This window comes from Leopardus geoffroyi, chromosome D1 (assembly GCF_018350155.1).
Source record: "Leopardus geoffroyi isolate Oge1 chromosome D1, O.geoffroyi_Oge1_pat1.0, whole genome shotgun sequence".
Taxonomy (NCBI): domain Eukaryota; kingdom Metazoa; phylum Chordata; class Mammalia; order Carnivora; family Felidae; genus Leopardus; species Leopardus geoffroyi.
The window spans coordinates 104,213,012-104,269,812 of NC_059329.1; the positions used below are offsets into that span (position 1 = coordinate 104,213,012).

The window sequence follows — 56,801 nt, forward strand, 5'->3', positions numbered from 1 at the left end:
GGATTTTGTGTCTCCCCCTCTCTGCCCCTCCCCTGCTTGTGCTCTCTTTCTCCCCCTCTCTCAAAGAATAAATAGATATTAAAAAAAAAAAAAGTTAAAAAAAATCCACATGGTAGTTTCTCAAAGGTCACAACGTTAATATATTTAAAACAGAGTTGGGCAAAGAAGAAAAGTGTCCGTTGCCTTCAGCTCCCTGCTTTGAAGTCACACAGTGGACTTCACTGCCCTCCAGACACAGATGGTAGATGGCATCCAGTTCTCTGTATCAAATTCAAAAGTCATGTCTTGGCCTTTCTAATGATGGACAGGGCAATTTCAGTGCAAGCCAGCTGGCTGACACTTAGATGAAAGCAGATCCTTTTTTTAATATTATTTTTATTTATTTTGAGAGAGAGATAGAGAGCAAGTGGGGGAGGTGCAGAGAGAGAGGAAAAGACAGAATTCCAAGCAGGCTCTGAGTTGTCAGCATAGAGCTTGATGCGGGGCTCAAACTCATGAACCATGAGAGCATGCATGACCAGAGCCAAAGTCAACTGAGCCACCCTGGTGCTCCGAAAGATCTTTCTGGAGATGGAGCTGGGATCCTTCTTGATCCAGGTTAGTTTGGAAACAAATGCACTTTAGTGTAAATCTGGAAGCTTCCTGGGAAATAGAGCTTGGATTTATCAAAACTGGTTCTTGGATCCCACAATTGGCAAACCATCTAAATTACCGAGCTACGTTAATACCTGACCACATTTTTCAGGGTAACTACCCTGCTCTCACGTGACTTTTTCAGACCCCTCGCGCATTCATCTGCTACAAAGTCAAATGCTTTGTCTCTAAAGTCAAGCACAAGTAGATCAGACGCTTTTGCCCTCTGTAACTTATTTTCTCACTAGAAATAGAAAGCTACTACTATTTTTAGTTTAGAGAATAATCGCCCTTTTGGTTATAATAGCAATACATGCTCAATGAAGACAATTTGGAAAATATGGAAAAAGGAACAATTATTCCCACCCCCCAATCCCCCACAGTCCTCCCCTTAAAGGTCACCATTGCTAATTTGTCACCTTTGATGGCATTGTTTTTCCTACTTTTTCCCTCCATAGTGATTGCCACATACATACATATACAGAACCTATTTTATGGTTAACATTTGTATTCTTAGTATTTTCCCATGTTAATTAACTAAACTCTCCCAAAGCAATTTTTCCTTAGAAATATTTCTCCTAAGAATATAAGCAATGTGTTTTCTCTATGGAAATTTGGAAAATACTGAAAAGCAAAAATAAGTTTCCCATATTCCCACCACCTAAGAAAAAATTTTTAATGCTTATTTTTGAGACAGAGAGAGAGAGAGAGAGAGACAGAGACAGAGCGTGAGTGGGGGAGGGGCAGAGAGCAAGGGAGACAGAATCTGAAGGAGGCTCCAGGCTCTGAGCTGTCAGCACAGAACCCAATGCGGGGCTCAAACCCATGAACCACGAGATCATGACCTGAGTCAAAGTCAGACACTTAACCTACTGAGTCACCCAGGAGCCCCTGTATTCCCACTACCTAGAGACAGACACCAGTAACCTTTCAGAACATACCCTCCCCTCCCGTTATCTTTTTTTCATTATATATACAGCTCCTCTAAAAAATAATTTGATTTGGGGGGCCAGGGTGGCTCAGTCAGTTGAGCATCTAACTCTTGGTTTGGGCTCAGTTCATGATCCCAGGGTCATGAGTTCAAGTCCCAAGTTGGGCTCTAAGCTAAGCGCAGAGCCTGCTTAAGATTCTCACTCTCTCTCCCTCTGCCCTTCCCCTGCTTGCATGGTCTCTCTGAAATAATAAAAAAAATCTTTAAAAAAAAGAACTGGGTTTTGGGATGAGCACTGGGTATTGTATGGAAACCAATTTGACAATAAATTTCATATATTGAAAACATAAAAAATAATAAAAAGAACTGGGGAGGGGCACCTGTGTGGCTCAGTCAGTTAAGCCTGGGTGGCTCAATTGGTTGAGTATCTGACTTCGGCTCAGGTCATGATCTCACAGCTGTGGGTTCAAGCCCTACGTCGGGCTCTGTGCTGACAGCTCAGAGCCTGGAGCCTGCTTCAGATTCTGTGTCTCCCTCCCTCTCTGGCCCTCCGCCGCTCACACTCTGTCTCTCTCTCTCTCTCAAAAAGTAAATAAACAAACAAAAAGAGACCTGGGGTGGGGGGCGGCAGGTGGCATCTGGGTGGCTCAGTCAGTTAAATGTCTGACTTCAGCTCAGGTCATGATCTCGTAGCTTGCGAGTTCGAGCCCTGCATCAGGCTGTATGCTGACAGCTCAGAGTCTGGATCCTGCTTCAGATTCTGTGTTTCCCTCTCTCTCTGCCCCTCCCCCACTCACATGCTGTCTCTCAAAAGTAAATATTAAAAAAAAAAAAAAAAAAAAAGAGCTACCTGGGTGGCTCAATTGGTCGAGTGTCCGACTTCAGCTCAGGTGATGATCTCACAGTTCACGAGTTCAAGCCCCACATCAGGCTCAATGCTGTCAGTGGAGTCTGCTGGAGATCCTCTGTCCCCCTCTCTCTCTGCCCTTCCCCGCTCATGCTCTCTCTCAAAAATAACAATAAAAAAATGAATTAAAAATTGCGTTCAAAGCATATATATTGTTTTCCCATATCTTTCCGTGATTAAATATTCTGCTTTTCTAATTGTCCGTGACACATGGATGATTATTTACCTAACCATCATTGTGAGACTGGATGTTTAAGTTATTTCTAATTTTTTTATTATAAATAATGCGTTAGTACCATTCCTTTGGAATCTTTCCTTAGATTTCTAGAGCCCAGTGAATTAGTCAGAGGCTATGAATACTTCTGAAGCTCTTCACATTGCCAAAGCACTTCTAGAAATGTAGTTTAGCCTACCAGTATGGGTGGCTGCCTCAAATTCTCACTAGCATTATTTTTAAAGATTTTGCTACCTTGATAGGTAAAAAAGTATTTTGTTATGTCTCTATGACAAGTGGAGGTGAACTTAATATTACTTGCATTTTCTTTTGTAAAAATTATTTTTTAAATTTTTATTTTTCAGAGAGAGACAGAGCATGGGTGGGGGAGGGGCAGAGAGAGAGGGAGGCAGGGAATCCCAAGCAGGCTCCAGGCTCTGAGCTGTCGGCACAGAGCCCGACTGCGGGCCTTGAACTCACGAACCATGAGATCATGACCTGAGCCGAAGTCAGACGCTTTACTGACTGGGCCACCCACGCGCCCCTTCTTTTGTAAAAATTATTGTTCACAAGTGTGTGATCTATTACTTAACATGTTTTGTTTACTTTTGAGAGAGTGCAAGCAGGGGAGGGACAGAGAGGGGGAACAGAAGATCTGAAGTGGGCTCCGTGCTGACAAGCTGACAGCAGCAAGCCGGGCATGGGGCTCAAACTCACCAACCGCAAGATCATGACCTGAGTTAAGGTCCATCGCTCAATTGACTGAGTCACCCAGGTGCTCCCAGGGTCTTCTTTTCCTTACAGGATTACATGCACCGATGTCAGCTTTTAGCTCTGTGCCCCATTGTCGTAAATTATTTCAGTGCATCATGTAATCTGATTATTGTTGACATACATTAACACGGAGGTTAAGACCTGCTTTTACTGGTTACTCTTGAGTCTTAAAAATGACTTTCTAAGCACCTAGAACAATCTCTCTCACATACACTACGACTTAAAAGTCAGGAGTTACTGTAAGCTATTGTTCCATTCATAAAGTAGGAGCACATTTCTTAAACTCAGTCTTTCTCCCAAGAAATGCCATGTATTTTCTGGAGAAGAGCCCGCATCTCTGACTGGGGACTGTAATCTGGAGAGGAACAGGCAGCATACAAGCCTGAACTCCTTTCTTGGCTTTTCCACTAACTGCGGGGGCTCGGAGGCAAGTCCCTGCCACCTGGGAGCTTCAGCTGCGGGCACGTGGGCCACAAGCTCCCTCAAGCCTCCCTTCCTACATTCTGGGTTGTCTTCTGGAACGCGAGGGTGCCCAGCCTGTAACACCGCGGCACCATCAGATGAGGCCTCGACGTTCTCTTTGTAAGACGGGAGAGGAGGTGCTCCCGGGAAGACAGCCTTAGTCGGTCCCGGCAGCCAGAACATCCCGAGTCCCCTGCTCCGCGGCACACAGGCGACATCGGCTCAGGCAAACTCGTTCCCCTCGAGGAGCCTGTCTTGTCTGCTGGTCAGGAAACATTTTCATGCAAGTAGGTGCCCAACAAAGTTAAAGATCTCCCTCTTTATCCTTCATAATTGTTATCCTTTTAAATGTCTTTCTTGTTTGCTGAGGTCTTCCCCCCAAACGAAAGGTCTCTAGTTATTGCCGAACCAGGCAGCTAAGCGCAGAAGCATAGAGATGAAGAGAAAAATCATTTGCCTGGGAAGACGTGTGCAGCCGTCCAGACGGTGGTGGTTTTCAGCCTGGCGCTGCACGCACGCACGCACGCGCAGGCCGCCTCCCTGCAGGTCCTCGAGGCCTCTGCCTGGTTCTCCGACGGCTCCTGGAGCTGCACGTGCTTTTGCTACCAGTTCTCACACGAACACAACGGGGACTGGGACGATTCTGCTCTTGGTTTGGGCCAGAAATCGCTTGATCCTGAAAGTTTTGTGAGAAGATACAGTGAGGGAGAGTCTAGCGCTCACACCACGAGGAGGGGAGAGAGGGGTGACAGTGGAGTCTCTCATCTGGGGCATGTTAGGGTAAAAAGAACATCCGAGCCTGAAGTAATTAACACAGACTTACTACAAAGAATCGTCGACTCTTCTCCGTCTCTGCTGAGCAGGCGAACTGTGCGATGGAAGAGCTAACGGCCGCGGCAGCTTTAGGCCAAACTTGGCTACACGGAGCCTCCGGAAGTCACTGGACGCAGACGGGCTGGTGTGCCTGCTGGTGTGCCTACTATAGCGCAGAACCTTGGCTTGTAGTGAAAGGGTGCGCGGGGGAGGACTCAAAGCACCTAGGTTTTTCAAGGTAAGTTACCACGTATACATAAGCTCTTTGCTCTGTGTCCCTTACAACATTTAACAGGGAAAATCCTCACCGGTCCCCAACACCGAAAGCTTTGCCAGTCCATCTCAATGGGCCGGAGACACAGGTGATATCATACAAATTCAGACAAGAAGTAACACGAAGCAGAAATGCAGGCACACGGTTTTTCAAGTATACAATTTGTTTTTATTTACAATACCCTATAAAAATGTAAATTTAGAAACTTTAATTTTTATTAATTAGAACCAAACAAAAAAGAGAAAGCACAGAAAGGAAGAAATAATAGTCAAGTATTCACTTGATCAGTTGTGAGGGGAAGGGAGGAGAGGCGCATGGTGGAAACAGTCAGTAGGTGAGGGCAGAGGGAAGCTAGGTCATGTCACCGCGGAGCAGCTGGTGGGGCCGGGGCTATGGAACGGGGACAGACAGATGGAGAGTGAGGACAGCCGGTTACAACGGAGGGCTTTCTGGTTGTACAATACATGTATGTGCAAAATGTTGATTCTCTTTAAATATCATAACCTGTCCCCTCACTAACATTTGAAAAGGTGAGAAGAGCAAAAAGTGTATCAGGACAGTCATGAGAAACAGACTCTGATTTAACTGCCTTGAGGGCTGAGATCACTCGGGATCAAACCCCTCATCCTGTGTGGCTGCTGCGCAGGACAGGGACAGGTGCAAAGGACCGCGGGGGGCTGTCCCTGCCGGGACGCAGAGCCAGGCCCCTGGCTGCCTGGGAGCGGGGGCCTGGAGGTGAAGGGGGAAGGACAGCAGGTGTGTCCGTGGCGTGGAGGAGCCCGCAGAGCAAAGCAAGCCGAACTCCGCTTCCGTGGCTACCGCTGGAGGTTGCTACCCCCGACACCAAATCAGAATGGGGGCGAGGGAAGTAAAAGCATGGCTTACTGAAATTGTCTTAGGAAGACAGAGCGAGTGTGCAAACGCTATGCTGCGGAAGCAGGCTCTCGTCCGGTTCATCAGGGGCAACCCTGCAGGTCGTAGAGGGGACAGGCCCTGGGGCACTGCCGTTGTAGCCGGAAAAGGGCTTAACCGTGTACGTTTTCACTGAGGTGGACAGACACCGAGGAAGTACAGCGGGGACGAGAGACAGGACTTCTCAGCCTAGAGCTGGGTGTCAGCCAATTAAGAGTTCTGATTTTATTAACGTGCTGCATACCCTGCGTTTATATTAAGACAAGTAGAACCCACCAAATTAATTACAGGATGGACTAGAAACAGATTAAAAATACATCGGCTGGTTTGTTTTTAGAGGAGGGACGTGTCAACTACGTATTTCTCAATCTAAAACTCTTTCTTTACGGATCCTCTGGAGACCACACGAACGCGTGCAGAGGGGGCGTGCGCGCATATATGTATATATTGGTTTCTACTTAATTGGTTCTCCTATAGTCGTATTAATATGGGGCAACGAAAGAAGACTTTGATAGGATGAGGGAAGGAACCCTCTGGCAGGCTACAGTCTACTGTGACCTGGAGCAGTGGTGGTGGGACAAAGGGAGAGATTATATTTGTGTCTCTAGGGCAAAGAAAATGCACAATTGAGAAGACTTGAGGGACAGCAGGACATGCAGAATTGTAACACAGAAGGTAAGAAGAAACCAGAAGAGTCACCCAGCCAAATTTCACAGAGCAGTGGGGAAATACCTGGCATTCAGAGACGACCCCTGCCAACAGGAATCAGTCCCACAAGACGCTTTGGGGAATAAGCTACCTTCCCTCCCTCATTTAAAAACACTCCATTGTGATGGCGGCAGTGCAGGTGGCAGCCAAAAGGAGGTACAGGACACATTTGGAGATCTTTTATCGTATCCCCTGAACTAGCCTATGGGTATAAAGAAAGAGAAAAAGGAAACTTGTGTAAATGAGTTAAAACAGAAGGCAATCTTTTGCATCAAAGTCACACCCTTGTTAGAATTCTCGTAACAGAACACCCACAACCTCTCTCTACCCTTAGTCAGCTCTGAGGGTGCTGCTGCTCCTGGTACGGGGCCCGGTCTCTGGCAGATGCTTAGAGATTTGATACGAGTCTCTACTGTCTTCCACTACATTCAGTCCTAGGCCCCTGACCTCCTCTCCTCGGGATTTCTAAAGTGCCAACTTTAGAAAGATGCGCAACTCTCCTGTTTCAAACTTACTGCAGCTTTGTTTCCAGCAAGTTCAGTTTCTGTCGGTCAACATAGCGAGAAAAGAGGGATACCAGGTTTGTCGGTATTGAGATTGGCTTGGCCAGGGCTGCTTGGGGAATCCGCAGAAGTTCTCGGGTCGCCATGAACATCACCTCTGTCCTGAAAGGTAACCCGGTGAGAACCGATAAGGACAGTATAAGAAAAGAATAAAAGATTATTCTGAAAAGACTGAAAGGAGAAACCCAACCCCGACTGACCACTGGTTGTTCTGTGTGGATTCTGTAGCAGGCTCTGAACTCTGTAGGTCTTCCCCACGGCTCAGGATGACGAGGAGCAGTGACAGGCCAAACTACAAGAGGAGACAGAGGGACTCAAAATCAGCACCGCATCCGTCCTCCACCACCACCGAAGGGATCCCAGTACTAGATGGGGAACGGCACCAGATCAAAAGGACCTCACCGCAGTGCTGCAAAACGGGGCAAACGTCAGACAACCGTGAACTGGGAGGCCGAGTCCTCCCGACTCTACTTCCGGCAGAGCAGCAACAGGCATGCTCCACGAGAGGGGAAGTCCCTCTCTGCTCGCCCACCCCACCGTGACAGGAGAAGCTAGTTTCCCTGCCACGGAAAATGTGCAGTTAGATTTTCTCCTGTTCGCTACAACGGAAACGGATTAAAAAAGAAAATCAACGACAAACTTGGATACAGAAAATTAAAGTTCACAGCAAACGTAAGGAAAAACACTACACAGATTACGAGATTTTGAACTAAGAAAAAAAGATGTTACGACTGGTGGGAAAATATACAAAGAAAGGTAACTGAAATGATCAGGATATGAAGGGATTTCCTTAAACCTCTGTAAAAACTTTCCTTAACAAAGGATACACCTACTGGACATATAAAGGCTTAGACGAGATGTTAAAAACAGAAAAAGGATACACGATACACCCATGTTTCTAATCTAACAACGTGCTTTGAGGTTAAAGATTTGTTTCATTAGATTGGTTTTATCCGGTGGATGTGTGGTCTGAGGAGGCACAGAAGGAAATACAAATGGGGACGAGTGGTACAAGGTTAAATGTAGAAGTCATAGCTATACTGGATCTGAAGGGAATCCCACCTTTCTGAGTTCACCTCACAGAGGACAACCTTTGTGTCACCGTCAGGAAAACGACACTGGGCTACACATATAACCTCTTGTCTGACTTCGTGGTTTTCTATCGCCTTTATCAACTTTACAACTCATAGACTGAATAAGGTGGAAGGCCTATAAGCTATCCCTCCAGAATCTCCATCTTCTGGCCCCCGAAGCACTGTCACCTCTCGGCCCCGGATGTACCGCCCTCAGTCACTTTTTGGCGGGTTTTCAGGTGCGAGGGAGATAGAGGCCTTGACACTACTTTCTCTCTCTGCCAGCACACGTGCCCACTGCGGAAAGGCATGACACTGAAGGTCACAGCGGTGCACTCATCTGAGTAACAGGACAGCCCTGGAATCGACCTCGTCACTTCCACTTCCAGGTCAGGAAATGGGCTCGGCAAAGCAAAATCATCTGTTTGGTGTCACAAGCTTAGAAAATGGCAGGCAAGGAATGGAAACCTGCTGAGAGCTCGCGTCTTCTCTCCTGTTATGCTTCCTTTGCACGTCTCTGGATCGTCAAACTGATGTAAATGAAATATGAAATGGGATGTCTTCTACTATTTAGTCTCACGACCGAGAGTGTGGATTACTGACCCAATACGTTCTCGTCCTCATGTGAGAACTCTGATTTTATCTGAGGTCACACCGCTGTGAACTGAGAGATGTTTTCCAGGCTTCTCTGCAGTGACGTGTGGCAGGTGAGTTGAACCTGGCCACTGAGGTTAAGCTGATGGTTAGAACTCCTGGAACAGGTCCAGACAAGGCAGACAGACGGCAGATATCCACCGTTTGGCCCCTCTGCACACACCTCTCTTCCTGATGCAAAGTGGAGCCTTGAATTCAACAACCGGCACGGAGCCTGAGGGTCACCAGCATGGCAGCCACTGCTAAGGCTGCAGAGAAGGCAAACCAAAGGAGCCTGTGTCCCTGAGGGCAACGTGGACACCACACGAGAGCTGTTCCACATGAGATACAGAAAACCCTATTTTGCTGAAACCTTCGTCCTTCCTAGCCTCTGTCACTAGGAGCTCAACGTAACTTCTGACTGAAAGAAGCCTTTCTTTTACAAGTTGCCACAGCTACAGCAGCCACTATTTGTATCTACAACTCAAATCTAGAAGGCTGGCAAAGTTCAGGGACACAGGAGGGCAAGAGCACCTTGTTCTGGAGCACAGCAGCGAGGTGAGGGTTAGAGGGCGCTGGCGCGGCCGCGCTCTGAGGTAGGTTCATTAGCTGTTGCAGAAGGCTGGTGACAGTCACTGATGGAAGGTGATAGAGCAGGAGGGAGAAGGGACTCAGTAAGCATGGCAGCACCTACAGAAAACAGAGAGAAGCATTACATCCTGGCCACTGGGGTGTCAGTGGGCGCGGACCGGATGGGGGTGCTCAGCTGTGCACTCAAACGGCCTCAGGCAAGTTGTAACAAAAAAGGGTTGACGAGTCTAGCAGGTACTGCTGGGTCTTAACAATGGATTCGGAGGTGTCTACTGAGAACTTTTTAAAACTCGATTTGCGCAGGAAACATGACTTGTGTGAACCAAGGGTGTAAAATCACTTCTCAAAGAGCAAGATTCATGAGAAGACATCAGTGTTTTAATTCACTCCACAAATACTGACTGAAATGCCTACGGTGTGTCTGGCTGCGTGGGTTAAAATGAAATGGTACACAGGACAGACCTTCAGGGAGCTAAGGCTCAGTGGGGAGTCACAAGTATACGGGCACTTTCATTATACCCTCAGAAGCACTGGGAGACAGGGAGATCCCGAGTCCTCAGAACTACCCAGAAGTACTTTCAGACTTCACTGGATCTTGTTTGACCTTTATAAAAGCTCAGTGAGGAAATGGAGAAATGATAATCCAATTTTCACAGATTAGACAAGCTAAATGAAAAGGGCCTTGGTATGAGAAAAAAAAAAGGTGGGGGGGGGCTCGGTGTTCAGAGTGACATAGCTAACAGAGAGAACCAGAATCCAAGGCCGTTGAGTCGTTCCCTCCGTTCCGCCCCAAGGCCCAGACTGGAAGGTGAGAATACAGTGCTACCAATAAAACTAGGTTCTAACACAGGTAAGGAAATCAAGGGTGCTCCCAGAACTCAGTGTCCACGGTATAAAAAATGATGGCTGGTGTTACTTCAGACGGCATTCAAGCGTGGCGTTCAAGAGTAGACTATCTGTGGGGCGCCTGGGTGGCTCAGTTGGTTGAGCATCTGACTTCAGCTCAGGTCACGATTTCACTGTCCGTGAGTCCGAGCCCCGCGTTGGGCTCTGTGCTGACAGCTCAGAGCCTGGAGCCTGCTTTGGATTCTGTGTCTCCCTCTCGCTCTGCCCCTCCCCCACTCACACTCTGTCTCAAAAATAAATAAAAACATTAAAAAAAAAAAAAAAGTAGACAATTTGTGATCTACTAGTCTAAATAAACACAGCTTTAACAACGAAAGCAGCTTTAATCATACATAAAAGTGAACAAGTGTATGATGATGTCTGTGTACCCATCACCCAGTTTCAACAATAAATCATCAGCATCCTGCCAGTCTATGTTTCTCCTAAATCATTTCATACGTAAATACTCTACTTTGGGTCTCTAACAAGACCTCTTGCTGTATTACGGCACCTAACAAAATTAAATCTCCTCCAAATTCAAATTTCTTCACTTGTCTCAAAAATGTCTTTTAGCAGTTGACTTATTCTAATCATGATTCCAACAAGACCCACAAATTGCATCTGGCTGGTAAGGCTTTTAAAATCTGTGAACAGGGGGCACCTTGGTAGCTCAGGAGGGTCTGACTATTGATTTTGGCTCAGGTCATGATCTCATGGGCTCTTGAGTTTGAGCCCTCAATCGGGCTCTGTGCCCCCTCCATTGCTTGTGTTCTCAAAAGAAGGAAAGGGAAAGAAAAGGAAAAGAAAAGAAAAAAGAAAAATCTGTGAATAGGTCCTTTGCCCACTGCCCGTCTCGTCTTGTTATTTAGTTGTTGAAGACACTGAGTTATCTGTCCCATAGTTTGGATTTGGCTACTTGTACCTCTGTGAGGTCACTTAACAGCTTCTACTAGCCTCTGTCTTTCCGATAAAAACCAATGGTTAGAATCAGAGGTTTGATTAAATCAGGTTTAAGTTCCCTGGAGGCGGGTGGGAAGACGAGGGCAAGAAAACTTGTGTGCCTTCTCCTGCATCATGTTAAGAAGCACAGTGTGTGGGCGCCCCCCCCCCGCCCCGCCCCTGCTTAGTGATCAGATGTCTGCTCCTGCCCCAACCACTGTAAAGTTTCCCATCCACCTGTTATCTAATGCCTTTTGCACCAGTAGGCACTGCTGTCCAGACTGACTGGCTATGTTGCTAGGGGTTGTAAAGCGGTGATCTTCTAATTTCATCATTTCTTTTGCATTTATTAGCTGAAATTCTTCTATGAAGAACCTTCTGTTATCAACTTTCTGGTTACCGTGATACTTGGTTGTGATGGAAAGGCAAGATAAAGGTTTGATTCTCTTTCAAAGTTTACCCATTCTCAGAATAATGAGTTCTAGATGGCCTAGCAATCTCTGAAGGTGATTAATATATTTTTTGGTATCATTATGAACTCAATGAATGAAAAATCTTTAATATATTTCAATCCATTGCCGTACTTTCGCTTTCTGATGCAAATTATCCCATTTTTGGCCTACAGGAGCCCCTTCGGTTTGGTTTGTGCAATTTTACATGGGACCCCAGTAAGCTTTTAGCTTCCTTACTTTCTGGCATGAGATATTCCAGGATTACCTTGTATATTTTGTGCTGCGGACCTGCTAGTTATTACTTCAAGAAATGGTATTTGGAAAAGTGGCCTACGACTCTAGTGCATATAGGTAAAAACTCCACCTCTGCAGTTAACCAAGTTTTCCTGCTCAGCAGGTACCTCCACTCAAGCAAGCATCTTTGAATTCCTAGCTCCCAGCACCTAGCTCTAGGTGCTGTATTTCTGGGACCTAAAATAGTGCCTGGTTCACAAAGGCGTTCAATATTTACTGAATGAATAAAGCTCTCCCAAACTTGTCTCCACTGATGAGTTCCTCTAAGACTGAGTGCCCGCCTCACGACCTAGAACAATCTATAAGCTGTCAAGGGAGCTGTTGCTTTAGTCTTGCTTTTTCGAAGATAAACCTCAACTCCTTAAACTTCACTCCATTTTTCCTTCTTGAAATCCTTAAAAAACTGTGTCTGTCTCATCCCACTTCACTGTTCTTGATGATGAAGGCTCCACTTGGCATTACTTTCTTCTATAGGTGCTACAACTTCACAAGGAATTTTTCAACTCAGAAGGAGTTATTATTATTACTTCAGGAGAAGTAATGTTCACTCTTTCATGCCATACCACTTATAGGGTATCCTGGCATCATGTTTTCTGTGGACCAACACCAGATTGTTCTTAATCAACTCACAGTCTATTGTAACAGGCTCACTCTCATAAATTCTAACATTCTGAACCTCACACTTGGTAATGATTTTCCTTTATGCTGCCTTTATCAATTTCTTGCTCTGAACTTAAGACTATTCTAAATATTGTTAATCTTTCGAGTGTTACGACAAGAACAAGAAAGAGCAATTCTTTCTTACCAACAGTTAGCTTCTAAACTTCAAAATCATGTTTCAAATTCCAGACTAGTTTAAATTTTTAATGTTCGTTCATTTTTTGAGTGAGAGAGACAGTGCGAGCGGGGGGAGGGGCAGAGAGAGAAGGAGACAATCTGAAGCAGGGTCCAGGCTCTGAGCCATCAGTACAGAGCATGACACAGGGCTTGAACCCATGAACCGCGAGATCATGACCTGAGCTGAAGTCGGATGCTTAACCGACTGAGCCACCCAAGTGCTGCAAATTCCAGCCTAGTTTAGATCGTGACAATTATTAGTTATAAGCACTGGCTTGATTCCTGTGGGATACCATTCAACTAAGGCTACAGGCGAACGTTCAGTCTTGATAACAGCCAATGAGTGATGCTTTATACCCAGCAAAGTAACCAAGACCGTAAGTGCAAACTTTCATGAGCATCAGATTTACCTGGGGACTCTCGTTATAGATACAAAAGCCCTGATCTTTCTTCTGTAAATTCTGGTTCAGCATGTTTGGAGTAGAGCTAAATTATCTGCTTCCTAAGAAATTCTGATACGCAACACAGTTTTGCAACTGCATCAAATAAAATGGGATTTTTTTTTTAATTTTTTATTTTCAATATATGAAATTTATTGTCAAATTGGTTTCCATACAACACCCAGTGCTCATCCCAAAAAGTGCCCTCCTCAATACCCATCACCCACCCTCCCCTACCTCCCACCCCCCATCAACCCTCAGTTTGTTCTCAGTTTTTAACAGTCTCTTATGCTTTGGCTCTCTTCCACTCTAACCTCTTTTTTTTTTTTTTTTCCTTCCCCTCCCCCATGGGTTTCTGTTAAGTTTCTCAGGATCCGCATAAGAGTGAAACCATATGGTATCTGTCTTTCTCTGTATGGCTTATAAAATGGGATTTTTTGCTTTCCTCAGTTTAGGAACTTGCTCTGTTGGGAGGAAAAAAATGGGATCAAGAATATAGGCCTGGAGTAAAGTTTTGCTTTAAATAATCAAATCCTACTGCCAAAGGTTAGACAAAACTACAGAAAAGGGGAGAGGAGAGGAGAAGCAATTTGGATTCTAGAGCTCTTATCAACTGTGAAGACCCAAAGGAAAGAAGTCCCACATGGGGGATCATCACCTCATCTTGGGCATCCTTCTTGATAAGGAAAGGGAGATTCCTGGCTGTTGTCATGAGAATGTCAGCTGCTTGCTCTGTGGAGAGGAAAGGAAGAATACGGGCAACCATTCTCTTCCCTTTTCGGATACACATGATCTGTACAAAGTGGTCATCACTTGGCCTGCAGAGGAAGGAAATGCTAACTTAGGTCAGCGAGAACAGTGCAAGATGCCCTTCTTCTCCGCTTACATGTTACTGAACAAATATACTGTACTCATTTTTACCCTACAATGACCTGTGCCACAAAACAGAATTACTTCTCCAACTCTCAACCAAATAATAAAAAGTAATTTTTCAAGTTTCACAAGCATAGAAAATCATCACTACACAAATGTATGTTAAAAAGATGTGGTCGAACTACAGGCATTAATTTCCTTTACGTTTATGTAACTTTACAAACAACATGATAATACAGCAAAATCTGAAAACCTACGTAAGCAAAAAGGATATAAAAGCATTCATTTCAGAGTTAATTTTATAAGTACTGTTATCATTTTTTAAGAACCTTTTTGCTGTATGTTTTTCATTAAAAAATGACTCCATAGAATTTATATGACTTTGTTACTTTTTTCACTCAACAAATTCTTGTGACATTTTTCCATGTCAATAAATATACTTCAGTTACATCGATTTGATGACTGCCTAACATTCCCAACTATGGACAAACCCACATTTATTCAACCAGTTGCTTGTCAACACAACTCCAGAAAAGGTGTGTTGAAAAGAAGGTACTTATTCTTATGTTCTGGTTTGTGTATGTCCTGGCTTAGAAGAATCATCAAGTCTCTTCAATGAGCAAAGGGAAATGGAGTTATCAGGACAGAGTCCTCTTGCATTCATCAAACACACACTTAGGGTTTATAAAACAGTTACTGTTAGCAAGATCCTGGGCAGAAGAGACAGATACAGAAAAATAGATATATTAAGGAGCTTAGTCCCCACTGGAAGACTGACTGCCTTCCATAGCATGTGCGTATTCTATGGAAATCCCAAGGAAGTATAAATATAAATGTCTATACTTTTCATCTCAGTAGAAAAGATAATACACAAAGATTACAAGCATGAACATGCTAAAATAAAGCATAAAGCAAGTACAATTCGTAGGCTCATAGAAACCAAACCATGTTCCCCACTACGTCTCCAGTGCCCAGCAGACAGTGAATAGACGGGTGTTGAATATATGAATCCAGAATAAAGAGATTTTCTTTTTCCTGGCTGGGAAGGATTATGAAATGCTTTATATGACATGGCATTTGAGTCAGGCTGGAAGGATACACTCTGAGCTTCCTGAGATGGTAAGGAAGGCCAGCCAAAATACAGAAATGTGGAAAGCTCAGGTCAGCCAAGTGAGGACTCCAGCTGGCCTCATGTGTCCCTCCAAGTGTACAAGTCTTACCTCTCTTGTCCAGGCAATTTCCCCCTTAGGTTGTCATACATGCAACAAATTTTGTGCTTTCTTTCATCCGCCAGGGCAGGTCGCTCTTCTTCTAGACTTAGGAGATACCGCCTTTCATAATCCTCCACATCAAGGAGTAAACTATAGGTCTGAGTGAAACACAAAGCAGGCCACAGCATGCTGGGTCAGGATCAGAGTATTAGATAAACAGTTTCACAGTTTAGGACCCCCACGTAAAGACAGAAGACTGAAAACGAATTGTAGTAAGACTGAGAGGAAAAAGGTGCTCTTTTAAATCCAGAAAAACACAGTGCAGTAACTTAAAGAATTCCTGTCTGCTGTCCCTCCTTTAGTTTTTTTTTTTAATTTTTTTTTTTTAACATTTATTTATTTTTGAGACAGAGAGAGAGAGACAGAGCATGAACGGGGGAGGGTCAGAGAGAGGGAGACACAGAATCTGAAACAGGCTCCAGGCTCTGAGCTGTTAGCACAGAGACCGACGCAGGGCTCGAACTCACGGACCGTGAAATCACGACCTGAGCCGAAGACGGCCGCTTAACCGACTGAGCCACCGAGGCGCCCCTCTGCTGTCCCTCCGTGACCTCTAACCCAGGAGGTATCCATAGTGAATGACTGCACACTTTGCCAATGTTACAGCAGCAAGAACGGCATTCTAACATAAATGATGTTTATCGTTGCTCCAAGTGATGCCCCATATTAATAAACACAGCAATCACTTTACTACTGGATACCAGGCACTGTGCTAGGCACTTTGCACGTACTCATTCACCAAATACTCTCCACAGCCCAGTGAGAGAGAGACTATTACCAGCTCCATTTTTATAGATGAAGAAAACGAGCACAGCACAGAAAGGTTAAGCAGCTTGCCTCAAGTCACAGGCTCAGCTAGAAATGGAGAAGATGTGAATCGCAGGCCGGTCATGCCATGGTGTTGCAACAGGGTGTTTACGCTTCACGACTTAATTGCCTACACGGTTCTACTTACTCTGTTCTTAGCATCTAGCCCAGTGCCCAGCACCCAGGGCGTACCCAGTAAATACGTGTGGACTGACTTAATTAACTACATTGATTCACAGGTGGAACCACATAATTTTTATTCCCATTTTCTTAGAAGGTGACCTAACTAAAACACTCAGTGGTTAACTGAACAAGTGTGAACAAATCCCGGTACTTCTGATTGTAGCAGTGTTCTTTCTGTGAGGTGCAGCACACTCTTTTCTAGTGCGCTCGGGTACACAGCAGGTGTGTAAGAAGAATATATTCATTAACTGCAATCACAGGACACCACTCCCTACTTTTCACTTCTCGCGAACACATCCATTTGAGAGTTCCGTATTTGAAACTAACGACAGCAACAGATTTTAAAACTTACTTTCTCAATTATGACCAGGGTTTTTCGTCTCTTGTCCCGAACCTGTTTTTCTTTCGTCTCCTAAAAAAAGACAAGACTATTCAGTGTGAACTGTTTACCTCTGTTAAAAATAACCTCCTAAGTGTGTACATATAGTTCCATTTGTGACAAAACCGTAAGAGAATCCTAACTCTTCCAAAGTTAATAATCTAAAACAACACTAACTGGACAAAGGTCACAGAACTGAATGAACTAACCCACACAAATGATTAAACTGAATTTACAGATGGGCAAAAGGTAATGGTAGGATACAGTAAAGATGAAGATAATCCCAGGAAAATCTTAAGAGCACATAGAAAATGGTAATCTTAAGAACTGCACTAGATAGCTGATGCTGTTTGCAGCCAGTTACCCAGGTTAAAGACTCCTGCCGCCCCCTGTCCTGCCTGGCTGCCTTAGAGGTGAAGGTGTTAGATCTCAGTCCCTGTGCAGGAAACCAGAAAGCCAGGACATGCCAGGTAGGACGCTCCTAGTTAGACAACAACCGACTCCATTATGCATGAGTCCATTCCACAATGACCTCCAGAACAGTAGTGACGACCCGCACAATTCTGCTGACACTTACGTCATCCTCACTCCGAGATGTCACAACAGCATCGATCATCTTTCGGGGATTATTCACACTAGAGACAGTGAGCTTTCCCAAAGAGCCCTCAAACTGCACTGCAAAGACAAAACATTTCCAAAAAGGAAGTCAGCGGTGCAGGTGGGCCGCTTCCAAAGACCTTTATGTTCTCTGGTCTTTCCTCACAGCCTAACAATTCGATACAAAAACCTACATATCTAACGTGATTTCTTATTAAAATCGATCTTTTCCCATTTTGGGGTTGTTAATAATAATGACACTCTGAAGTATTTCCCTTTTATTATATAGGGATACCAGAAATTATAACACATTTGAAAAAGTTACGGAATCTCAAGTCTTAAAGGATCTACAAGTGCATCTGCTGGACCACTCACGCCATGCTGCAGAAAAGGCTGCCCTCTGCACGTAAGGACAACAGTCCTTGATGAAGGAGTTTCGAACAGCCCTATATCCAGCCATCTACACGGATGTTTATATTTTATCGTATCAGCAGCATGTCAAATGTCTTCTAATACAGACCGAGGGATAGGGACTTACCTGGCTTATAGGCGTGCTCCAGTTTGGCCACCTGAGGGGTAATGAGCTTGGTACGCTCCTTTTTAGGGCCTTCACCTTGCACTTCTTCAGCAGCTGACAGTTTCTCCAGTTTTTCAAAGTAATTCTATCACACGAGAAGGTGATTTCAGTTGCAACATAAGCCCAGAGTATGGCTGCTCTTTACATAATTATGCCAGCGGCAGTTAACAACCTGAACTCTTTAGGTGTATTGATCTTTAATTTTTGCTAGACCGCTAGATGTTTCCTTCTCAAAAAGTCCCAGCCTTCAGAAAAGCCAATTATCAATGGAAATATCTTCAGACCTCCAATACCTTCTTTATAAAGTTTGATTTAACTTTATTTAGTTTTTAAATTTTTGAGAGAGAGAGGGAGGGAGAAAGCAGGGGAGAGTAGTAGAGGGGGAGAGAGAGAGATCTTAAGCAGGCTCCAAACTCAGTGCAGAGCCCCACGTAGGGCTTGTTCCCATGACTCTGGGATCATGAGCTGAAATCAAGAGTCAGACACTCAACCAACTGAGCTGCTCAGGCACCGCAGGCTGCCAAAATTCTTGTTTTTTACGTTTATTTATTTTTGAGAGAGAAAGGGAGGCAGAAAATCACAAGCAGGCTCCGTGCTGTCAGTGCAGAGCCCTGACATGGGGCTTAATCCCACGACCCTGGGATCATGACCTGAGCTGAAATCAAGAGCCTGACACTTAGGGACGCCTGGGTGGCTCAGTCGGTTGTGCATCCAACTTCAGCTCAGGTCACGACCTTGCAGTTTGTGGGTTCAAGCCCCACGTCAGGCTCTCTGTTGTCAGCACAGAGCCTGCTTTGGATCCTCTGTCTCCCTCTCTCTCTCAAATTAAACACTGGAAAAAAAGAAAAAGAGTCAGATGCTTAACCAACTAAGCCATCCAGGCGTCCAGACTGCCAATATCCTTAACTGAAAGAACTATTTCAAGACATTGGGTGTGACAGCCTCTGTAAGAAATTAAAAGCATATACAGGAACCTTTTAGTGAATAGTGAGAGGCTCTCCTGCTTGAAAAGAGGACAGAATATGTTTAGGTAGTTCCTAACCCCCTGAAAACTACCTCCAAAGAGAAATTTGTCAGTATTTAAGCCTACCAGACTTCCACGAGTGCCTTCGTCAGAGTGAGGGACTGGTCGGTCACTTACCTGGTAATAAAAATCGTCCAGGTAGGGGTCAGTGCTCTGTAGCTGCATCATCTGGATTTTAGAGACCCAGTCTTTCTCTCGCTGCAGCATGAGGTTGGCGTAGGGGTCCTTTCGGAGATGGTCCTGATGGCTGCTCCGGTGACTTCCTCTATCTCCCGCACCGTTAAGACTCCGATGCTGACTGAAAAACAAACATAGGGCTCATTCACTCCAAGTCAGGGCATTCCTTGGGTCTCATAACAATATGGGAACAAACCAGGCCAAGTTAAAAAAAAAAGATGCCACTTTGCTTTTGTTAAAAAAGGAGAACTGAGTCTTGCCGGAATCTGAGAAGAAAGAGCTACGCAACACACACTGAGGGAAGTAACGGAGATCGGAGTGCCTCACCATGTGCTAAGCCCTCTCACCTGTGGCCTTCTGCTTAAGCCCTACAAGAACCCTAACAAGTGGGGAGTTTTATTGTCTCCACTGAAGACAACAAACTGAGGCCAAGGAGATGTGAAACACAGGCCAACTGACTCCCGGTCTATAAACTTCTCTTTTAACTTGTTGAAAATCATGAAATACTTCAAATATAGAGAAAAGCCCACAATAAACATTCACTTATCCACCACCAAGACTTAGTGGGGAAAAAAAATTGCCCAAACTTGCATATATAGAAACCTTTTAGTGAATAGTGAGAGGCTCTCCTGGTTGAAAAGGGAACAGACTGTGCTTAGTTCTAACTAAGAAGCTCTATAGAGTTTTATGCAGGAACATTTAAGTAACATACTGTCACAACATTCAGTTGAAGGCCCTCTTGAACCCCGTCTGGACCCTAGTTTCCAGCTTCCCTCCCTTCCCAGAGGAACCACCATCCTGACGTGGTGAGAACTCTCCCTGAAACGTTTTTAAGACTTACTGCTTGTGTGTCCATCTTTAAATATTATATAGTATTATTCTCTGTGCCTTTAAGTTTTACATAAATGGTACTGGATAAGTTTCTTCTAATTCAACATCACCTTCTTCATATGTATCCATGTCGACAGCATACCCAGGTGTATACCAAAAAGAACTGCTAGGTTGTAGTGTATCCACATTTTCAACCTTATTATTTACTACCAAATTCTCTCACAAGAGGCTGTAAAACCAACATTCTTGCCAACAACGAGTGTTGAGACATTTCAAATTTTGCTTATCTGATGATGTAAAATGGTTATCTAATTTTAATCTGTATTTTCCTGATTATAAGTGGGCTTGAAATCTTTTCTTTGTTTTTGACTTTCAGGTGTCTGATACGATGTTCAACAGTTCCACGTGTTACTCTGTGCTCGTCACGACAAGTGCTCTCCTTAATCCCCATCCTCTACTTCCCCCAGCCCACCTCCCCTCTGGACACCACCAGTCTGTTTTCTAGAATTCTGAGTCTGTCTCTTTTTTTCCTCTGTTCGTTTGTTTTGTTTCTTAAATTCCACATATGAGCGAAATCATATCAGCTTTACTAAGGTATGACTGATACACAACTGTGCGTATTTAACGTCTATAATTTTGTACATTTGGACACGCACGAACCCTTTCGACACCATCACCACACGTGGGGTAACAGATGTATCCGATACCCACCAGGGTTTCTGGATCTCCCACTGTTTTTGTTGTTGTTGTTGTTTGGTGGCAAGACATTCCACATGAATGAGATCCACCCTCTTAACAAATCTCAAGCATGTAAAACCATACTGTTAACTACAGGCACTACAAGTTTCATATTTTCACACAGTCAAATGTATTGATCTTTTCCTTTAAGGTGTACCCTTTTCATGTCTTATTTTAAGAGCCTCTTTTTTTCCCCTGCTGAAAGTATCCTAGAACTTCTTTGAAAGTGAGAAGGAATTACACAAACAGAACCACAAAACTGAAGGTTAAAGAAACCTCAAAGTTATGTTTACTTTTCTTATTTTCTGTATATGAATGATCATAGAGCACCAGGTCTGTGAAGTCAGGACTCTGACATGTCCTGTTTTTCTTTTAATCCTCAAAACCTACCACAGTGTCTGCTCTACAGCCAGGGCTGCCTATATAAATACACAGTTATATTTGTGAGTGAAATTAAATTACAGGCAAAAACAGAGTGACTTGGTTTTACTGAAGACTGAAGTTAAGGCTAGCCATTATGTTTCAAAGTTACCTCTGAGCTGAGATTATAAACAAAAGGTAGTTAAGAGTATGGTAAGAACTTGGTAAGGAGTATAAAATGACTAAAAAAAAAAAAAAAAAAAAAAAAATCAGATCTAATGTGTTTCTGATGGGGATGCCTGGGTGGCTTGGTTGGTTAAGCGACCAATTTCGGCTCAGGTCACAATCTCATGGTTCCTGGGTTCCACCCCACATCGGGCTCCATGCTGGACGTGGACAGCCTGCTTGGGATTCTCCCTCCCTCCCTCCCTCTGTCCCTCCTCCACTCGTTCTAAAATTAATAAATAAACATAAAATTAGTAGCACTGTCAAAACTACAAGCTGAGTTAAAAAACCACAAAGGAGCAGGATGGGTACTTACTTTCTGTTCTGCTGCTGCCTCTGATGCAAGAGCCGACGGTGCTGGGGATGGAGGTGAGTTGTGTCTGGTCTAAACATCGGGGTCTGAGACCTGAGAAAAAAGGGAAAGGTTTCCAATTCTACTGTTCTGATGACTTGAAATTTTATTTTATTTTATTTTATTTTATTTAAAAAAAAATTTTTTTTTTCAACGTTTATTTATTTTTGGGACAGAGAGAGCAGAGCATGAACGGGGGAGGGGCAGAGAGAGAGGGAGACACAGAATCGGAAACAGGCTCCAGGCTCCGAGCCATCAGCCCAGAGCCCGACGCGGGGCTCGAACTCACGGACCGCGAGATCGTGACCTGGCTGAAGTCGGACGCTTAACCGACTGCGCCACCCAGGCGCCCCACTGATGACTTGAAATTTTAGAGAATGTTGTCAGTACAGGGTAACTTCATACATGTCCACCCAAGGGAATGTTCAAGTCTATTCTCAGATCTTTCAGAAGGAAAAGACAACTGTGTTTTTACATGTCTTCTACAGAGATTAATTCTCAACTCCTAAGAAGAGGATCATAAAATTTGAGTGAATTAGCAGTAAATAGTGTAACTATTTTTCTTCTCACTCCTGTTAACAGAAGTCTCTTAAAAGATTTAATGTGCTTATTTTCAAATCTTTGGGAGAGACATTGAAAATATACGTGATTAAGGAAGACACTTGTTGGAATGAGCACTGGATATTAAACACAGGGGATGAACCACTGGAATCTACTCCTGAAATCATTACTGCACTACATACTAACTTGGATGTAAACTAAAAAATAAATTAAATTAAAAAAATAAAATAGCCCCCTAGCATTCCACACCAAAAATAAACAAGCAAACAAATAATTGCTGCCAAAAAGAAAGAAAGAAAGAAAGAAAGAAAGAAAGAAAGAAAGAAAGAAAGAAAGAAAGAAAGAAAATATATGTGTGACCATCAATTTATGTCAACTTGGCTACAGGCTATGGTACCCAGCTGTTTTCTGGTCACACACTAATCTAGATGTTGCTATGAAAGTATTTTGTAGATGTGATTAATTAAGAATTAATCAACAGGGGGCGTCTGAGTGGCTTAGTTGGTTAAGCATCCGACTTGATTTCAGCTCCAATCACAATCTTGCAGTTCTGTGGGTCGAACCCCATGTTGGGCTCTGCACTGTCAGTGTGGAGCTGGCTTGGGTTTATCTCTCTCCTTCTCTCTCTTTCCCTACCCTGCTCACACATTCTCTCAAAATAGTTAAAAACCTTAATTAAGAAAAAAGATGACCTTTGAAAATGTGGATGGGCCTCCCCCAACCAGTTGAAGGCATTAAGAACAAAACTGGTATTTCCCAGACAAGAAGGAATTTGGCCTCAAGACTGGAACACAGAGGTCCTGCCTGAGTTTTTGTTTTTTAATTATATTTAAATCTAAGTTAAATCTAAGTTAGTGAACTGCCTGAGTTTCTAACCTGCCAGCCTGTCCTACAAATTTCAGACTCAACTGCAAATTCAACTCTTATGTGAATTTCCACTCTGCTGGCCTGCTCTATGGATTTCCTTAGCCATTCCTTAAAATAAATCTTTTCTTTATGAAGATATACACGTATATACATATATACATATATATATACACATGCGTATGTGTGTATATATATCTTAAAGATTGTTTCTCTGAGGAATCCTGATATGATACAGTATGTAATAAAACATAATTTCCCTAGAAGCAGGAACTTGAACCCCTGTTATAAAACCAGAGCAGAAGCGAGCAACCTAGCTAGCACTCAGATTAGCATCTGTATTGTATCTCTGTTCTTTAACATACGGTAATTCTTGTTAAGCCATAAGCACTTTGTGCGTATGTCCGAGTGTTTGTAAAATGGATATAAAGTGAGACCTGAGAGAGGTTAGAAGAAATAAAAGAGGTGATTAACCAGCAAGGTGCAAATATACACAGGAAGCATGTGACTTTAGGGAAATGCTAATTTGGAAGAATGCCTGGAGGCTGTCAAACATTTCTGTGTTTGGCAAGCTGAGGATACAGGAACATCTCAAAACCCACCCCTTGCAAACATCATGAGGCCTCTGTATTGTAACACTAAGCCTCAATGACTATGACAGATAAACAGTGGCCTGTGTTTGCACACCTTAGGTTTTGCAGGTGAGGCCCTGGGCCGGGGGAGTGCTGCTGGGGAGGCGGTGGGGCGGGGGGTGCAGCACTAAAGAAGGCACGGAAGCCCGGCGCTGGGGGCAGCACCTGCCCCACTCGCCCTTGCAGCAACTTGGGATTCATGGCGGCAAGCGGACTACCAACAAATCCAGGAACCCGTGCAAACTGGCTGGGAGACATCCGTCCAGGCGGCAGCTAGAAAGAGGGACAAGATCTCAGATTTAGTTCATCAGCAAGTCCTCTTGCTTTTACAAAAGTGAATATGATTTCCATCAATAACTTTGTTTGAATAAAGTGTAGGGAAAATTGGGAGGCAGTAGAGACTGATTAATGGCAAAGAGGGACATCATCTAGTGAATGTCAAGAAAGTAAGAGAGCTCTTCGTGAGCTGGGCTAATCATAGCCTTACCTGTGCTCCTCCCAGAAGCTGTGCTCTCTGGAGGGGGCTGAGGACAGGAGGAACACTAGGAGGGAAAGGGTGACCCAGCAGGGAAGAGTTCTAAGGGGGAAAAAAAAAGACAGTTATATGCTTTCTGCGAAACAGGTAAATCAATATAACAAAGAATTCGGTAGGAATGCTGAATAAACTTGGATATAAAAATGCTCAAACTGTATAGTCAAGCTACCCATGGAAGGAACACAAAAGAGAGCAATGCTAGAAATCAGAAAGCACGATGGGGCAGCTGGGTGGCTCAGCTGGTCAAGCATCCGACTTCAGCTGAGGTCATCATCTTGCAATACATGAGTTGGAACCCCAGGTGGGGCTCTGTGCTGACACTCAGAGCCTGGAGCCACTTCGGATTCTGTGTCTCCCTCTCTCTCTGCCCCTCCCCCACTCATGCTCTGTCTCTCTCAAAAATAAACAAACATTAGGGACGCCTGGGTGGCTCAGTCAGGTGAGCGTCCGACTTCAGCTCAGGTCATGATCTCACAGTTCATGGGCTAGAGCCCCGCATCAGGCTCTGTGCTGACCGCTTGCTCAGAGCCTAGAGCCTGCTTCAGATTCTGTGTCTCCTCTCTCTGCCCCTCCCCGGCTCACGCTTTTGTCTGTTTCTCAAAAATAAATAAATGTAAAAAAATTAAAATAAAAAAATAAACAAACATTAAAAATAAAAATAAAGGGGCGCCTGGTGGCTCAGTCGGTTGGGCATCCGACTTTGGCTCAGGTCATGATCTCACGGTCCGTGAGTTCGAGCCCTGCATCGGGCTCTCTGCTGACAGCTTAGAGCCTGGAGCCTGCTTTGGATTCTGTGAATTTGTGATTCTGCTTTGGACTCTGCTCCTCCCCTGCTCATGCTCTGTCTCAAAAAAAAAAAAAAAAAAAGAAAAAAAAAATTAAAAAAAATTTATAAAAAAAAAATAAAAATTAAAAATAAAAATAAAAGAAATCATGAAGCACGACACTCATGTAACTTGAAAAAGGAAGTGACTTTGAAAAAGGATAGGGACTGAAATAGCAGGCCAGGCCGAGTTTGGGCTTTCAAAGATACAAAAAAGTTCAGGTAGGAAACAACGCGATGAACCAGGTCTACTTACCTGGGGACTGTAAGATCTAGAAACTCAAGCACGGAGATTATGAAAAGCTTGCATTATTTAGGAGCTGCCTATATATGAGTAGCGCTCAGAAACTACATGCTGCGTGCTTTCACGAGATTGTAGAATGACATACCGGGACACTGCAGAGCTGGTTTGGGGACGCCCTCTCACTGTAGGGAGCAGGATAGCGCGGTGGCATCGGGGGCCGGACATGGACAGGCTTCGGACACAGGATCTATCAGGACAAACATATACACAACTACACTCAATGAAGTCAGTTTTTCCTCCACCTACACCCCCTCCCCTCAAGTACCGGTAGACACGCGAACTTAATGCAAAGCCCTACTTCTAATCAAATCGCTATGGCTGTGGGTTCACAGAAGAACCTTTGGTTACTTCCTCTCATAAACATCAAGCAACGTGCCACTTGCAACTGAAGAAGATTTAGCTAATTCTCCAGTTATCCCCACCCTTCCATGCTATCTGAGGGAGGTACCAGCAGATATTCTGACTTGCAAATTCTCTGCAAGAGGATATATTTTGGTAGCAGCGAGGGAGAAGGAATGATAAGAAAGCTGGAGGATTAACTAAGTCCTATTCTGAAGCCCCTGTGATATGGCCGCCATGCTCAGCTCTTTTGTGATACATTGTGACTCCACCGTTTCATAGGATACTGAGCCTAACTAGGCCATACCAACACCACCCTCCCCCCATACCTTCCAAATTGGCCTTCCTTTTCAGCTGCTGGTTTCAGGTGGAGGAAAGTCTATGGAACAGGACTGCACAGGCTCTAGGGAAAGCAGGGATATCTTAAAGGTAAAAAGGGATGTGGACAATGCTGTGTGTTCCCACTCCCCCCAGCTTTCAGTTACCTCTCTGCCAATGTTTTGGGCAGCCAGCAAAACACTCTGAAAAGGATATAGATGCTAAATGTGCTCAACTACCCTTTTTCTCCCCCACTTAATAGGCAGCAGCACCAGGAGCAGCACCAGGAAAGGGCATTAGGGAATGTGTCTCTTGTTTGTACTAACTTCTCCTCTAATTGGCTACTTCTCTTTCTACTCTAATGCCTACCCCAAACGTCCACCCTCCTCCCGGCATCGCCATTTTCCCAAATAATTTTGCCCAGATTCCCAATATCCTGGGCTGAGTGCCTGTTAATGAGAGGTACCTGTTGGCTGAAGCTGGGTACAGCCATCTGCTTAGGTGGGGTGCCTATGGGGACGGCTCTAACAGGAGGGCTCCCGATGACAGGTGATGTGGACCGCCGCGGCAAAGCACGCTCAGAAAGGTCCCGATCATCTTCTGGGCCCTGTGGGGGCCTCTGAGGCAGGGCATATTCTAATACAGACACTGTAGGCATTTCCTAATTAAGGAAATAGTTAAAAAAAAAAAAAAAAAAAAAAAAAAGAGCGCGAGAGAAGAGAAAATTAGCTCATGGCCAACTTAAAATGTTTTAATAATCCGTACAGATGCCAAAAACATCTTGAGAAATTATTTTTAAGTTTGATTTCTATTTCACATCCAGTAACATTCACTCTTTGGTATACAGTCAGTCCTCTGAATTTTGAGAAATGCACGGAGTCATGGATCTACCACAATCACAAAGCACAGTAGTTTTGTCACCCCCAAACTTCTGTTGTATTGTCCCTTAGTTGATCCCTCCCAACACCCCCAACCACTGGCAAACACTGATCTGTTCTCCATCCCCACAGTTTTGCCTAGAAATGACTGAAGTAATCGAATCGTAAACTAACAAATTTGAGTTCTAATGGCTCCCTTTCAACCTTTTCAAACTAAAGCACGGTAAAGTGAGCACAGCCACGGAGGCTGAGAAGTGTATGATCAACAGGGACAGCTCCGAGTGCTAGGTTGAGTAATCAGCATCATAACGGCACAGGACACACATCTGTACGTTGTTTCGGTAAGGAAAGGGTGACAACAGGAGCCAACCTGGAATCTGCAGATGCTAGGAATTTGTGTAAAGAGAAAACACTTAATACCTGAGTTAGCAGTGGTCCTCGGATTCGCCTCAGAACTTCAGATCCATCCCAGATGCTGGAATTGAGACTCCCTGGTTGGGGCTAACAAAAAAGGAAAACACATACACAAAGTCTGGAATGGTGTGGGCTTTCTGGGCATTTAACTGCTTTTGGTGAACAAGGTCCCAAGAGAGTCTCAACTGCTTGAGGATACGAAATCACAGCGTTCCAGAATATACATTATTCCCTACCTTCGACTGCTACGATCAGGAACTACGTTACCAATTTTTAAGGTACAGGTAAGTCTCTTGGGATGAAACAATATGGCAAAGCTCAATACTTCACCTCAATCACCAGTCTGCTATAGTTCTCAAATCACAGTAGCTTACTCACTTGCAGGACTGGCCTGGTCTGCACTGCCCTCATGATAGCTGGATCTTCTAGCTCATTCTCAATCACCATCTTACTGAGCCTTTCTGCCAGATTCTCCTCATGGTCACCCAGCAAGTCCATCTCATCCCTTTCTCCATTGCCCGTTTGTTCATTAACTGCCGCTGGGAGCTTCTCTTCCAGTTCAGCCAGGCGCTCATGTGCTTCCTGCCAGTCATCATCTAGAAGGAAATCGTTAGAAGAAACACAGTTCATATTGGGACTAAAAAGTTTCATGAAATTCTTCTGGGAACCAAATGCACAATCCTAACTTCAGAAGACAGTAAGTGTCCATTTAGAGACACGAACTACGGTTTAAACTGAGAGGTACATGAGAGTGGGCTTTTCACTAAGGACAAATAACATCATACCAGCAACCAAGTTCGAGCACTTAGAGTAATAGTTGAATACGTTATCAATGGCATCCAAACTCTATTCCGAAAACAATTTCTAAACTGGTGATAGGGATGTACATGACATCCTGCTGGTTTTGACATTCTATGACGTTTTGGGCAAAAAAGGAAAGTTAAAACTCACTGCATTAGCCTATGCTTTCTTTTAGGTTATAACTGCCATCCTCTTCAACGTTTATTTATTTTTGGGACAGAGAGAGACAGAGCATGAACGGGGGAGGGGCAGAGAGAGAGGGAGACACAGAATTGGAAACAGGCTCCAGGCTCTGAGCCATCAGCCCAGAGCCTGACGCGGGGCTCGAGCTCACAGACCGCGAGATCGTGACCTGGCTGAAGTCGGACACTTAACCGACTGCGCCACCCAGGCGCCCCTGCCATCCTCTTTACAAGCTCTCAAATCCATTCATTTTGTTCAATTAATATTTACTGAGCACCTATTAATGCGGTTAAGTACAGTTTTAGGCACATGGGACAGATCAGTGTATAAAACAAAGACCCAGCCCTCCTGCAGCACTCCTTCAGGGAGGGAAGAGACAGAACAGACAATAAATGTATCGATTAAGTACATTCAACACTATATCAGAAAATGAAGCCCTGTAGGAGTGTAGAGGAAAAGCAGCAGTTTGAAAACATTAAAGAGGGTAGTCACAGGTACCTGTCATTCTTAGAGTGACGTCTGAGCAAAGATTCAAGAGTAAGGTAGTTAGCCATATGGATAGCTGGGAGAAGAGTGTTCCAGACAGAGGGACAGTCCGTAGGAAGGACTTAAGATGACTGATGATTCTGAGAGACAGCAAGGACTGTGTTTGGATTAGAATGATCAAGGGGAAAGAGCTGAGGGGAAAAAAATGAGGCCAGATAGGCAGCAGGAGGGAGCTCCTTCTGGGCCTTTTGGGCCACTCTGACTGAAAGGGGGGAGGGGGGACCCTGGAGGTTTTGATGTGGCTTGACTTTTTGAAAGAAATACTCTGGCTGCTGTACTGAGAACACATTGGGGATTTGGGGGGTGGGCGGGGAAAGGAGCGGAAATATTGGAAGCCTGGAGGCCTGCCAGGTGACTACTGCACACGTCAGGGCAAAGGTGATGGTGACTTGGACCTGGGTCCCGTCCTCTTCCATTTTAACAATGTCTCTGCTGTTCCTGGACACTATACAGTCTGTGGCACTGGCACTAGGTTTTCTTCTCCTTTTGTGCTGACACAGCATTATTTTTGAGTCCTGCTCAGCACAGACACAAATTTTCAGAACCCTTCACCAGCTTCTCTATAAACTAGACCGTTTCCATCACTCGGTCTCCAATGCTCCTCAACCTCATCCCTCCGTTCTGCTTCCACCGTAAAAGCTCCATTCACTATTATGCTCTTTTCAGTATTAAAATTCAGGTTATCTTTCCCCTCCTCATGGAAGCTTTCCCTAAACAATCTTTTCGTTTTAATGCTGCCTTCACCTCATCTAAACATGGAAGACTTTCAAACACAAAAAACTCACGTATTCATAAATATCTTCTTACTTTAGTTTTTGTTTTTATGTCCCATAAAATTCAACAGAAAGGGTAACAGGTAATTCTCTTTATAACTAACATTAGAAACACAGGATTCTGCAAGTGTCCTCCATGGCAATCCTTCCACATGACTTTTCTTGACACCTCATTAAAAGAAAGAGGGAAGGAAGAACTAAAGGCACTATAACAAGAAAAAACAAAGGTACCTGATATACAATAAGGGTATAGTAAATAGTAGCCACTTAAAAAAAGATTTAGTTAGATTTACTGATAATTTTCTGAGGGGCTCATGTTAAAATTATCTTTTTTCCCCCTCTGCTTACAAAGAAAATACATGTTTATTAAAAAATTTAAACATTGGGGCGCCTGGGTCATTGGGATGCCTAGATGGCTCAGTCAGTTAAGCGTCTGACTTCGGCTCAGGTCATGATGTTGCGGTCTATGAGTTCGAGCCTCGCATCGGGATCTGGGTTGACAATTCAGAGCCTGGAGCCTGCTTCAGATTCTGTGTCTCCCCCTCTCTCTGCCCCTCCCCACTCACGCTCTGTCTCTCTCTCTCTCAAAAATGAATAAAGATGTAAAGTAAATAAATAATTGAAACATCACACAAATCTGTTACTTTTATAGAGTTCCCCAGAACTCTATAGGTACGTTAAGTTTTTTAGATGCAAACTATAAAGTTTAACTTGTTTCTTTGTATTTTTTTATTAAAAATTTGTTTTAATGTTTATTTATTTTTGAGACAGAGACAGAGAGAGAGAGAGAGACAGAGCATGAGCAGGGGAGGGGCAGAGAGAGAGGGAGACTCAGAATCCAAAGCAGGCTCCAAGCACTAAGCTGTCAGCACAGAGACCAACAGGGGGCCCAAACTCACAAGCCATGAGATCACGACCGGGGCCAAAGTTGGATGCTTAACGGACTGAGCCACCCAGGTGCCCCTTGTTTCTTTGTATTTAAGCAATACATCCTGTACAGCTTTTCATGCACACACACATGTATATGACTACTGATAATATTAGCTCATTCTTTTTAACACCTGTATAAGATTCTGTTCTATTGATATACTAATTTAATTGATTGCTTGCTGATGGAAATTTGGATTATTTGCAAATTTTCAATGTAACGATTAACACTGTAATGAGTGTTACACAGATCTTAATATCTTAGTATATGTGCTGCTGAAGGGGGCACCACAGATCTTAACATCTTACGCAAATATTTACTAAGTAGGCAGCAAAGTCCCTTGTAAGGTCAGATTATAAACATTTAAAATTTGCTATTTTTATTACATAACAATGCATCACCTAACACTAGTGATGCAAAAAGCAAGGGAAGGGAGACTTTCAGATGTACAATTTGGTATGATCAGAACCACTGTCTAGTCTTCGAGCACTGTGGTATATCTGCATGTACTATTTGTGGTAAAGAAAAAAATTCACTTTAGATGAAAATTATAGTATTATCAGTTACCCAGAAAAATATTCTTAAAGATGAATGTAATTAAAAATCAGTTGCGACATTAATATTTGTGTCATCTTTGCTAAGGAAGAGTAAGCTGAGCAAGTTTTTAAAGGATTGTTTTTTGCAATGTTACTAACTCGGGGATGCCAAAAGATGAGGACTCTATACAATCCTCAGTTGGGGGATTTTTTTTAACATTTATCTCCCCAGTTTAAGAAGCTAATTTGTTAGCAGACAGATCCTAATGCAGAAGAATTCTAACTTGAGTTGTTTTCATTCACCACCTCCCATACTCATGTTTACTAGGATTACCAGATCCTACCAAAGACAAAGAGTGTATTTGTCCTTAATAATACATTTTAAAAGCACTGGTTAAATAGCCATATTCTGTGAGAATGGCTTTGTTGTGAATGGACTGTCACTGTTTCAAACATGTAAATAAAGAAATCTATGCCACAGAATACTGTCATCTTTATTTTGGATCTTCCTTGCTCTTGTGAAAAGTCATGTGAAGCAATATGTCAAGAGATCACATGCCCTTACTAGAAGAGGATACCTCACTCATATCTTTTTCAAATGACCTAAAAATAAAGTTACGTATATATGCCAACACTTGACCTCAATCCACAATGGTCAAAATCATAAAGGCTAGGCAAAAGAATACCAGAGAAATGAAGAAAAAAGAAGTATCTGTTTTCTGTTAACTAATTAATCTACACCCAGATATGGGTTACTGAATTCCGGGCTGCCGTCTGTCTCTGGAATACTTTTGAATAAAAACAAAATGAAAAGGAAATACAGGTGAGTTAATGTTAAGGCAACTTAAGTCCCTAAAGATTTTAACAGCTATCAATTAAAGGGAAGTGGAAAGAATGGGGAGCCTTTCCAAGTAGAGGCAGGAGATTCCCAAAGATTCCTCACCAACTCTAAACATAACTGGTAGTTTACACTGATTGCATTTATAGTTACTTAACCTCTCTCACACTTTGCTTCCTCATTTGTTCAAATGAACAAGGTTCTTGTGAGGATTAATAATATATATATATACACACAACATTTATAGTGGTGCCCAGCAGACAATAAGTACTTTGTAAGTGTCAACTTTTATTTTTAGAGGATGAGTTAAGATTACTGTGGCCATTTACTGCTTTAAGATGATGTAAATATTTTTCCGTGCAGAAGACAAGCACTAGTTTCTTAAGGAAAGGTGACATCAGAGCATTTGCAGCCAGTGACTTAAAATAACTACTGTACTAACAAGTATCATTCAAGACACTCACTCCTTGAGTTAAAAACCATCAACCCATAACATGTCAGAGGTCTGACATTTTACCTCCTGGTTTAAATTCTTAAATTTTCTTTCTTAATTTTTATTTAGTTTTGAGTGAGACAGAGAGAGGGAGAGAGGGGGAGAGAGATTGATTGATTGAGACAGAACGTGAACAGGGGAGGGGCAGAGAGAAAGAGACATAGAATCCATAACAGGCTGTAGGCTCTGAGCTGTCAGTACAGAGCCCCATGCAGTGCTCGAACCACTAGCAGTGAGATCATGACCTGAGCCAAAGTTGGATGCTTAACCGACTGAGCCACCCAGGCGCCCCTCCTAGTTTAAATTCTTTATACCACCTGTACCAGTGTATTAAACAAATCACAGGTTGACTTAGCAATTTTTTAAAATAAATCTGTGTAATATTTATATCAAGATATCATAAAGAATTATGATTTTAACTTTAATACAAATATATCATACTCCTAAAGGAGAGGGCTCATATTTGGAAATCTCTTTTTTTAATGTTTATTTTGAGAGACAGAGAGAGTGAGCGAGCATGCATGCATGCAAGCAGGGGAGGGGCGAAGAGAGAGAATCCCAAGCAGGCTGCTCCGTGCCATCAGCACAGAGCCTGATGGGGGAGGTTTGCACTCACAAATTGTTGGATCATGACCTGGGCCGAAGTCAACAGTCAGATGCTAAACTGACTGGGCCACCCAAGCACCCCTAGAAATCTCTTCTCCATTATAAACTTTGATGAACAAGGAAAGTCTTTCTTAATCACTTATGCCCTCAGGTACAAACTGGGCTAACCATATGCTGCTGTTTCACTGCCTTTACTTTTTACTACCCGTTCTTTTACTGTGTAACCCTAGGGGCTTTTTCAACATGTGTGTGCTTTTCTTTTTTTCCATCATACAAAATACAGTTCTGCACACTCCAATGTCCTTTTAAGGAAACATTTCCCTCAACTTGTGATGAACGGAGAAGCAGAAAAAGATTGCCCACAGCACGCTGGAAGTCAACGAGAAGAGGCAAGATTATTTCTCTTCTGTCCGGGTTCAAAACTGAGGGCTTATTACTATGCTGTTTCATCTTAATGTAACATCTGTCAGTCAATTCCATCAACTTCATTTAATAGTGATGAATTTGCTGAAAAATGGTAACAATCAGTACAATACTTTAAGAGAAAAGGAGTTCCAGAAACAAGCACACAATGCTTGTAACTTCTATTGTGTTCTATAGGTTATACACTAAAGGAACTTCCAAATACAATTTGCAATTCACATCAGTTCATTTGCAATTCTATCCTACCTCTCTTCTTCGGTGATCTCCATGGAGAGAGAACAGCATCTTTGACATTGTCCTTCTCTTGGCCGATCTCATCTCCTAAACTATGGCTATAATCCAAATGGTCTTTGGTTTCCTTCTGTAATCCGTCTTGCTTCTACCTTAGACACTTCTCTTGCTGCTCCTGATAGTGGCAGTTGTATATCTCTACTGAATTCTGTAAGCCTCGACTAACGAGCAAACTTTGTTATTTTTGCCAGTTAATTCAACATAGTCTAAGTTTTAATCAACTCAAGCTACTTAGGTCACTGCAGAATGAGTCACCATTATTACACCTCTAAGATTTCTTATTTGTTTTTGATATTCAACATTTTAAGATTAGTCACTATTGCATAATTTCCTCTTGCTACTTAACTTTGAACAATGTTTGTTGCATAGACAGAAATGCTGATTCCAAAGAAATCACATATAGTTACACATCCCAACAGAAACACTGTTATTGCTACTTTTCAACACCAACAGTTAAAGTAAAAGTATTTGCACTTACCTATTTATTTTTTTTAAGTATATTTTATTAGTACACTTGTTCTAGGATCTCTAATTCTTGAACTTTATCATATAAGCTTGCTCCCTAAGCCTCCCATTTTAGTAATTATAACTCTGAGCTCTGTTACATTTAGTTTGGCTCTTTAGTTTTTTACCCTTTTCCAATTCCTAGAATATATGTTCATATCCAGGGATGAGAAAATTTCATCTGTGCACAGCACTTTTCTAACTTATGAAGACTTCCTATCACCACAATTCTTGGAATAAAATGCTTCCTATTTTACTGAAGATACCATAAGGCAATAGCAGGGTCATGCAATATACCACTGGTTAATTGAATTTCATTGTATTTATTTTTTAAAGTTTATTTCTTTATTCTGAGAGGGAGAGCAGGCATGGGAGGGGCAGAAAGACAGGGGGGGGGGGAAGGATAGGGAGAAGAGAGAGGGAGAGGAGGGGGAGCGGGAGAAAGAGAGAGAGAAAAAATTCCAAGCAGGCTCCACACTGCCAGCACAGAGACTGATGCAGGGCTTGAACCCACGAAACGTGAGATCATGACCTGAGCTGAAATCAAGAGTTGGACGCCTAACTGCTGAGCCACCCAGGAGCCCCATGAATTTTAAAACATACACACTCAAGTCCAAGTTTTCTCTTAGTTAACTGGTTTTCCAAAAGTTACATGTTCCACAAATAAAAATTTCCTTCTTCTAGGATTATTTTAAATCTTCAGAAAATGCCTACTTGTCTAACCATTTGCATTCCTTTTAGCATCCAACCTACAGCTACAGGTAATGTAGCCGGAAGGGACAGGGCTCAGAGAACATCTGGTTTTATATATGAGGAAAAAAAAGAGGCCCAGGGAGTGGGGTAGATGCTTCCAGTGAGGACTGAACTATTCTGAGACCGAGAATGCAATATTTTGCCCAATTTGTGAAGGCAGTTACTCCTACTAAGATAAAGCACTTAAAAGAGAACATTTGAAAAGAGCAAGAGACCAAGATGACATTCTAAGAACACTGTCACTTACCAACTGCACCTGACCCAAATGTATCATCATTGAATTGATCAATCTCTTCATCTTCCTCTCCCAAGCCCTGAAAGGCATCTTCATCTTCGTCCAGAGGACAATCCTCTAAAGACTAAAAAAAGAGAAGAGATTAACTATTCATGAAATTCACACTCATGAGTAACAATGTGAAAAAGTCATTGAAAAAAAATGTTCATTTTATCTTCCCCACCATCAGAATAGCTTCATTATGACCTCTTGTAGAGACAGCATTTTTTCTATGCCCAATTTCCTTGACTTTGGAAGATGTCAGCATCTTCTTTCAGTTTCTCTTGGCCCAAACACTCCGTTTCTCCATCAAGAATCTAGTAACGGTATTTCTTCGCATAACTAAGGAATTAGGCCCCCAACTTTCTTCACATCACTGGTTAGAGTAGTAATGACCGCTGAAGATGCACACTTTATTATTATTTTGCTTGAGTTTTAGAAATATTTTTCAACATTAAGTATCAGGTTTCCCATATTCATGTCAAATTTGCAACCATATTTCATTATGCCCTTTTAAGGTTTTCTGTTCATTTTCCATCATGTTTTCTGTAGGCCCAAACTCTGGTGATCAAACAGAAAGCTAAATTTTCAACCCCAATCAAGAGAACTCTGGAAAAGCTGTGATACGGTGAGTTCAAGTTCTGGCTCCATTCGTACAAGTGGTGCAAACTTGGGCAAGTCATATTCTAGTTAACGCGGTACAGACCTCTAAAGTACCTATTGTGTCTCAGGCTCTGTGTTAGGCTCTAGGTGGTAACAAAGGGACAACACCTCAGTGAGGATAAAATGGGGCAGAGATTTGGCAAAGACTCTGGACTGCTCCACAGTGCTAGATATTCCCACAACCACGTAGGTCCGTTCCCTTTTAAATATTTCCCCCCTCCGCTACCGTTTTCGACGGACTTATTTTCCAAGTTTTCTTTTCTTTTGACAACTCTGCCTCCTGCATCTCAGCATCTCTCTCCATGTTTACATCAAGTCAGTTCATCTTGAACCCTTCCTATTGTGTATGTGTCCCCCAATGTCCAAAGACTCAGGATCACAGCACCACCTATCAACAGGCAGGTCTGTGACATACCTTGCCAGGCTACTTCTTCGCTAGGCTGTCCCCGAAGGAAAGGTTAGGCCAAAGGGCCATTCCACCCATCTTAAGCCCTCCCAAACTTACACAAAGCAGGCATACAACTGCCTCCACGTCACAAGCAACTCCCAGCTGCACGCCCTTCAAAATCACAAAGATCCACTTAGCCAAATCACTGCTTTCTTCAATTGCAGAGGCTCTCAGGGATCACCTAGAGCAGCCCTTTCAGTCTACAAATCTAGAAACTTTATGTCCAGAGACTGGGAGTTGCTCAAGGTCATACAGTGAGTTAGCGGTCGGGTTAGACTGTCGCTAACTTGACTGTCGCTACATTCCCGGGATGGTCACCAAACCCACGTCTCCCCCCACTCGCCCAGAAGGAACTTCTGCTGGACACGCCCCCTCCCAACTCGGGGAGCCCTCTTTGGTAAACAGTCTTCAGCCCCAGAAAAGGGCAAGTCCGGGCACCCCCTGACCCGCTGGTTGCCAGTGCGCACGGGTATGTAACTGGAGGGGAGGTGGTTCCGGGTCCAGGGCGGGAAACGTGTTTCTAGGCTTTCCCGGGAGACTCTTCCTCAAGCCGGTGGGTGCGACGCTCTCCCCTCCGCGGCTCCTCCCGGGGTGGGGGTTGGGGAATGGTCTGGATACGGTACTTAACGGGCCCTCGCCACCCCAAAACAGAGGCCAACTCTCCCGGCGGCAACTGATAGGGCAGTCCCGCCCCCTGGAGCCTGCTCACCACCCTCGGATTAAACCCGCGACCCCAGGCCCCAAGCGCTCTACTCGGTCCCGGCGGTCCCGCCGCCAGCCCCCTCCTCCTCCAGGGGCGCGGGACGGACGCGCAGGGGGTGAGAGACGAAAAGGGGCACAGGAGGGAGGGAGGGGTTACTTCCGGTCGCAAGAGCTCACCTCGTAGCGGAACATTCTTGGGGAGGGGGGGAGGGAGCGGGGAGGGGAGTGGGGGAGGGAGGGAAGAGGCGCTGACTCGCCGGGCTCCTCCGCGCGCGGGTCCTCCACCGGCTCGCGACCCCTGGCCGCCGCCGTACGCCGGAGCGTGCGTGGGAACGTGCACAGGCGCGCCTCGGGGAGGCCGGCCGCCCCGCTCGGCGCCCGGCGCGGCGGCTGCGCGGGGACAGATTTGGCGTCCCGCTTCCTAGTCTCAGCGGCGGGAAGGAGGTCCCGTGGAGAGCGACTGCGCACGCGCCGCCCGTCGGGGGCTTCCTCGCGAGCCGGGCTCGCAGCTCCGCCCCCGGCTGCTTTCCGCCCGCCCCGCGCTCAGGTCCGAGTCACGAGTTTTCCGTCACCGACGGGGCGGAGAAAACCCCTGTGATTGTCACAGGATATGGCTTTGAAGAGTCCCCGGTTTAGCCCGAGCTGGGAGAAATGGAGGTTCCCGGGCTGTTTTTCTAACGACTAGCACGATCTTCGGGGCTAGGGTGGGGCGGGCGGTCCTCGCGATATGCCCTGTGCGCGGAGCGGAGGGGGAAAAGACCGAAAAGCCCGGGTCATCGAAGGGGGCCGAATTCGTCGCTGCTTTGAGGGCCCTGTCACCCGCTGCCTCCACAGCAGGTCAGGGCTGTGATTTATGAGTCTTGAGGTGATGACGGCGGCCGGTTTTTAAAAAGCGAAGGCATGTACCGGGAGGATGAACCGGGATATTTTTAGGCGCCAGGCGCCCCGGGCACGTGGAACCGGGGAGCCAGAAAGGGCAGCGGGGCCGTGGGTAGCAAGGTCACCGGGGCCGAGGAGCGCCAGCCCGGCTGCGCCGCCGAGGGACACCACCTCCTGCGTGGATCGAGCCCAAAAAGGAGTTTTGTCCAGATCATAAGCCGCGACACCCTGGTTCCCGGAGTCTGGTGGCTTGCCGCCTCTGCTGGCACCGCCCGGGCCCTGTCGGTCCGCCCGTTGACCCGTTGAGCTCGCGGAACTCTCTCGTTTCCCGTAAGGACTAAACTTGAACCGCGAAGAATTAATCCCTGTGCATTCCGCAACTCCTTTCTCCGCGTGTCTGAAAATGCAGCCTCGCCTAAGGAATGGCATACGGTCAATTAATTCCTCACTTGTTAGGGTGATTGGATTAATCAGAGCCTGAGTCCTGGACGCTTTGGATTTGGAGACAAGAAGCTTTGGGTGGGAATCGGTGCTTTGTCACTCACTGGCTATCAGATTTAGGGCAAGTTACCTAAACATCTTTGAGCCTTAATTTCTTTGTAAAATGGGTTTAATGATACCTACCCCACTCCATAGTGGTTCAATGGCATGATGATGTTAATGCTACTGATAATGATTGAAATCTGGCACTCTGCTAGGTGCCATATATGGATTATCTCGTTAAATCCTTCCTATGCCAACCCCATGAGGTATTTATTATTAATTATTATTATCATTTTCTCTATCTTACAGGTGAGGAACTTGAGGATTAGAGATGTTAAATAATTTGCCCCAAATCACCCAATGGCAAGTGGCAAAGCTGGCAGCTGGGGTCTCTCTGATTCCAAAAACCCAGTGTCTGAATCACCGTGATAATTTAACAAAAGCAAATGCTTACGTGGGCCAGGCCTGAACCTTAAGGAAAAGGAGCAGACGGAGAATAGGATGATAAGTGGGTTTCAAGCACGCACTGAACATTGCTACAACACAGTACTAGGTAACAGCAAGTCTTAACGGTGACCAAAAGGAATTGGTACTATATAGACCAGGGGTTGGAAATGACTCTCTTGGCTGAACCAGGCCAGTTATCTACTGTTGTAAGTAAAGTTTTGTTGGAATAGTCACTTTCATTTATTTACATACTGTCTTTGGTTGCTTTAGGGCAACAAAGGCGGAGATGAGTACTTACAGTGGAGACCCATCTGGCCCGCAAAGCCTGCACGGTTTACTAACTGGCTCTTTACGGAAAACGTTGGCTGATCCTTGACAATGCAGATCATGTTTTCTGATCATTATGTTAGAAATCAGACATCAAGGGGCACCAGGGTGGCTCAGCTGGTTAGGCATCTGACTCGATTTACGCGCAGGTCACGATCTCACAGTTTCCATTTCATGAGTTCAAGCCCCCACATGGGCTCTGCGCTGACAGCGTTGAGCTTGCTTGAGATTGTCCCTCTTTCTCTGCCTCGCCCATGCCTACATTCTCTCTGTCTCTTTCAAAATAAATAAACTTGAAAAAAAAATCAGACGTTAAAAATAATACACCTCGGGGCGCATGGGTGGCTCAGTCGGTTAAACATCTGACTTGATTTCGGTTCAGGTCATGATCTCACAGTTCTTGAATTCGAGCCCGCATGGGGCTCTGTGCTGACAGTGCAGAGCCTGCTTAGGATCCTCGCTCTCTCTCAAAATAAATAGACTCAAAAAAATTAAAAATATACCTCTAATTCATTCACTACTTAAGAAAATATGACAAGCAGAAAATATTTAGAACTTAATGATAAACATATAGCTTATCATAACTTTCAGGATATAGCTAAAGCAGTTTATATAAGAAAGTAGGAAAGCCTGAATATAAATGAATCGGGTAAGCTCAAAGAAAGTAGAAAAATAAGCAGTAATTAAAGAAACAGAAGACAAGATGTCACTGAGATGATCACCAAAATTACCCATTTTTTTTCCCTCACATAACACCTATTTGTGAGGGGGATTAATGAGAGTTCCTTTAAGGGAATAATGCAATTTTTTTAGTTGTGTAATCCATTATTTTTTTAAATAAAAAATTGTTTTAATGTTTTAATTTTTGAGAGAGAGAGAGAGAATATATGAGTGGGGGAGGGGCAGAAAGAGAGGGAGACCCAGAATTTGAAGCTGGCTGCAGGGTCTGAGCCATCAGCAAGAGCCCAATGTGGGGCTCGAACTCACAAATTGTGACATCATGAGCTGAAATTGGACACTTAACTGGCTGAGCCACCCAGGTGCCCCTAGATCCATTGTTAAGATGGGAGGGGTACAAGTTCCTTTCACAAGTGATTCTTCAGAAATAAGGTGTGTTGCCTCTAGAGAGTATTCCATAAGTGGATGAAAGAGAAGTCTCTCTTGCATGCTAGGTGGGTACAAGAGGCTTTGACAGGAGAGAGAGGACATCAATTAGACAAAGCCACAGAGTTTTCTTTAGCATTGTCTGTCCTCTCTCCAAAAGCTACAAATGACCCATTGTGGTATTTATAGGCTCTATATATTCTTTTTAAAAAAAATTATGGCAAAACAAAGTTTACTTTCTTGTGAGACTAGTTTTAGATGGTTTCAATTTTCATTAAGTAACGTGCAACTCTAAATCAGTGGTTCTCCACGTCCCGAAGAGGGCTTGTTAAAAAACGCCGACTGCTGGGCCTCATCCCCAAAGTTTCTGATCCAGTAAGTCTGAAGTAGGACTGGAGAATTAATAGCATTTATAGCAAGTTCCCAGGTGATGCTGATGCCACTGGTTCTACTTTGAGAACCATGGCTTTAAGACATTAAACCTGAGTGCTTGGAAAGTGTCTCGTAGAGAAGGAGAAAGTCATGGGCTGCCCAGAGGGTCATTGTTCATGTAGCCCACAAACTTGCAGTACTATATTCCTTCTGGAGTGTTAGGAGAGAATCTGTTTACTGTTTTCAGCTTCTAGACGTTGTTTGCATTCCTTGGCTTGTTGCCTGTCTTCCGTTTTCAAAGCTGGCAGCCGAGCGTCTTTCAGACTCTCCCTCACACCCTCTCCGTCTGTTGTTACGTTTTTCTCTCCCACCCTCCTGCTTCCCTCTTACAAAGACTCCATGATAACAGTGGGGGCACCTGGATAATCCAGGATAATGTCCCCATCTGCAAAATCCCCTTTACCGCATAAAGTCAGATTCACAGGTTCTGGGCATCAGGACATGGACATCTCAGGGGGAGACGGGGCATTTTACAGCCTATCCCATGTGGTATGTGTGAACCATTGGAGTTATCTAAAATGGTTTTGGGGTAGCATAATGAGAAAACATTAACATTTAAGTATGTCATATACTGCTGAAAGGTGAAAAATAGGAAGTTGCACTAGGTGAGAGCATGAAAGATCATTAAAAGAAGTATCAAGATGGGGCGCCTGGGTGGCGCAGTCGGTTAAGCGTCCGACTTCAGCCAGGTCACGATCTCGCGGTCCGTGAGTTCGAGCCCCGCGTCGGGCTCTGGGCTGATGGCTCAGAGCCTGGAGCCTGTTTCCGATTCTGTGTCTCCCTCTCTCTCTGCCCCTCCCCCGTTCATGCTCTGTCTCTCTCTGTCCCAAAAATAAATAAACGTTGAAGAAGTATCAAGAATGAGAGAGAAAGCGCAGGCCCACCCTCCTGCCGTGGGTCCCCGTGGTGGCAGTCGGGGGTGGGGGAGGGGGATGGGGGACAGCTTAATGCTGACCAGGTCTTGACACTAAGGATGTGTTGTAGGCATATCCATCAGGTATTAGTAGTGATGATTGGCTGTCATGTAGAGATGGGGAAATATGGTAGAGTTCTGGGGTAGACCATGGCATTGGAAGATAAGAGCAGAAAGTCCGTTTTCTTGCACATTTGTCTGTTACTGAAGTGCTAAGAGATGTGTGAGCTTACAGTTGCTTCCATCGTTTTCTTTTGATTCTTTGAGCATTTCAGGCCAGGGACGGGGGCACGGGCAACTATTCCCCTTGTCATTTATGTACACAGCTCAGGAAAGGGATGACGAGTCCCTCCTTCCTGGGCCCTTAGCGAGAATAAGTGACAGAAGGCAGAAACGATGTATTTCCCATTCAGCATTTTATTCTTACCACATCATTTACTTCAGCACTTAATAGTAATTGTTCAAACATTCTGAGTTCTTTCAATCATAAACCAATATAAAGAAAAGGATTCGCAGGGCCCCTGGGTGACTCAGTCAGTTAAGCGTCCGACTCTCGGTTTCGGCTCAGGTCATGATCTCACGGTTCGTGGGTTCGAGCCCCACATCAGGCTCTGCGCTGACAACGTGGTGCCTGCTTGGGATTCTCTCTCTCCCTCTCTCTTTGTTCCTCCTCTGTTTGTGCTGTCTCTCTCTGTCAAAATGAATGAGTGAATGAATGAATGAATGAATGAATTGACAGTGAAAAATTGACTCTAGCTATTGGTTCATAGGAGATGTCTTCACACATTATACCTTGAAGGTCTTCAAGTACCCTTTATAATCCCTTGGCTTGGTTTCTTGTAGTTCTCGTAGGGTCACCAGAACAGGGTTAGATGGCAACATCCCATTCAGAATGTATCCTTGCCCATTTTACTAGTAACAGCTGGTGCTAAGGAATGGGGGCAGGGTGGAAGAGGACTAAGAGGGAGGGTAGGGAGGAAGAGAGGAAACCCTGTGAAAGCTTAAAAAGCCTCTACAGCCCCACTCCCTGTCCAGTACCTTGGTGTTCCCTGGTACGCCTAAGGCTCACTGGGAGTCAGCTTCTGGCATTAGCTGGACTTCCGTATTTCCCCATATCTAAGTGAGAGAGGATAAGTGAGGTTCTGGTTTCTGGCCTTTTCCCGGGGCCGTTGGGAAAAAGATTCAGGCTGTTCCCTGAGACTGCTGTACTGGAGGGACCTTGGCTGTATCTTCCTTTGGGCAAACCTTGCAAAAGGGAGAGAGGTTTGTTCAACAAAGTATAAACATTAGTCAAATTCCATGAACACCATTAAGTCTTGAGGCATTAGGGGGCGCCTGGGTGGCTCAGTTGGTTGAGCATCCGACTTCAGCTCAGGTCATGATCTCCAGGTTGTGAGTTCGAGCCTTGCATCGGGCTGTCTGCTGTCAGCACAGAACCTGCTTTGGATCCTCTGTCCCCCTCTCTCTCTGCCCCTCCTCTGTTCGTGCTCTCTCTCTCTCTCTTTCAAAAATAAACATTAAAAAAAAAAGGTCTTGGGGGCACCTGGGTGGCTCCGTCGGTTAAGCATCTGACTTCGGCTCAGGTCATGATCTCACAGTTCGTGGGTTTGAGCCCCGCATCAGGCTCTATGCTGACAGCTCAGAGCTTGGAGCCTGCTTCGGATTCTGTGTCTCCCTCTCTCTCTGCCCCTTCCCCACTCATGCTGTCTTTCATTCTCAAAAATAAATAACCATAAAAAAATGAAAAACAAAGGTCTTGAAGCATTTTATTAATTATACCCAAGGCTGATGTAAAATTCAATGATGTTTAAGAACTCAGGCATACTTTGGGTACCTGGGTGGGTGGCTCAGTCAGTTAAGCATCTGACTCTTGATTTCACCTCAGGCCATGATCTCATGGTTCGTGGGATTGAGCCCTTTACCCGGCTGTGCTGCTGACTGCACAAAGCCTGTTTGGGAGTCTCCTTCTCTCTGTACCGCTCCCCGCCCCCCACCCCCATGAAACAAATAAACTATAAAAACAACTCAGGCACACTTGCTTCCCTCACCTATGAGCTGACAGTTAAGACGGGACAATTTTGACGGAAGAGGTGGATTATGTGTTTAACATAATAATTATTCTATCTCAATAGGAAAAGAAAACCCAAAAGAATACCATCTACTTTATAAAGAAAGAATATCAAAGAACTGGTGGATGTTTTTCGAGACCACCACAACCTGTTTGAAGGTAAACTCCAAACCTTTTAATTGTAGCAAATTTCTGGAAAGATAAACAGATTCTAATGTTATTATGTAAATGATCATAAAATACCAGTGGTACAAATGAGGTAGTATCAGTACAGGAATACACAGACTAATTTATGGAACAGAGTAAGTGGCTGAGAAAAAGAACATACATGTGTGTTTACTATGTGATAAAGATAATAATTCACTGGGTTAAGGAAGCATGATTTGAATTACACTGAAGCAATTGGTTATTTATTTTGAGATAAAAGTTAAAGCCTTATAGCACAGCATACAACAGCATACATTCCACAATGATAAATAAGTTCTATGTAAAATTTTATTTTATTTTTTATATTTTTTTATTTTTTTTATTTATTTTAATTTTATTATAAATAAATTTTATTTATTTTTATTCAGCTTTCAACCAGTTGTTGAGAGTTTTATTTTTATTTTTATTTTTTTTGTAATGTAAAATTTTAAACATAAAGCAGCAAGAACAAAATATGGGTGAATATTTGTATGATTTCAGGATAGAATTTCAGAATTTATTTACTAAAAAAGTAGAAAAATCACAAAGCAAAAATCTGAATACTGAATTTTATAATAACATATATACATATATAGTATGTATGTAAAGAGTACACATAATATACATATAAAATCATTAATAAACTTTCAAAATACTGTATTACTTTCACATATTATAGGGAAAGCATTGACATAAAGCACAAAGACTAAGAAATAGATCTTAGGGGTCTGGGTGGCTCAGTCGGTTAAGTATCCTACATTGGCTCTGGTCACAATCTCATGGTTCATGGGTTCGAGCCCCACGTTGGACTCTGTGCTGACAGTGTGGAGCCTGCTTGGAATTCTCTGTCTCCCTCTCTCTGCCTGTCCCCTAATTGTGCTCTCTCTCTCTCAAAGTAAATAAATAAACTTAAAAAAATAGAAGAGTTTTCTTTAAAAAGGATCTTAAAATTCTTTAAGCATCTTAGAAAACCCACAAAAATTTAAATAGATATAAAATATATAAAAAGGTCAATTTAATTAATTAATATAAACAAGATTAATTGTAAAACTACCAATTGACAATAGGAAGGGGCACCTGGGTGGCTCAGTCAGTTAAGCGTCTGACTTCTGCTCAGGTTCTGATCTCATGGTTCATGAGTTCTAGCACCACATTGGGCTCTGTACTGACAGCTCAGAGCCTGGAGCCTGCTTCCGTTCTGTGTCTCCCCCTCTCTCACGTTTCTTTTAATTGGTGGCACTAGAAATGATTTTTAACTTTTTTCTACTTTTATATGTTTTTCAGTTTTTATAAAATGGATGTGTATTATATTTAAAAATGGAAACATGTAATTTTAAAAGTAGAACCATAATGGGGTGCCTGGGTGGCTCAGTAGGTTAAGCATCCAACTTTTGATTTTGGCTTAGGTCATGATCTCACGGTTTGTGAGTTGGAGCCCCGTGTCGGGTTCTGCACTGATCGAGCAGAACCTGCTTGGGATTCTCTGTCTGCCTCTCTCTCTGCCCCTCCCCTGCTCATTCTCTCTCTCTCTCTCTCAAAACATAAATAAACAAACAAACAAAAAAGTAGAACCATAACAAGACAGACTGGTAAGAACAGAGAAAAGAAGTTCTCATACCAGTTCTGCCAAATCACCATTAGTGCCTTGGCCCCTTCTTGAAATTTCCCATTCTGAATGGGGTGAAGATATTATTTGTAATTTTGAAATATCACCAATTACACTTTTTAAAATGGCAATACATTCCAGATATTTATGTATTCTATTTTTATAACTTCTCAACACTGATGAGTCTCACAATAAACATTACCCAAGGGATGCCCGGGTGGCTCAGCCGGTTACGCATCTGGACTCTTAATTTTGGCTCAGTCATGATCTCAGGGTTCGTGAGTTTGAGCCCTGCACTGACAGTACAGAGCCTGCTCGGGATTTTCTCTTTCCGCCCTTCTCCCACCCGCGCTCACACTCTCTCAAAATAAATAAATAAACTTAAAAAAAAATATTTCTCAACACTCAGACAATAGAAAGGAGAAAAATAAGACTTTATGAGTGGAAACTTGAAGAATTATTAGTGTTTTTAGAGGCAACCTCTGTTATTCTACAAGTATTTATGGAATGCTGGTATATGCAAATCTCAGTATATAGCTTTGTGCAGGTAATAACAAAGAACTAAGAATATTCTTTGCCATCACTTGAAGGAATTCACCAGTTCAATAAATATGTACTGAGTATCTACTTTAGCTGTTTTAGGCACTGGGGATGGACCAGTGAACAAAACAAAACAAAACAAAACAAAAAAAACTACTCTCTCTTATTTAAATGATAATGTCTTACTTTCACCAACTTACACTATAGTTGGGAGCTAGGAAAAGGAACTGGGTCCTGAGGAAGTAGGTAAATCAGTTCCCCAAATGTTTAGTCATCTAGTCCCCGAGTTTATCATTTTCTGAATAATTATTTCCTGTTGTTTATATGAGCCCAGAAACTCCCACATTTCCTAGTTCAGTAAATGTCTTTTCACTACTTAGTGCCTTTCAGCAACTTGTTCCTCCTACTATAGATCAAGGCATTCAAGATGGGGTGACAAAGGTGTAGACAACAGACACCCATTTCTGGGTTATAGCTAGAGCTGGGGCATAAATACATAAGGCTACAGGAGCCATACTGGAGGAGAGCCATGGTCAGATGAAAGTCAAAGGTGGAGAAGGCCTTGCACCATCCCTCTGCAGAGCAGATCTTCAAAATGGCACCCACAATGAAGATGTATGAGATGGAGATCAGGGAACAGGGAATGGTAAGGATGATGACACTGACAATGAAGATCATGGCTTCTTGTATTTGAGTGTCTCCACAGGCCAACTGTATGATCGGAGTACATCACGGTAGAAGTGAGTGATTCTGTTGTGGCCACAAAATGGCAGGGGGGAAATCAGAGCTGTTGGTTGTATGGCTAGGAAACCAAGGACCAGGGCTCCCATAGCCAATTAGGCACACAGCTACCATCTCATGCTGAGGGTGTAATGCAGGGAATCCTGAATAGCTACAAACCGATCATAAGCCATGATCCCCAAGAGGAAACAGTCAGCACTGCCCAGGAAGACAAAGAAGAACACCTATGTGCCACAGTCAGTGAAAGAGATGGGCATTCTCCCCATGGTCAGGAGGTTGACCAAAGGGAGAGGGGCAACAAGTGGAAGAGTAAAAGATCTCCAGAACTGCCAGATTAGCCAGAAAGAAAGACATGGGAATGTGGAGTGAACGTTCCGCCCAGATAGTGAGAAAGACTGTGGTATTACCAATGAGACTGCTAATACACATTAGCAGGAAAGTTACAAAAACATTTGTATCTCCAGGATGGCTGAAAATGGGTGAAAGTGGAACTGGATCTCTATGGTTTAGTTTTCATCCCCCATAAAAGTGACACATCAGGTTTTCTAGGACAAAAGAAAAATTATGTTAGGAAAGAAAGTGCTTTGTGCTTTAGGATCAAGGTAATGATGCTGGGTTAGCACCTATAGCTTTAATAATCTTGAAGATAGGTTTATGCTGGGCGGGTCGCTCTCTCTCTATTCTTGTTTGTGTTTGCCAGCTCACATTTTAAAGACTTGGCTCAGGTTAACTATAAAACTTATCACTATGAATAAGAGCCGAGTTAGTTTGCCCTATGTGGCATCTGGGCTCAGGACTTTGACTTCACTTTTGTTTTGCAAGAAGCAGCTGAATTAATAACCCCTGAGCCTCTGAACATACATGTTGCCTAGCAAGAATATGCTGGCCATCAAATATGAAGTCATTATGATCTTGAGTCCAAGTCCTACAATATACATTGGGATCACATTGTCCTGTATAAAGGACGCTCCATTGTTCTCTAAAGGGTTATCTTCCGGGGCGCCTGGGTGGCACAGTCAGTTAAACGTCCGACTTCAGCCAGGTCACGATCTCGCGGTCTGTGAGTTCGAGCCCCACGTCAGGCTCTGGGCTGATGGCTCAGAGCCTGGAGCCTGTTTCCGATTCTGTGTCTCCCTCTCTCTCTGCCCCTCCCCCGTTCATGCTTTGTCTCTCTCTGTCCCAAAAATAAATAAACGTTAGAAAAAAAAATTTTTTTTTAAAGGGTTATCTTCCTAGATAGAAAAAGAGGTCAGCGTGTACCAATTCGGTAGCAATAAGCATGATGGCTCCATCACTGGTTTGTGGTTGCAGAAAAAACTCAGCCTCTTAGTGCACTGGCCCTCAACTGTACACCCCCATGCCTCTTATAAACTCTGTGTTTTTAACCAAGAACCAAGAGAAGTACAGCAGTTTTAGAAACAGGATCAATATGGACATCTCGCTTTGGAAAGTTTATAAAAATTCTTCCCCCATGACAATTGGACAATGGCCACGTTCTTGCAAAAGGTGGAGAAAGTATCAAGCACAATATCTTGTATACCTTTCTAAAACAAACTTTTATTCTATTTGTGTGATAATTTGTTTTATGAATGTCGTATTTATCATAGATATAAGCTCTTTGGCTGGATAAGGGCTATACCTTATTCCTTCCCCTCTAATGCGTCGTATGGTGACCAATAAATGTTTGTTGAATGGATAAACAAGTGAATAAGTTTTTCACAACCTGGGTAGGTTTTCATTTAGGCAGAGCACATAGTCTTGTAAAGAGATGGAGAATGCCCATCTCTTTCACTGACTGTGGCACATAGATGTTTTCTTTGTCTTCCTGGGCGGTGCTGACTGTTTCCTCTTGGGGATCATGGCTTATGATCAGATTGTTGCTATTCAGGATTCCCTGCATTACACCCTCAGCATGAGATGGTAGCTGTGTGCCTAATTGGCTATGGGAGCCCTGGTCCTTGGTTTCACTCTAGCCATACAACCAACAGCTCTGATTTCCCCCCTGCCATTTTGTGGCCACAACAGAACCACTCACTTCTTAAGTGTTCATGGAAGGAAAGCATTCCTCTTACAAGCCTGGTACAGCTTAGTTGCTTCATGTTTAGAAAACATGGTCACTGAAAATTTGCCCATCGTACTAGTACTTATATTTTGACTTCAAATAATTCAGTGCTCAAATCTCAAAACTGTTTTCCTGTATGAGGGAAAGAATCTTCTCTCTCTGTCTCCCTGAATCTCTCTTTGAAGATTAGGCTGATGTGCATTTCTGGTCTGGGCATTGCCCTGCCCTGGAGCTCACCACTAAGCGTGACTAAGCACTGAAGGTAGTTTCCTCTAGACTGTTGGGAGTAGATTGGGCTAGAATAGACTTTCAAAAAGAAACTAGAACATTTAAAACAGCTGGGGTCTTGTTTCAGCTGCTTTGGAGCTACTCCCACACCCGTAGACACACCCTCTACTCAATAGTCACCACCCACAGTCACCCAAACTCCCAGGGTTTTGTAAATTACTGCTTGGATCTGGGTCAGGCTCATTCCTCCAGGAAAGAAGGTTAGACATTTACCAAAGGGGTAAGATTTGAAGGGCCTTATAAAGACCCATATTCATAAAATGAATTTTTTTCCTTGTAAAATGAAAAATAAACCCAGCTGAAGTGAAAACGTGAGCTAAGATGGATGAGGATGGGTAAATTAAGAGGGCCAGTTAGAATACTGTTGCATCAGTCTAGCACCTTACCTGATTTTATTTGCCGGCATTGGCTCAACTTCTCTTTCAGGCCCTGGAGGGGAGGAACACTTTAGAGCACTGTGCATGTGGGAGGAGAAGAGTGACGTAACCCGGGCATAAGACTTAAAGAATGAGGAGATGTCTTATAGCAAGTCAGGGACAATTTGTTATAGCCTACTCTATGCTTTTTCAATGTATTTATGTTCCACTGTCTCACTTAATTGCCTTAAAATGTTCAGCAGGTAGGAAGGTAGCTATTAATACCTCCATCTTCAGGCTGAGACACTGAAAGGGTAATTAACTGATCCATTATCCTGCAGTGATTTAGAGATCAAGACAGGTTAGCATTTAGATCTCCTTGTACCTATCAATGATTACATAAATCTTAGCTTGATTCTTGTCACAGGACCATGAACCAGCTGTGATCTTGCCCCTGACACTCCCAGTGAACTCAGAACAAATCAGCAAATGGCTTTTCACAGGGTAAGGCTCATATATATATTTTATATATATATACATATGACTCATATATATATTTTATATATATATATATAAATGACCTTAAGGACAAGATAAAGAGAATCCTGTTCAGGACTTCTAGCTAATTCCATGAATCTACAAGATGTCTGTGGTTGGGGTACTTTAAAAATACTACTAATTCAAACAAAGTTTGGTGAGACTCGGCTTAGCCTCTAAGGAGGTCAGATTATCAGAATTAAAGCTGTGGTTACAGGCACCAAAAGCATCAACCTCTGGTTCCTAAAAACACAGTCATACTGATTGGTCCACAGAGTTGGCAATGAAGCCTAGCAGAGTTAAGAATTTGAATACTGGACTTGAGCAGACTGGAGACTATCAACCTGCCTCTGCTCTTTACCATCTATGTGACCTTGAAAAGCTTATCTCTGTGCACCTCACTTCCTTTGTCTTCAAAATGCAAATAATATTAACATCTATTCCAGGGGCACCTCAGTGGCTCAGTCGATGAACTTCCGACTCTTGATTTTGGCTCAGGTCATGGGTTCGAGGGGATTCTCTCGCTCTCTTCCTCTCTCCCTCTGACCCACTTGTGGGTGAATTCTCTCTCCCTCTCTCACAAAAAAAAGCTGATTAAAAAAATCTTAAAAATATATCAACATCTATTCCAGACAGTTATTGTAAAGATAAGATGGGGGAATGAATAAAGTGATTGTACAGTATCTGGTGGAGGTGTCATTCCAGGCTAGCTATTACCATAATTGATTTTTGAACAGCTGTACTAATGACCCTTTCTGAATCTTGCCATAGACAACATGAGTTCTTATTCTGATATAATAGTATATAAAATCTTTGATGATAGTTTTTTCCTGCTTTTAGTTCTCTGTGAACAATACATGTCTTCCTGTATCTGATTACCTCCACAGGACAAAGTATGTTGCTGTGACATTGTTATTACTACAGTTTGACCCAGGACAGTCTAGTCCTGTGAGGGAATCCACTGACTCCAAAGGTATTTTTTTTCTTTAAAATTTATTTGAGCAAAAGAGAGAGAGAGAGAGAGAGAAGAGGAGAGGGGTGGGGGGGGGGGAGAAGGAGAGGAAAGAGAGAGAGAGAGAGAGAGAGAGAGAGAGAGAGACAGAGAGAGAGAATCCTAACCAGGCAACATGCTCAGCACAGAGCCTGATGGAGGGTTCAATCCCAGGACCCTGGGATCATGATCTGAGCCAAAATCAAGAATTGGGTGCTCAACCAACTAAGCCGCCCAGGTGCCCCAATATAAAGGTATTTCTAATTTTTTTTTTTTTTAATTTTTTTTTTCCAACGTTTATTTATTTTTGGGACAGAGAGAGACAGAGCATGAACGGGGGAGGGGCAGAGAGAGAGGGAGACACAGAATCGGAAGCAGGCTCCAGGCTCTGAGCCATCAGCCCAGAGCCCGACGCGGGGCTCGAACTCACGGACCGCGAGATCGTGACCTGGCTGAAGTCGGACGCTTAACCGACTGCGCCACCCAGGCGCCCCAAGGTATTTCTAATTTTATCTGAATTTTCCAGTGTATCTTGACCTTTCTGGATTTTAATGATTGTAATCAGTGACTTAGGCTGTTTCTATTATATTTTCTCTTATTTCACATTACCAAGAAGAAGGGGTTTATGGCTCTTCTATCTCATGCATACCATTGTACATCCAGCACCTATCATGGTACCAGAATACAGGAGATAACGTAACACTGAAGGCAAGCATGAATGAATGAAGGATTTCTTACTTGTATATATGAGAGAAAGGGAGAACGTCTAGCTTAGTCTGGGATATTTTGAGGTTCTTGTAAGGAGCAGCTCAATGTAGAGCCTTATTATAATTCTCCTAAAATGAGGATAAAATAAAAAATAGTAGGAAATTTACCTAGAATATTTTGAATCTTGGAGCCAGAATCCAAAGAATTTCCACCTGATTCCTTAGGACCGTATAGATTTGTGTTAAATAATGGGATAAGGATTTAGCCTATTTACCCACAACATGGTCTTTGCCATTCTTTTTTTTTTTTTTTTTTTTAAAGTTTATTCATTTATTATCTGAGGGAGAGAGTGCAAGCATGCACACACCAGTCGGGGAGGGGCAGAGAGAGAGAGAGAGAGAGAAATTGATAGAATCCAAAGCAGGCTCCAAGCTCTGAGCTGTCAGCACAGAGCCCAACGCAAGGCTTGAACCCACAAATCGTGAGATCATGACCTGAGCTGAAGTCACACTCAACCCACTGAGCCACCCAGGTGCCCCTGGTCATCGCCATTCTTGTGACTAGATGCATAGCCCCTCAGTTCTCTTCATTTTGAAGTCGATGAGGCTTTTTGGGGGTGATAGTGGGGTTCATGGGGTCCAGAGTCGTCACCCAACAAAGAATTCTTGAAGACATCTTTGGTGCAAAAAGGTGATTTTATTGAAGCACGGGGACAGGACCTGTGGGCAGGAAGAACTGCCCCGGGACCTTGAGGAAAGACTGGTTATATACTATGGGATTGGGGGAGGTAAAGTCCTGGGGAAGTTGCCAGGGAGATTTTCATATGCTAAAGAAGGCTCCCAGGATTTAGGAAGCCTATTGTCAAGCTAAGGTTGTTTTTCCCTCTAGCAAAGTATTAGCATTAAGACAGGAGTTTCAGGAGAAACCTTTTACTCTGCCAGCCTCAAGTATTTGTCAATGTGCTGCAGGTGATATGGAAATTGGGAAATTGAGTTGTATCTGCCATTTCCTTCTGCCTTTGTTTCCCCCATCACTATGGAGAGGTGATGGAGACTTAGGTCCTGCAGGACTCTGATCTCTATCAGTTAACCATTTGTTTACCCCTTTCCTTTGTTCTTGGGCAGCTGGCAGCCCGGAGTGCCCAAGGAATACCACACATATCCCACCTGGTGGAGTGTGGAACGGTGGGGACGGTCAGCTGGCCTTATGCTCCCTCATCAGTTGTCAGATGTTTTTCTGCTCTGAACCCAAAATGGAAATTGTCCAATGCATGGTAAAACTGTTTTGGTCCCCTCTGTCTGTCTTCACTTGGACTAAATTGTGAGAACAAGGATCCATGACAAATAGTAGGTCTACAAGCCACTGGTTATCTGGGAAGAAAGTCAAAAGTTAGGTCAGAATTTTCCTGGTGCTGCCAGTCTTCCTGTATATACGAGGCTTTTGCAGATGTTACGAAAGCTAAAGCCAGAGCCAGAATATTTATTATTCTAAGGGATAATTAGAATTGTTTTGTTATTATCAAGAACTCTGGGGGCGTATCTCCATTACTATAAAAAGTATCTTCACAGTTGGCACAGAGGTAGGGAATCTGACGCCCTACAAGGCAGCTAAGGGAGATGTTGCAGTTGGCTGAGAACTTACCTTCCTCTGTGAAGGAAGAGCTATCTTCAAATCCAAGTGTTATTTCTGAAGACTTCCCTCAATCCTCAAGCCTTTACAACTTCTGCAGAGGTCTCTGGGACCAACGTCCTGGGTGTCCCTATATCTCTGCCCACAAACAAGTGCCAGCTCCTGGAACACACCTTGTCACTGCTGCTCCTTTCCAGAAGTCAGACTCACCTCCAGGGTTTTTTGTCGTGGCACAGTGCCTCTTTAGCAGTCTCCCATCTTGCCATGTTTTTCGTTGAAATGAGGCATTCATGCCTGGGAGACCGGTTCCTAGGTTCCTAGGACGATTTCACAGTCCCTGAGTAAAGTTTCATCTCCAACAATGCTTTATAGCTCTTGGAAACTGAAAGCAAGAAAAACAAACAACCTTTATCAGCCACTGTTTAGTAGCTTTTCAAGAGTAGATTTACATTTCATTGGTAGTTTGCCTGGATGAAGACATCTGTTGTTTTAAAAATAGTTCGTGGATGGGGGTGCCTGGGTGGTTCAGTCAGTTAAACATCTGACTTCCAGCTCAGGTCATGATCTCAGAATTTGAACCCCTGCATCTCTGCTGTCAGCAGGGAGCCAGCTTGGGGTCCTCTGCCTCCCTCTTTCCCAGCCCCTCCCCCCTCTCAAAAATAAACATCAAAAAAAAAAATAGTTCTTGGATGTTATTTTCAATGATAGTGTCTTTAAGCCAAAAAACAACAATCAGAATAGTCTTTCTTCTGGAGTAAGATCACTGGTGTTATTTTCATAAAGAAAAGAAGTCTAGATCAAGAGTTGAGAAATTGAATCAAACATCTGATTATTATTATTTTGTATTGAAGTATAATTAACAAACAGCCTTACGTCAGTTTCAGGGGTACAACATATTGATTCGACAATTCTGTACATTACTCAGTGCTCCCTACAGTAAGGACAGCTACCATCTGTCACCATGCAACATTGTTACAGTATTATTGACTATATTCTCTATGCCTTACTTTTCATCTCTGAAACACTTGATTATTTTGAGGCAAGCGCCTTGAAAGTTTGTAAGGTGAAGGCGAAATCTTGGATTAACAGCATAGTTCATTGCTGTTCATATATTCTGACTCTGTGTAGGCATACCTCTAGGCTTTATCTTTAAACTTCTGAAATCAGTATTATTTCTTCTCTCAAAAATTGGTTTGGTATCACTACCACCATAAGGGGATAGCACCATTATTATTATTTTTTATAGTTTTATATTTTGCATTAAAAAAATTTTTTTTAACATTTACTTATTCTTGAGACAGAGAGTGAACAGGGGGAGGGTCAGAGAGAGGGAGACACAGAATCTGAAACAGGCTCCAGGCTCTGAGCTGTCAACACAGAGCCCGACGCAGGGCTCGAACTCACGGACCGTGAGATCATGACCTGAGCCGAAGTCAGACGCTTAACTGACTGAGCCACCCAGGTGCCCCGATAGCACCATTATTTTCAAGAGACTTGAAATTTTTCTTTACTAAAGACAGGGAAAGTTGGAGAAAAAGAGGTAGATTTGAAAACATACTCATTTAAATATAATGTAAAGTATATGTAAACTATGCATATAGCACAATATGTAATGTTGTAAGTGCTCTTGCATTATTACTCTTTTATTCTTACACTATCTTGTGAGGTTGAGATGATCATTCTATTTCCCATTTTACAGATGGGTCAGTAGAAGCTCACCCAGACTAAGTAATGGTTAATGCTTGAGCTATTACTAAAATCCAGAGATCATGGCATAAAGTCCTTTTTCTTTTATTATATTAGGCTGACTTTAGTCTGCATTCTTGTGGCTAGGATGATTGTTACTACTAGTTATTAATGAAGCTTTTGGTTTAATTTTATTAGAACTTCTTTCTAGTAACCTTTTCTTTTTCTACCCTTTGCCTTTTTAAAATTTTATTTCTGTTGATCCTATAACCTTTAGAAAAAGATCATTTTCATGGTCACTTGGCTTATAAAGCTTCTTTGAATTACAAAAAAAGTGTTTCTTTTTCAAGTTAATAACTTAAGCTCAGCACATTATTTGTTTTTCAGTCACAATTAGAACAAACATGAATTCTGTATAAAGTATACAGGTCAGGGGCACCTGGGTGGCTCAGTTGGTTGAGGGATCGACTTCAGCTCAGGTCATGATCTCATGGTTTGTGAGTTCAAGCCCCGCGTCAGGCTCTGTGCTGACAGCTCAGAGCCTGGAGCCTGCTTCGGATTCTGTCTCCCTCTCTCTTTGCCCTTCCCCCACTCATTCTCTGTCTCTCTGTGTCTCAGAAAAAAAAAAAAAATGAAAAAAAAATTTTAAAAAGTATACAGGTCAAACTATTGAAGTTAAATAACAGAAAAACTGAATCTTTTTTTATAAAGTTTATTTATTTATTTTGACAGAGACAGAGCACGTGAGGAGGGGAGGGGCAGAGAGAGGAGAAAGAAAGAATCCCAAGTAGGCTCCACACTGCACTGTCAGCACGGAGACGGATGCAGGGCTCGAACTCACAAACCATAAGATCATGACCTGAGCCTATATCAAGGTCGGATGCTTAACCGACTGAGCCACCCAGGCACCCCTGGAAAAACTGAATTTTTAATTACAGGAAATAGGAACTGAAAGTTACAGTAAATAGGAACCGAAAGTTAGTAAATTTAACTGAAAGTTAAATAGGAACTGAAAAACTGAATTTTTAATTACAGTAAATAGGAACTGAATTTTTAATTACAGTAAATAGGAACTGAACTAATTTTTGAATTGTTAATTAATTAATTTTAATTGGAGTGTAGTTGATGTATATTAGTTTCAGGTGTGGGATGTAATGATTTGTTACATATGTTACAAAATGCTCATCATGATAAGTGTCACCGTACAAATTTATTGCAATATTATTGACCGTATTTCCTATGTTGTGCTTTTCATCCCCATGACTTATTTATTTTATAACTGAAGTTTGTACCTCTTAATTCCCTTTACCTATTTTGTCTATCCCCCCCACCTCCACTCTCCTCTGGTAACTACCAGTCTGTCCTCTGTATTTATGAGGCTGTTCCTCTTGTTGTTGTTGTTGTCTGTGTGTTCATTTGTTTTGTTTTTTAGTTCTAGATATAAGTGAAATCAGATTTAATTTGTCTTAATAATTTCTTTTTTTTTTTTTTTTTCTTTTCAACGTTTATTTATTTTTGGGACAGAGAGAGACAGAGCATGAACGGGGGAGGGGCAGAGAGAGAGGGAGACACAGAATCGGAAACAGGCTCCAGGCTCCGAGCCATCAGCCCAGAGCCTGACGCGGGGCTCGAACTCACAGATCGCGAGATCGTGACCTG

General features: G+C 43.4%; 1 protein-coding gene and 1 pseudogene across 1 annotated transcript; both read right to left on the bottom strand.

Annotated features, from left to right (window-relative positions):
* Nucleotides 1-5,201: 5,201 nt before the first annotated feature.
* On the bottom strand, nt 5,202-37,646 carry PATL1 (PAT1 homolog 1, processing body mRNA decay factor). Its single transcript, XM_045485344.1, has 19 exons — nt 37,337-37,646; nt 35,320-35,431; nt 27,776-27,993; nt 27,404-27,484; nt 26,572-26,766; nt 25,534-25,635; nt 24,274-24,363; nt 23,842-24,059; nt 21,694-21,783; nt 19,164-19,344; nt 17,984-18,107; nt 17,426-17,523; nt 16,822-16,881; nt 15,429-15,577; nt 13,994-14,153; nt 9,432-9,587; nt 7,392-7,483; nt 7,144-7,293; nt 5,202-6,830 (listed from the first exon to the last, which is right to left on the bottom strand). Exons 1-19 carry the CDS (start codon nt 37,349-37,351, stop codon nt 6,809-6,811), a joined length of 2,313 nt encoding a protein of 770 aa, XP_045341300.1. The 5' UTR covers nt 37,352-37,646; the 3' UTR covers nt 5,202-6,808.
* An 8,920-nt stretch (nt 37,647-46,566) lies between these two features.
* LOC123600548 lies at nt 46,567-47,408 on the bottom strand (annotated as a pseudogene).
* Nucleotides 47,409-56,801: the final 9,393 nt, after the last annotated feature.

What these genes read in the sequence shown, in the direction of transcription:
- PATL1 (XM_045485344.1), bottom strand. An exon ending in AGCTTCTGGGAGGAGCACAG is followed by an intron (nt 24,060 to 24,273) that starts GTAAGGCTATGA and finishes CCCTCTTTCTAG; the next exon opens with CTGCCGCCTGGACGGATGTC. An exon ending in CTGCTGTGCTCCAGAACAAG is followed by an intron (nt 7,484 to 9,431) that starts GTGCTCTTGCCC and finishes CTCCTCTTGTAG; the next exon opens with TTTGGCCTGTCACTGCTCCT.